The 72,089-nt window shown below is 43.0% G+C and overlaps 1 protein-coding gene across 1 annotated transcript; it reads right to left on the bottom strand.

Moving 5' to 3' along the window:
• Positions 1-39,532: 39,532 nt before the first annotated feature.
• Positions 39,533-47,719, bottom strand: LOC127347412 (membrane-bound O-acyltransferase gup1). The gene is made up of 19 exons (XM_051373605.1): positions 47,440-47,719; positions 47,289-47,344; positions 47,025-47,206; positions 46,896-46,944; positions 46,223-46,326; positions 46,060-46,124; positions 45,341-45,411; positions 44,200-44,259; positions 43,639-43,752; positions 42,394-42,518; positions 42,254-42,305; positions 41,641-41,703; positions 41,328-41,437; positions 40,931-41,023; positions 40,757-40,838; positions 40,319-40,396; positions 40,087-40,162; positions 39,941-39,990; positions 39,533-39,863 (listed from the first exon to the last, which is right to left on the bottom strand). Exons 1-19 carry the CDS (start codon positions 47,540-47,542, stop codon positions 39,822-39,824), a joined length of 1,575 nt encoding a protein of 524 aa, XP_051229565.1. The 5' UTR covers positions 47,543-47,719; the 3' UTR covers positions 39,533-39,821.
• Between the last annotated feature and the right edge of the window lie 24,370 nt (positions 47,720-72,089).

Below are 72,089 nucleotides of genomic sequence, written 5' to 3'. Positions count from 1 at the left end.
CTTATTTATATCCCTTTATGATTGCAATGTGTTTTGTATCACAATTTATCTGTGTGCTACTCTAGTGATGTTATTAAAGTAGTTTATTCCTCCTGCACGGTGTAATGGTGACAGTGTGTGCATCGTGTAGTACTTGGCGTAGGCTATGATTGTGATCTCTTGTAAATTATGAAGTTAACTATTGCTATGATAGTATTGATGTGATCTATTCCTCCTTTCGTAGTGTGAAGGTGACAGTGTGCATGCTATGTTAGTACTTGGTTTGGTTATGTTGATCTGTTATGCACTCTAAGGTTATTTAAATATGAACATTGAATATTGTGGAGCTTGTTAACTCCGGCATTGAGGGTTCGTGTAATCCTACACAGTTAGTGGTGTTCATCATCCAACAAGAGGGTGTAGAGTCTAGCATATATCTATTTATTCTGTTATGTGATCAATGTTGAGAGTGTCCACTAGTGAAAGTATGATCCCTAGGCCTTGTTCCTAAATACTGCTATCGCTGCTTGTTTACTGTTTTACTACATCTTTACTTCCTGCAATATTACTACCATCAACTGCACGCCAGCAAGCACTTTTCTGGCGCCGTTACTACTGCTCATATACATCCATACTACTTGTATTTCACTATCTCTTAGCCGAACTAGTGCACCTATACATCTGACAAGTATATTAGGTGTGTTGGGGACACAAGAGACTTCTTGTATCGTGATTGCAGGGTTGCTTGAGAGGGATATCTTTGACCTCTTTCTCCCTGAGTTCGATAAACCTTGGGTGATCCACTTAAGGGAAACTTGCTGATGTTCTACAAACCTCTGCTCTTGGAGGCCCAACACTGTCTACAAGAATAGAAGCACACGTAGACATCAAGCACTTTTTCCTCAGCGCCATTGTCGGGAGGAAAGGTAAAAGGCACTCATACTCCGGTCCCAGGTAAAGTACTTTTCTGTTACCGTTGTGTGTGTGCTCGAAGCTATTTCCTTTAGATCCTGCAATTGCATCTTTTTGTTTCTTGTTTACACTAGTTTGGCATAATGGACAACAATGAGCTTCTTATTCTATTTCCTGATTTAAGACATGGATGGTTTGATGCGAAAATTAAAAAACCCATGGAACATATTAATATGAACACTTTGAATACCATTGTTGCTAATGATATAGAAAGTTCTAAGCTTGGGGAAGCTGGTTCTGATGAGCATGATCTTTTTAGTCCCCCAAGCATTGAGGAGAAAATTTACTTTGATGATACTTTGCCTCCTATTTATGATGATGATAGTAGTCTTTTAGTACCACCTGTTATGGAGGATAAATTTGATTATGATTACAATATGCCTCCTATATTTGATGATGAGAATAATAATGATAGCTACTTTGTTGAATTTGCTCCCACTACAACTAATAAAATTGATTATGCTTATGTGGAGAGTAATGATACTTTTATGCATGTGAATAAGAATGCTTTATGTGATACTTATATTGTTGAGTTTGTTCATGATGTCTCTGAAAATTATTATTAGAGAGGGAAATATGGTTGTAAAAATTTTCATGTTACTAAAACACCTCTCTATATGCTGAAATTTTTAAAGCTACACTGGTTTTATCTTCCTATGCTTGTTACTTTGCTCTTCATGAACTTGTTTATTTACAAGATTCCTATGCATAGGAAGCATGTTAGACTTAAATGTGTTTTGAATTTGCCTCTTGATGCTCTCTTTTGCTTCAACTACTATTTCTTGCGAGTGCATCATTAAAACTGCTGAGCCCATCTTAATGGCTATAAAGAAAGAACTTCTTGGGAGATAACCCATGTGTTTATTTTACTACAGTACTTTTGTTTTATATTTGAGTCTTGGAAGTTGTTACTACTGTAGCAACCTCTCCTTATCTTATTTTATTGCATTGTTGTGCCAAGTAAAGTCTTTGATAGTAAAGTCAATACTAGATTTGGATTACTGCGCAGAAACAGATTTCTTGCTGTCACGAATTTCGACCTGCCTCTCTGTAGGTAACTCAGAAAAATCTGCCAATTTACGTGCTTGATCCTCAGATATGTACGCAACTTTCATTCAATTTGGGTATTTTCATCTGAGCAAGTCTGGTGCCACTTTAAAATTCGTCTTTACGGACTGTTCTGTTTTGACAGATTCTGCCTTTTATTTCGCATTGCTTCTTTCGCTGTGTTGGGTGGATTTCTTTGTTCCATTACCTTCCAGTAGCTTTGGGCAATGTCCAGAAGTGTTAAGAATGATTGTGTCACCTCTGAACATGTGAATTTTTGATTATGCACTAACCCTCTAATGAGTTTGTTTCGAGTTTGGTGTGGAGGAAGTTTTCAAGGGTCAAGAGAGGAGGATGATATACTATGATCAAGAAGAGTGAAAAGTCTAAGCTTGGGGATGCCCCCGTGGTTCATCCCTGCATATTTCAAGAAGACTCAAGCGTCTAAGCTTGGGGATGCCCAAGGCATCCCCTTCTTCATCGACAACTTATCAGGTTTCTTCTCTTGAAACTATATTTTTATTCGGTCACATCTTATGTACTTTACTTGGAGCGTTTGTTTGTTTTTGTTTTTGTTTGTGTTTGAATAAATTAATGCTTGTGTGGGAGAGAGACACGCTCCGCTGGTTCATATGAACACATGTGTTCTTAGCTTTTAATGTTCATGGTGAAGGTTGAAACTGCTTCGTTCATTGTTATATGGTTGGAAACGGAAAATGCTACATGTAGTAATTGGTAAAATGTCTTGGATAATTTGATACTTGGCAATTGTTGTGCTCATGTTTAAGCTCTTGCATCATATACTTTGCACCTATTAATGAAGAAATACATAGAGCTTGCTAAAATTTGGTTTGCATATTTGGTCTCTCTAAAGTCTAGATAATTTCTAGTATTGAGTTTTGAACAACAAGGAAGACGGTGTAGAGTCTTATAATGTTTACAATATGTCTTTTATGTGAGTTTTGCTGCACCAGTTCATTCTTGTGTTTGTTTCAAATAAACCTTGCTAGCCTAAACCTTGTATCGAGAGGGAATACTTCTCATGCATCCAAAATCCTTGAGCCAACCACTATGCCATTTGTGTCCACCATACCTACCTACTACATGGTATTTCTCCGCCATTCCAAAGTAAATTGCTTGAGTGCTACCTTTAAATTTCCATCATTCGCCTTTGCAATATATAGCTCATGGGACAAAATAGCCTTAAAAACTATTGTGGTATTGAATATGTACTTATGCACTTTATCTCTTATTAAGTTGCTTGTTGTGCGATAACCATGTACCTGGGGACGCCATCAACTTTTTGTTGAATATCATGTGAGTTGCTATGCATGTTCGTCTTGTCTGAAGTAACGGCGGTTTTCACAACCAAATGGTTTGAGTATGCATACTGTTAGAGAAGAACATTGGGCCGCTAACTAAAGCCATGAATCATGGTGGAAGTTTCAGTTTGGACATAAAACCTCAATCTCTTATGAGAATATTAACTGTTGTTGAATGCTTAAGCATTAAAAGAGGAGTCCATTATCTGTTGTCTATGTTGTCCCGGTATGGGTGTCTAAGTTGAAGAATGATCAAAAGCGAGAAATCCAATGCGAACTTTCTCCTTAGACCCTTGTACAGGCGGCATAGAGGTACCCCTTTGTGACACTTGGTTGAAACATATGTTATGCAATGATGATCAGTGTTAACCCAAGCTAATTAGGACAAGGTGCGGGCACTATTAGTACACTATGCATGAGGCTTGCAACTTGTAAGATATAATTTACATGATACATATGCTTTATTACTACCGTTGACAAAATTATTTCGTGTTTTCAAAACCAAAGCTCTAGCACAAATATAGCAATCGATGCTTTCCTCTTTGAAGGACCTTTCTTTTACTTTTATGTTGAGTCAGTTCACCTATCTCTCTCCACCTCAAGAAGCAAACACTTGTGTGAATTGTGCATTGATTCCTACATACTTACATATTGCATTTGTTATATTACTCTATGTTGACAATTATCCATGAGATATACATGTTATAAGTTGAAAGCAACCGCTGAAACTTAATCTTCCTTTATGTTGCTTCAATACCTTTTACTTTGAATTATTGCTTTATGAGTTAACTCCTATGCAAGACTTATTGATGCTTGTCTTGAAGTACTATTCATGAAAAGTCTTTGCTTTATGATTCATTTGTTTACTCATGTCATTACCATTGTTTTGATCGCTGCATTCATTACATATGCTTACAATAGTATGATCAAGGTTATGATGGCATGTCACTCCAGAAATTATCTTTGTTATCGTTTACCTGCTCGGGACGAGCAGGAACTAAGCTTGGCGATGCTGATACGTCTCCGACGTATCGATAATTTCTTATGTTCCATGCCACATTATTGATGATATCTACATGTTTTATGCATACTTTATGTCATATTTATGCGTTTTCTGGAACTAACCTATTGACGAGATGCCGAAGTGCCAGTTCCTGTTTTCTGCTGTTTTGGTTTCAGAAATTCTAGTAAGGAAATATTCTCGGAATTGGACGAAATCAACGCCCAGGGTCCTATTTTCACACGAAGCTTCCAGAAGACCGGAGGAGATACGAAGTGGGGCCACGAGGTGGCGCCACACTAAGGCGGCGCGGCCAGGCTAGGGCCCGCGCCGCCCTGTTGTGTGGGTCCCTCGTGACTCCACCGACCTTGCCCTTCCGCCTACTTAAAGCCTCCGTCGCGAAAACCCTATCACGTTCGACGAAACCAGAGAAAACCTTCCGTGAGCCGCCGCCATCGCGAAGCCAAGATCCTGGGGACAGGAGTCTCTGTTCCGGCACGCCGCCGGGACGGGGAAGTGCCCCGGAAGGCTTCTCCATCGACACCACCGCCATCTTCATCAACGCTGCTGTCTCCCATGAGGAGGGAGTAGTTCTCCATCGAGGCTCGGGGCTGTACCGGTAGCTATGTGGTTCATCTCTCTCCTATGTGCTTCAATACAATAATCTCATGAGCTGCCTTACATGATTGAGATTCATATGATGATGCTTGTAATCTAGATGTCATTATGCTAGTCAAGTGGATTTTACTTATGTGATCTCCGGAGACTCCTTGTCCCACGTGTGTAAAGGTGACAGTGTGTGCACCGTGTGGGTCTCTTAGGCTATATTTCATAGAATACTTATTCACTGTTATGAATGGCATAGTGAAGTGCTTATTTATATCCCTTTATGATTGCAATGTGTTTTGTATCACAATTTATCTGTGTGCTACTCTAGTGATGTTATTAAAGTAGTTTATTCCTCCTGCACGGTGTAATGGTGACAGTGTGTGCATCGTGTAGTACTTGGCGTAGGCTATGATTGTGATCTCTTGTAGATTATGAAGTTAACTATTGCTATGATAGTATTGATGTGATCTATTTCTCCTTTCGTAGTGTGAAGGTGACAGTGTGCATGCTATGTTAGTACTTGGTTTGGTTATGTTGATCTGTTATGCACTCTAAGGTTATTTAAATATGAACATTGAATATTGTGGAGCTTGTTAACTCCGGCATTGAGGGTTCGTGTAATCCTACACAGTTAGTGGTGTTCATCATCCAACAAGAGGGTGTAGAGTCTAGCATCTATCTATTTATTCTGTTATGTGATCAATGTTGAGAGTGTCCACTAGTGAAAGTATGATCCCTAGGCCTTGTTCCTAAATACTGCTATCGCTGCTTGTTTACTGTTTTACTACATCTTTACTTCCTGCAATATTACTACCATCAACTGCACGCCAGCAAGCACTTTTCTGGCGCCGTTACTACTGCTCATATACATCCATACTACTTGTATTTCACTATCTCTTCCCCGAACTAGTGCACCTATACATCTGACAAGTGTATTAGGTGTGTTGGGGACACAAGAGACTTCTTGTATCGTGATTGCAGGGTTGCTTGAGAGGGATATCTTTGACCTCTTCCTCCCTGAGTTCGATAAACCTTGGGTGATCCACTTAAGGGAAACTTGCTGCTGTTCTACAAACCTCTGCTCTTGGAGGCCCAACACTGTCTACAAGAATAGAAGCACACGTAGACATCACAGGGTGCCGGAGGCGATCTCCTGAATCCCCCGAGATGGGATTGGCGGCGGCGTCTCTGGAACTTTTTCCGTATCGTGGCTCTCGGTATTAGGGTTTTCGCGACGGAGAGTTTAAGTAGGCGGAAGGGCAGAGTTGGAAGCGGCGCAGGGGCCCCACACCATAGGCCGGCGCGGGCCCCATGCAGGCCGCGCCGCCCTATGGTTACGGCCCCTCGTGGCCCCACTTCGTATGCTCTTCGGTCTTCTGGAAGCTCCGTGGAAAAATAAGACCCTGGGCGTTGATTTCGTCCAATTCCGAGAATATTTCCTTTGTAGGATTTCTGAAACCAAAAACAGCAGAAAACAGCAACTGGCTCTTCGGCATCTCGTTAATAGGTTAGTGTCGGAAAATGCATAATAATGATGTAAAGTATGTATAAAACATGTGAGTATTGTCATAAAAGTAGCATGGAACATAAGAAATTATGGATACGTTTGAGACGTATCAAGCATCCCCAAGCTTAGTTCCTACTCGCCCTCGAGTAGGTAAACGATAACAAGGATAATTTCTGAAGTGACATGCTATCATAATCTTGATCAATACTATTGTAAAGCATATGAAGTGAATGAAGTGATTCGAAGCAATGGTAAAGACAATGACTAAACAACTGATCATATAGCAAAGACTTTTCATGAATAGTACCTTCAAGACAAGCATCAATAAGACTTGCATAGGAGTTAACTCATAAAGCAATAAATTCTTAGTAGAAAGTTTTGAAGCAACACAAAGGAAGATATAAGTTTCAGCGGTTGCTTTCAACTTCAACATGTATATCTCATGGATAATTGTCAACACAAAGTAGTATGATGAATGCAAATAAGCAAGTATGTAGGAATCAATGCACACAGTTGACACAAGTGTTTGCTTCTAAGATAGAAAGAAGTAGGTAAACTGACTCAACATAAAGTAAAAGAATGGCCCCTTCGCAGAGGGAAGCATGGATTACTATTTTTGTGCTAGAGCTTTTTTATTTTGAAAACATAGAAACAATTTTGTCAACGGTAGTAATAATTCATATGTGTTATGTATAAGACATCTTATAAGCTGCAAGCCTCATGCATAGATTACCAATAGTGCTCGCACCTTGTCCTAATTAGCTTGGATTAACATGGATTATCATTGCATAACATATGTTTCAACCAAGTATCACAAAGGGGTACCTCTATGCCGCCTGTACAAAGGTCCAAGGAGATAAATCGCATTTGATTTCTCGTTTTTAATAGATCTCAACCATGGACATCCATACCGGGACAACATAGAAAACAGATAATGGACTCCTCTTTAATGCATAGGCATTCAACAACAGATAATATTCTCATAAGAGATTGAGCATTAGTGCCCAAACTGAAACTTCCACCATGATTCATGGCTTTAGTTAGCGGCCCAATGTTCTTCTCTAACAATATGCATACTCAAACCATTTTATCATGATAAATCGCCCTTACTTCAGACAAGACGAACATGCATAGCAACTCACATGATATCCAACAAAGGTGTAATAGTTGATGGCGTCCCCAGAAACATGGTTACCGCTCAACAAGCAACTTATAAGAAATAAGATACATAGCAACATATTCAATACCACAATAGTTTTTAAAGCTATTTTCCCATGAGCTATGTATTGCAAAGACAAGGAATGAAATTTTAAAGGTAGCACTCAAGTAATTTACTTTGGAATGGCAGAGAAATACCACATAGTAGGTAGGTATGGTGGACACAAATGGCATAGGTTTTGGCTCAAGGATTTGGATGCACGAGAAGTATTTCCTCTCAGTACAAGGCTTTGGCTAGCAAGGTTGTTTGAAGCAAACACAAGTATGAACCGGTACAGCAAAACTTACATAAGAACATATTGCAAGCATTATAAGACTCTACACTGTCTTCCTTGTTGTTCAAACATTTCACGAGAAAATATCTAGACTTAGAGAGACCAATCATGCAAACCAAATTTCAACAAGCTCTACGGTAGTTCTCCACTAATAAGTGCAAAGTACATGATGCAAGAGCTTAAACATGATCTATTTGAGCACAACAATTGCCAAATATCAAATTATTCAAGACAATATACCAATTACCACATGAAGCATTTTCTGTTTCCAACCATATAATAATGAACGAAGCAGTTTTCAACCTTCGCCATGAACATTAAAAGTAATGCTAAGAACACCAGTGTTCATATGAAACAGCGGAGCGTGTCTTTCTCCCACACAAAGAATGCTAGGATCCGAGTTTATTCAAACAAAAGCAAAAATAAAAACAAATAGACGCTCCAAGTAAAGCACATAAGATGTGACTGAATAAAAATATAGTTTCACTAGAGGTGACCTGATAAGTTGTCGATGAAGAAGGGGATGCCCAAGCTTAGATGCTTGAGTCTTCTTGAAATATGCATGGATGAACCACGGGGGCATCCCCAAGCTTAGACTTTTCACTCTTCTTGATCATATTGTATCATCCTCCTCTCTTGATCCTTGAAAACTTCCTCCACACCAAACTCGAAACAAACTCATTAGAGGGTTAGTGCATAATAAAAAATTCATATATTCAGAGGTGACATAATTATTCTTAACACTTCTGGACATTGCACAAAGCTACTGAAAGTTAATGGAACAAAGAAATCCATCAAACATAGCAAAACAGGCAATGCGAAATAAAAGGCAGAATCTGTCAAAACAGAACAGTCCGTAAAGACGAATTTTTCTGGGGCACTTAACTTGCTCAGATGAAAAAGCTCAAATTGAATGAAAGTTACGTACATATCTGAGGATCACGCACGTAAATTGGCAGATTTTTCTGAGTTACCTACAGACGGGGCTGCTCAATTTCGTGACAGTAAGAAATCTGTTTCTGCGCAGTAATCCAAATCTAGTATCAACCCTACTATCAAAGACTTTACTTGGCACAACAATGCAATAAAATAAAGATATGGAGAGGTTGCTACAGTAGTAACAACTTCCAAAACTCAACAAAACAGTAGTAAAAACATACATGGGTTATCTCCCAAGAAGTGCTTTTCTTTAACGCCTTTCAGCTAGGCGCAGAAAGTGTGAATCAAGTATTATCAAGAGATGAAGCATTAACATTCTAGTCTGAACACTTGGAAGATTTTTCTCTATGGCTTCCAACTTTTTCATGACATCCTCAAGAGAGATTTCAGTTTTAGCTTCATTAACAGGTGGTATTCCAACTAGACTCTCAATGATGCAACTAGCTTCTAAAGCAGGAGTGCCTAGGAAATTACCCCCTGAAAGAGTATCAAGAACATACCTATTCCAGCTAGATATACCAACATAAAAGTTCCTAAGTAGGATAATAGTGGAGTGTTTCTTAGTGCACCTATGATGAGCATCACTAATTCTATACCAAGCATCTTTAAAACTTTCTCCCCCTTGTTGCTTAAAAGAACGAACTTCAACTTCAGGATTACTCATTTTAGCAATAGTAAATAAAGCAAACTAAATAAAGTAAAGTAAAACAAGTAACTAATTTTTTTATGTTTTTGATATAGGAAGCAAACAAGACAAGTAAGTAAAGTAATGCAAGTAACTAATTTTTTTGTGTTTTTGATATAGGAAGCAAACAAGACAAGTAAGTAAAGTAATGCAAGTAACTAATTTTTTTGTATTTTTGATATAGAGAAAGCAAACAAAGCAGAAAATAAAGTAAAGTAAAGCAAGACAATAACAAAGTAAGGAGATTGGATGTGAGAGACTCCCCTTGCAGCGTGTCTTGATTTCCCCGGCAACGGCGCCAGAAATTTAGCTTGATACGCGTGAAGCACACGTCCGTTGGGAACCCCAAGTGGAAGGTGTGATGCGTATAGCAGCAAGTTTCCCTCAGTATGAAACCAAGGTTGTCGAACCAGTAGGAGATGAAGGCCACGTGAAGGTTGTTGGTGAAGGAGTGTAGTGCGGCGCAACACCAGGGATTCCGGCGCCAACGTGGAACCTGCACAACACAATCACAGTACTTTGCCCCAACTTAACAGTGAGGTTGTCAATCTCACCGGCTTGCTGAAAACAAAGGATTAAACGTATGGTGTAGAGAATGATGTTTGCTTGTAGAAAACAACAGAGAACAGAGATTGCAGTAGATTGTATTCAGATGTAAAAGAATGGGCCGGGGTCCACAGTTCACTAGTGGTGTCTCTCCCATAAGATAAATAGCATGTTGGGTGAACAAATTACAGTTGGGCAATTGACAAATAGAGATGCATACATATCATGATGATTACTATGAGATTTAATCAGGGCATTACGACAAAGTACATAGACCGCTATCCAGCATGCATCTATGCCTAAAAAGTCCACCTTCGGGTTAGCATCCGCACCCCTTCCAGTATTAAGTTGCAAACAACAGACAATTGCATTAAGTATGGTGCGTAATGTAATCAACACAAATATCCTTAGACAAAGCATTGATGTTTTATCCCTAGTGGCAACAGCACATCCACAACCTTAGAACTTTCTATCACTGTCCCAGATTCAATGGAGGCATGAACCCACTATCGAGCATAAATACTCCCTCTTGGAGTCACAAGTATCAACTTGGCCAGAGCCTCTACTAGCAACGGAGAGCATGCAAGAACATAAACAACATATATATGATAGATTGATAATCAACTTGACATAGTATTCAATATTCATCGGATCATAACAGACACAACATGTAGCATTACAAATAGATGATCTTGATCATAATAGGCAGCTCACAAGATCTAACATGATAGCACAATGAGGAGAAGACAACCATCTAGCTACTGCTATGGACCCATAGTCCAAGGATGAACTACTCACGCATCAATCCGGAGGCGGGCATGGTGATGTAGAGCCCTCCGGTGATGATTCCCCTCTCCGGCAGGGTGCCGGAGGCGATCTCCTGAATCCCCCGAGATGGGATTAGCGGCGGCGGCGTCTCTGGAACTTTTTCCGTATCGTGGCTCTCGGTATTAGGGTTTTCGCGACGGAGAGTTCAAGTAGGCGGAAGGGCAGAGTTGGAAGTGGCGCAGGGGCCCCACACCATAGGCCGGCGCGGGCCCCATGCAGGCCGCGCCGCCCTATGGTTACGGCCCCTCGTGGCCCCACTTCGTATGCTCTTCGGTCTTCTGGAAGCTCCGTGGAAAAATAATACCCTGGGCGTTGATTTCGTCCAATTCTGAGAATATTTCCTTTGTAGGATTTCTGAAACCAAAAACAGCAGAAAACAACAACTGGCTCTTCGGCATCTCGTTAATAGGTTAGTGCCGGAAAATGCATAATAATGATGTAAAGTATGTATAAAACATGTGAGTATTGTCATAAAAGTAGCATGGAACATAAGAAAATTATGGATACGTTTGAGACGTATCACTACCAAAAAACTCTTCCTGTCATTCCCTTTTTCTTGTTTCCTTTTTAATTGTTGTAGCATCAAAAACTCAGAGTACCTTGTATTTCCGTTGAGCAATTAATGGAAAGGGGAGTGATCCCAGGTTGAAAAAAAACATTGTTATGTTTTTTTTCGAAATGCACACAGCCTTTTATTAATCAAAGAAATATTCAAAGTTTACAACTCAAGGATCAACGAGGGTCGATACAAAAATCAACCATCGAAACAGTAACAGATTACTAAGTGCTCTAAACATCTTGTAATCTCTTAACAGGCCGCCAAGTAGCCTGGTAGAAAATATCCTGGGCAACCATTTGAAGGCGGTTGCATCCAGAAACCATGCACTCCTGCTGGTCCCCCGGGAGCAAGAAACACCATAGCTGGATCCAGTGGACTATAGTGTGGATAACCTGCAAAAAATTAGTAGAATCCTTTTTGTTAAAAATAATATCATTTCTGCAATTCCATATTGACCAACAGAAAGCCGAAACACCAATGCGAATTCTAGCTTTATCGTTTTTGTCAACTCCATTAAACCAATTTCCAAACATATTTGTCACATTGGATGGAGGTGGAATATTATAAGCAACGAAAATAACCCTCCAAATAAGCCTAGCAAAAGGGCAGGAAATAAACAGATGTTCAACTGATTCCTCGGCGTCACAGAAAGAATATTTCGTATTACCATTCCAATTCCTCTTTACTAGATTATCACGGGTTAATAGGACTTTCTTACTAAGGAACCACATAAATATTTTTATTTTCAGTGGGATTTTTATTTTCCAAAGGTACTTACGAAGATATCTAGTATGTCCATTTAACATATCAGCATACATCGATTTAACCGTAAATTTCCCTGAAGATGTTAGGCCCTAGACAAACTTATCTTGATCATCTTTTCAATTTATCATCATTAAACGTTGACATAGGTGTGCCCATTGATCACATTTATCACCAATCAGTCTTCTCCTAAAACCAATATTTAAAGGAGTTGACCTCATAAAATTTGCCACAGTATCATGCTTACGGTGGACTATATTGTATAGTTGGGGATACTGAGTTGGAAGCGTCTGATCACCTAGCCATTTATCTTCCCAAAAACGCACCCCTTCTCCAGAGCCTACCACGAAATTACCTCTGCTAAAGAATTCCCCCTTGATCTTCATTAGGCCCTTCCAGAATGGTGAGTCTGTCGGCTTACTTTCAACTTCAGCCAGTGTTTTTTGTGATAGGTATTTATTTTTCAACAATTGTTGCCATAATCCTTCTTGAGAAAACAGTTTGAAAAGCCACTTACTAAGAAGGCAGGAATTTTTTATTTCCAACACTTCAATTCCCAAACCACCTTGGTCTTTGGGTCTACAAATCAAGTTCCACTTAGTTAACCTATATTTCTTTTTATTTTCCTCGCATTGCCAAAAGAAGCGTGATCGGAAAAAATCTAGCCTCATCCTTACCCCTTTAGGTATCTCAAAGAAGGATAGCACAAACATTGGTAAACTAGTAAGAACTGAATTAATCAACACAAGGCGATCCCCATAGGATAATAATTTTCTAGCCCAACATCCTAATTTGTTTTCAAACCTACCTTCCACTGGATTCCACTCAGAGTTTTTTAACTTTCTGTAATGGATTGGAATGCCCAAATAATTAAAGGGTAGAGAACCAGATTCACAACCAAATAGTTGTTTATATTGTTACTCTTCCTCTTTAGTCTTTTCAAAGCAGGAAATCTCGCTCTTATGGAAATTAATTTTTAGACCTGACAATTCTTCAAAGAAACGCAAAATCAATTTCATATTTATAGCCTTTTCAATATTATGTTCCATGAACAGTATCGTGTCATCAGCATATTGCAGAATGGAAATTCCTCCATCAACCAGATGAGGGATAAGACCTCCTATCTGTCCATCCTCTTTCGCCCTTGCTATTAGGATGGCTAGCATATCCGCAATAATGTTAAATAACAAAGGTGACAGTGGATCCTCCTGTCGAAGTCCTTTTCTAGTTTGGAAGTAGTGACCAATATCATCATTGACCCTGATCCCTACACTTCCTCCCCTCACAAATTGTTCGACAAGTTGACACCAACTAGGATGGAAGCCTTTCATACGCATAACTTGGTGAAGAAAAGGCCATTTTACCTTATCATAAGCCTTCTCAAAATCAATTTTAAAAATCACACCATTCATTTTCTTCCGATGAAGTACATGAATGGTTTCATGTAGGACAACTACTCCTTCAACAATATGTCATCCCGGCATAAAAGCCGACTGTGTAGGGCTAATAACTGTTTCTGCAACTGTATTAGCTCTAATAGTAGCGACTTTCGTGAAAATTTTAAAACTAACATTAAGAAGGCAAATTGGTCTATATTGCTGGATTTGAACCGCATTCTCCTTTTTAGGTAATAGGGTAATAACACCAAAATTCAATTTAAACAACTGTAACTCCCCTGAATTCAGTTGATAGAACATTGACATTAAATCACCCTTGATAACTTCCCAGAAAGTTTGTTAAAACTCAGCTGAAAAACCATCAGGACCTGGGGATTTATTTAACTCCATTTGAAAAATAGCATCCTTAACTTCCTTCTCTGTGAATTCAGCAACAAGGATGTAATTTTCTTCTTGGGTTAATTGCGGTATATCTTGCATATACTCCTCATTTAAAGTGAGGGTAGAAGGGGTTGGTTCTCAAAACAACTTCTTATAATATTTCGAAATGTATAATTGCAAATTTTCATCACCCACTATGGTTCCTTCCTCTTGCTCTAATTGAAAGATCTTTTTTCTGCGATGTTTTCCATTAGCAATAAGATGAAAATATTTAGTGTTGTTCCCCCCTTCTTGAATATGTTTTACCTTGGCTCTTTGTGCCCATTTTGTCTCCTCATCTCTACAAAGTTTTGTTAAATCATCATTAGCCTTTCTTAATTTTGCTCTCTCCTCATCAACTAGAGGTGCAGACTCAGCTTTCAAATCTAATTCGTCAATTATTGTTAACAATCTTTCTTTTTCTTTCTTATATTGGCCACTTAAACACTTAGCCCAGCCCTTTAAAAAGCGCCTAAGATGTCTGATCTTGTTCTGCCATTTGGCAATTGGAGTATTACCACGTATTTCAGCCTCCCATTTGTTATCTCATCTGTCTATATTTATATTTCTTAATTAGAAACACCTTTCGAACCCTCATGTTAATCCTCTTGAAGAAGAAGAAAATAAGTCCGATGTATCTCATGGGCGTTAAGAGCCCTTGGATGAAGTGGATATTTTTTCGATAAGGAGTATATGTTAATATCAAAAAGATACCAATTACACCCAGCCTCTGCAACAACGCAATACTCTAATAGCATTACGGATGCACACAGCCAAAAAAAGAAAAATTACATAAAAGAAAAGTTCCGCTACGGTATTCCAGCCTTAGCAACAACGGTACATCCACCACCAAGACAACACCTGAACTCCAGGCTCTCCAAAAGCGACGCCTTCAAGAAGGGAACAGTGCACAAGCGCCGTCGTCGCTCGATCAAAGATCTTAGCTTTTCACGCTGAAGATAGTCCCCGCTCTCAAAACAATGCCTTCAACAAGGCAATTGCCAGTCACAACCAATTAAGGCTAGACTTTGGATTTTCATCCTGAAAGGTAAGACGCTGAACTTCACCAGTGTTATCGCCCGCACTTGCATACTGTTGTTGCGAAGCCTGGAACACCAAGCAAGCCCCTCAACAGTGCATAGACTAGAATCTCCTTTGCTATTCCTCCAATCCAGCCATCATGATATTCTCCGCCTCTGACTTCACCATGGACCAAAATATCATCTGGTGGCAACACAGAAAAGAGCTTCGCGCCGCTCTCTCCGGAACCAAACGGTTGGAATAAAAATATGTGTGCGCACGACCGAATACCTCACATCCAGCAAACTGCAGGCATTGTTGCACTAGTACATCCGCCGGTGGAGCATTCCGGAACTCAACAGTCCGGCCAGATCGAGAGAAACCAGCCTCAGAAAGATCTTCATCTTCGCACAAGAAGAACCCTAGGACAGCCACCTTTATTCAAAGAAGCATACGAACAGGCCCCCACGCCGCCATCCGCCGTCCAACACCGACGAACGAGGTTGAAGCAACCTCGACCGCAGAGACATGACGAGATGCGTGCACGCAGTAGATCAAGGAGCAGTCGTACATGCTCCAGCAGATCAAGGAACAGCCGTACAAGCTCCAGCATGTACGTAGACACTCCGGCACGGCCGGACGCTCACAACGGCCCCTCCTCAAATCATCTGGATACATCCAAACCGGATTAGCCCAGATCGGGCCCGCATGGTCGGCCGCCGGCAACGCCGCACCGCCTCGCGCCGACAGGCCTAGCCGCCGCACCGCCGGATCCCCGCGTCCGCCGCCGGACGCACCACCACCGCGTAGCCCGTGAAGAATCGCCCCAGCGCGGAAGGGCTCCGCCTTGCTGCGCCTCCTCGCCCTCCGCCGTTTGGCAGCCGGGCCGCCACCACTGCCTGCGCCGGCGGTGGGAGTGGCCAGGGAGACTCCAGAGGACGTACTCTAGTCGCCGGTCTTGGGCCCTCCGGAGCCGCCGCCGCGCGAGCCGCCCGGGAGGGGTTACGGGAGGAGAATAGGATCACCCCGGATGAAGTGGACATATACCGCCTACAAACTTCTTAGCCATTTCAACATGTAAGACCTGCTATGTTACATCCGGTAAAACTCTAGCTGATGTTGCTACCAATAATCCCAGAAGGCGAAGGCCACAACGACGAGCACCGACATTACAGGTTCAAATGATGGTGTTGATAAATCAATCTTTCTCTGCCTATCCTCAACTATGATCAGTGAAGATGTTTTTAGGATCGGTGATTCCTTTCCTCAACGGAAAAAGATCTATTAATCATCCGAAATAAAGACATGGAATGGGCTGCACAAGTGCCATGGTGAGTTAACAGATCGACGTTGGTTTATATCTCCAATCTCTCAGTGTTTTCTTTTGTTGTGCTCCACATTGTAAAACTAGATAAAATATAGTAACTAAGTAAAAACTGTAAAGGGGTTGATTGTTCTGGGTGTTTTGGATACAAATAAAAAAGTAAATATTTTTATATTTTTGGATTAAAATAGTGCAGTAAATAGAAAATAAGATAAAAGCAAGATAACAGTGTTTTTTAGACCGGGGTTCATGTGTGCACTTGCCTATTCTCTCTTTTAGGTTGTAGTGGACAAATAGTAATTCATCAATGAGATATGAGGATGCAAAATAATTGTGGGGACCTTAACTAGCTGTCTGAAATATCCGTTATGTAATCAGTTCACGATCCCATGATCAGTGCGATGTGAACACATAACCGAACTGATATCAAAGTTACATCATCCATTACAGTACCGAATTTAAAATCTTACAACACGGTCACATGATCAAGTCTTACAACAATGCCACATCTGGCTGAATTCACACAACATAGCAGCGGATACAAAATAGTGGCATCTAGCCTAAGTCATACCTTAAATCCTACAGGCAGCTGAATGGAAGATCGTCCTAGTCTTTTATATGCTCTGATATCTTTACCTTCCCGTCTTTAATCTGCGTACTATGCTTGATCAGTCATGAATGCATATACGCTGATATTTTTCTCAGTCATGCGTATGAAAGCTAGCAACTAGTTGAAGAACCGACTCAACAACTTAAGCAGAACACACTGCGCGCGTGAAACACAAAGGTAGCAAGTAGTACATTGCCACAAACAGCGGACTCATAACAGCAGCCCTCACGGTTCAAAAAAAAAAAAAACAGCAGCCCTCGACCCATTTCACTCAGGACGTGTGGCAGCTCACATTTTTGCTCCCATGTCTGCTCCTACCTGTAAATTTCTTTTTCGAAATGGGGGAAACTCACGGTTTTTTTATTAGATTATTCACAACATCTTACAAGAGCAATACAAAAGATTAAACTCGAAGCCACCTCGCTAAACCTACAGAGGGATGAAGGAGGTAACAATACACTAACTCACATCATCGAAACAACCAAATGCTTTCCCAAGCCACCCAATAGCAGGTGGGAAGCACATCCAGTCAAGCAGATTCTCAGCGCACGCCAACACATATGCCACATAAATCGCTACCGACGTCTTCCTCGCACCCATCTTCAAGAGGGATCACCGCATCGAACTTGCCAGACCTGCCATCGATATCACCATGACGCCAGACAGCTCCACCATCCTGCACGGGTCCTGCAGTCTGCGCTCGTCTTCGATACCATGCAGCTCCACGCTGCCGAGAATCCATCCAAACGCTGCTCCAAAAATGATGCCCCAAGAGATAGAACGATGAAGGATGCGCCATCATCATCCGATCCGGGAGACTCGGATCTAGGGTTTCCCCCGGAGCAGCACGAGTGAGTAGACGCAGACTGCGATAACGATGCCTTCAAGAAAGAAGCAACGCTTAACGCTGCCGTCGCCCGCCAATCGTGGCACGGTTTTCACCGATAGCCGCTAGTCCCCAACTCGGCAAGAGCCAGCGTAGAGGCCAACAAAGATGATGCATTCGCAAGGGAACGACGTCAATAGCCATCGCCATCATCCGCCAAGAACGAAGTCAAGGCGCGGTTTTCACCGGTGGCCCCTTCACCGCTAGCTCGTCGTCGACTAGATCTTCATCGCCGGAGTAGACGGATCTCGTGATCCGCCACCCCAGCAACCGCGCCGGAGGCCGCCACCACCATGCCAAGGACAGTCGCCCATGGCGTCCTCGTGCCTCGGAACGAACCCAGAAACCTGCATGAAGCCGGCATCGTTGTGACCGCAGCAGTATGATCGCAGCCCACCCGAGCCCGTCAGGATCCAGATCTTACCCGAACCACCGCCGCCGCCCGCCAAACGATGGAGATCCTCTCCCTCCTCTAGTCACCGCCGCTCCTTGGCACCACCGCCGGCAGCCCGATGCGGATCGCCGCCGCCGGAGACGCGAACCCGCGCCCCCACGGATGCCGCGGCCGAGGAAGTCCACCGCCGCCGCCACGCCTCCAGGGCTTTGCCCCGCGGCGCCTCCGAGGCTCCGACGGTGGCGGCGGGAGGATGGGAGCCGCTGGGAGAGGGAGGAGGGGAATCGCTGGGGGGGGGGGGGGGGGGGCGCCCGGCGCGGCGCCGCCGCGCGGGTCGGGGAGGTGATGGGGGTGCGGGAGGAGATAGGGATTGACCTACCTGTAAAGTATAAGACATGCACGATGCATCCTCAATTTGATGGGGGTACTCCTTGGTAACAGGCATGATTAGATTATGTGTCCAGACTCCACTCTCCATCCCTTCACATTTGACTTACTAAATGGCCTTTTCTGTCCTGTTGTTCTTCATATTTATAACATCGCAATGGTTGCTTAATTTCTCTTGCTAGGTCGAAATTTTGATGTTTCAATCCTTGGGGACATATTTTTTAGGAGGATGTTATTCGTTCTTGTCTTTCAAAACTTATGTTATCTACAGGATCAAATTAATACAATAGAACAGTTCTTATATGGGACTCCAAAAAATCATTTTATTTTCTACCTATATTTACTCCATTGATATGCAATGAGTTCAGTGTCCTCTCTTAAGTCTTAACTGTAACATGTACACGAACTGACAAAGCATGATGTTTGTTACACAAAGGTTTGAACTATGCCTTCATCGCTTCAATCTTTTAATGAATTGCATTATGGTAACTAAATCATGTAAATTATACAAAATACATCACCGCGCGTAGGTACCAGCGCACCATATACATGCAAAAAAAAACAGTAATTCAATAAAAGGTTTTTAAAAAATCTGAATCTTTTCTAGAATCAAGGATGATCGTGTATTGTACTTGTATAAGAACATCCGCCATGGAATCACTTTGTTTGCTTTTTGGGTCAAAGAAACAGACTTTAAACGCCTATATATATTCGAGTACTATATTCGTCGTAAAAAAATTTAGAGGTCAACCGAAATCGTTCTTAGCCAAATCATTTTTTACGAGGACAATTCTTTGATCATCTTAGATTCCCCCAAAAAAATATTTTTTAACTTTATTTAAAATTAATATATATAAATGGCGCGTATAGGGTGCACTGGCACCCGAGAGCCAAAGTTTCTTTTTTTTTTTGTGAAAGAGAGCCAAAGTTTCTGTCCATGTAAATGATGCAAAATTTATCCAACCACTGAAACAATAGAAAGTTATAGACATCGAGATTGCATGCCACCAACTGATTAGAAAAGAGGAAACAAATCCATATAACGACAAACTATCATGTTGTAGAGAGTATAGGCACGGAGGAGTAAACTTCATCTGCACTCTCGCATGGTTGATTGGTCATCCAGAACAACTCAAATACTATACCAACTGTTGAAGGTTAGATCATTCGTTTCCGTCCTGGATATCAAGTCAAGATAACTCCAAATAGTGTCGTCAATATAAAAGTAATTAACTAATTATCACGCCATTATAGAATCAACCAATGAAGTTAATATCTAACTCGTTTTGATCGTAGATCTTGAGAACATGCACTGGAAGACCTCAAATTTCTTAATATGACATTTATAATCTTTCAATTTTATCATAGAGCTATTTTTGCTTTCAGTCCTAGCTAGGCTTGGCCGCAGCCATGGAAATCCTGGGCATTGATTTGCTTGTTGACCTTCTTTCATAGTCTGTTGACGAGCCTTTTATTTGTCCATTGGTTGTACCCAAGGGTCAAATACTAGGATGTTTTCCGAAACATATAACCCTTTCCTGCTTGAATAACCTACTCGCAACGAGGACTTGAGGGTTTGCATGCATTACTTTGTCCAAATCTATTCCTGTGCTTTAAGTGACATGCAGGTTAATTACCTCAGCTCGGGTTCTATTTTATATGATGTATATTGTCGTCTCCCAACCTGGTGATTCGACAAAATCACATGCCTACTGTCCGCCGAGCATTGCAGAAAATGTTTCTCATGTCTCTCATGGAAGAACACGTCTGTATTCGCATGACATGTTCTAAGTTGTGCAACGCGACCAAACTTCTGATGACTCTCATGCCAATATTATTAGCATGAAAGCCATTCACAACTACTGGTATTCTGTTGGCATGATTTCGATGTATTCTTGTCGTGGCTATCTATATTTGTACTCTCTCCGTTCCATTCTATAGTGACTATAGTTTTTTGGTACGGAAATTAGCACAAGAGTATTATTTACACAAGACCCTGATGCGTGCAATTAATACACGTCCGTTGGGAACCCCAAGAGGAAGGTGTGATGCGTACAGTAGCAAGTTTTCCTTCAGAAAGAAACCAAGGTTTATCGAACCAGTAGGAGCCAAGAAGCACGTTGAAGGTTGATGGCGGCGAAGTGTAGTGCGGCGCAACACCAGGGATTCCGGCGCCAACGTGAAACCTGCACAACACAATCAAAGTACTTTGCCCCAAGTAACAGTGAGGTTGTCAATCTCACCGGCTTGCTGAAAACAAAGGATTAACCGTATAGTGTGGAAGATGATGTTTGTTTGCGAAGAACAGTAAAGAAAAAGTATTGCAGTAGATTGTATTTCAGATGTAAAGAATGGATCGGGGTCCACAGTTCACTAGTGGTGTCTCTCCCATAAGATAAATAGCATGTTGGGTGAACAAATTACAGTTGGGCAATTGACAAATAAAGAAGGCATAACAATGCACATACATATATCATGATGAGTACTATGAGATTTAATCAGGACATTACGACAAAGTACATAGACCGCTATCCAGCATGCATCTATGCCTAAATAGTCCACTTTCAGGTTATCATCCGAACCCCTTCCGGTATTAAGTTGCAAGCAACAGATAATTGCATTAAGTATGGTGCGTAATGTAATCAACACAAATATCCTTAGACAAAGCATCGATGTTTTATCCCTAGTAGCAACAGCACATTCACAACCTTAGAACTTTCTGTCACTGTCCCAGATTCAATGGAGGCATGAACCCACTATCGAGCATAAATACTCCCTCTTGGAGTTACAAGTATCAACTTGGCCAGAGCCTCTACTAGCAACGGAGAGCATGCAAGAACATAAACAACATATATGATAGATTGATAATCAACTTGACATAGTATTCAATATTCATCAGATCCCAACAAACACAACATGTAGCATTACAAATAGATGATCTTGATCATGATAGGCAGCTCACAAGATCTAACATGATAGCACAATGAGGAGAAGACGACCATCTAGCTACTGCTATGGACCCATAGTCCAGGGGTGAACTACTCACACATCGATCCGGAGGCGATCATGGCGATGAAGAGCCCTCCGGGAGATGATTCCCCTCTCCGGCAGGGTGCCGGAGGCGATCTCCTGAATCCCCCGAGATGGGATTGGCGGCGGCTGCGTCTCTGGAAAGGTTTTCCGTATCGTGGCTCTCGGTACAGAGGGTTTCGCGACGAAGGCTTTAAGTAGGCGGAAGGGCAGGTCAGGGGGCGTCACGAGGGACCCACACGCTAGGGCCGCGCGGGCCCAAGCCTGGCCGCGCCGCCCTAGTGTGGCGTCGCCTCATGGCCCCACTTCGTATCTCCCTCGGTCTTCTGGAAGCTTCGTGGAAAAATAAGCCCCTGGCCTTGATTTCGTCCAATTCCGAGAATATTTCCTTTGTAGGATTTCTGAAACCAAAAACAGCAGAAAACAGCAACTGGCTCTTCGGCATCTCGTCAATAGGTTAGTGCCGGAAAATGCATAATAATGACATAAAGTGTGTATAAAACATGTGAGTATCATCATAAAAGTAGCATGGAACATAAGAAATTATAGATACGTTTGAGACGTATCAAGCATCCCCAAGCTTAGTTCCTACTCGCCCTCGAGTAGGTAAACGATAACAAGGATAATTTCTAAAGTGACATGCTATCATAATCTTGATCAATACTATTGTAAAGCATATGCGATGAATGCAGCGATTCGAAGCAATGATGAAGATAATGAGTAAACATCTGAATCATATAGCAAAGACTTTTCATAAATAATACTTTCAAGACAAGCATCAATAAGACTTGCATAACAGTTAACTCATAAGCAATAAGTTCTTAGTAGAAAGCTTTGAAACAACACAAAGGAAGATATAAGTTTCAGCGGTTGCTTTCAACTTCAACATGTTTATCTCATGGATAATTGTCAACACAAAGTAATATAACAAGTGCAATAGGTAAACATGTAAGAATCAATGCACACAGTTTACACAAGTGTTTGCTTCTAAGATAGAAAGAAGTAGGTAAACTGACTCAACATAAAGTAGAAGAATGACCCTTCGCAGAGGGAAGCATGGATTACTATTTTTGTGCTAGAGCTTTTCATTTTGAAAACATAGAAACAATTTTGTCAACGGTAGTAATAAATCATATGTGTTATGTATAAGATATCCTATAAGTTGCAAGCCTCATGCATAGAATACTAATAGTGCTCGCACCTTGTCCTAATTAGCTTGGATTAACACGGATTATCATTGCATAGCATATGTTTCAACCAAGTGTCACAAAGGGGTACCTCTATGCCGCCTGTACAGAGGTCTAAGGAGAAAGTTCGCATTGGATTTCTCGCTTTTGATTATTCTCAACTTAGACATCCATACCGGGACAACATAGACAACAGATAATGGACTCCTCTTTTAATGCATAAGCATTTAACAACAGATAAAATTCTCATAAGAGATTGAGGATTTGTGTCCAAACTGAAACTTCCACCATGATTCATGGCTTTAGTCAGCGGCCCAATGTTCTTCTCTAACAATATGCATACTCAAACCATTTGATCATGAAAATCGCCCTTACTTCAGACAAGACGAACATGCATAGCAACTCACATGATATCCAACAAAGGTAAAAGTTGATGGCGTCCCCAGAAACATGGTTACCGCTCAACAAGCAACTTATTAAGAAATAAGATACATAAGTACATATTCTTCACCACAATAGTTTTTAAGGCTATTTTCCCATGAGCTATGTATTGTAAAGGCAAAGAATAAAAGTTTAAAGGCAGCACTCAAGTAATATACTTTGGAATGGCAGAGAAATACCATGTGGTAGGTAGGTATGGTGGACACAATTGGCATGGATTTTGGCTCAAGGATTTGGATGCACGAGAAGAATCCCTCTCAATACAAGGCTAGGCTAGCAAGGTTGTTTGAAGCAAACTCAAGTATAAATGGTACAGCAAGACTCACATATGAACATATTGTAAGTATTATAAGACTTTACATCATCTCCTTGTTGTTCAAACACCTCAACCAGAAAATATCTAGACTTAGAGAGACCAATCATGCAAACCAAATTTTAACAAGCTCTATGTAGTTCTTCATTAATAGGTGCAAGGTACATGATGCAAGAGCTTAAACATGATCTATATGAGCACAAAAATTGCCAAGTATCAAATTATTCAAGACATTATACCATTTACCACATGCGGCATTTTCCGTTTCCAACCATATAACAATGAACGAAGTAGTTCAACCTTCGCAATGAACATTAAGAATAAAGCTAACAACATATGTGTTCATACGAAACAGCAGAGCGTGTATCTCTCCCACACAAAGAATGCTAAGATCCGATTTTATTCAAACAAAAACAAAAACAAAAACAAACAGACGCTCCAAGTAAAGCACATAAGATGTGACTGAATAAAAATATAGTTTCACTAGAGGTGACCTGATAAGTTGTCGATGAAGAAGGGGATGCCCAAGGAATCCCCAAGCTTAGATGCTTGAGTCTTCTTGAAATATGCAGGGATGAACCACGGGGGCATCCCCAAGCTTAGACTTTTCACTCTTCTTGATCATATTGTATCATCCTCCTCTCTTGACCCTTGAAAACTTCCTCCACACCAAACTCGAAACAAACTCATTAGAGGGTTAGTGCATAATTCATATATTCAGAGGTGACATAATCATTCTTAACACTTCTGGACATTGCACAAAGCTACTGAAAGTTAATGGAACAAAGAAATCCATCAAACATAGCAAAACAGGCAATGCGAAATAAAAAGCAGAATCTGTCAAAACAGAACAGTCCGTAAAGACGAATTTTTCAGGGGCACTTAACTTGCTCAGATGAAAATTCTCAAATTGAATAAAAGTTGCGTACGTATCTGTGGATCACGCACGTAAATTGGCAGATTTTTCTGAGTTACCTACAGAGAACCATGCCCAAATTCGTGACAGCAAGAAATCTGTTTCTGCGCAGTAATCCAAATCTAGTATTGACTTTAGTATCAAAGACTTTACTTGGCACAACAATGCAATAAAATAAAGATAAGGAGAGGTTGCTACAGTAGTAACAACTTCCAAGACTCAAATATAAAACAAAGTGCAGAAGTAAAATAATGGGTTGTCTCCCATAAGCGCTTTTCTTAACGCCTTTCAGCTAGGCGTAGAAAGTGTGAATCAAGTATTATCAAGAGATGAAGCATCGACATCGTAATTTGTTCTAATAATAGAATCATAAGGTAACTTAATTTTCTTTCTAGGGAAGTGTTCCATACCTTTCTTGAGAGGAAATTGATATTTAATATTACCTTCCTTCATATCAATGGTAGCACCAACAGTTCGAAGAAAAGGTCTTCCCAAAATAATGGGACAAGATGCATTGCATTAAATATCCAAGACAACAAAATCAACGGGGACAAGGTTATTGTTAACCATAATACGAACATTATCAATCCTCCCCAAAGGTTTCTTTATAGCATTATCAGCAAGATTAACATCCAAATAATAATTTTTCAATGGTTACAAGTCAAGCATATCATAGATTTTCTTAGGCATAACAGAAATACTTGCACCAAGATCACATAAAGCATTACAATCAAAATCATTGACCCTCATCTTAATGATGGGCTCCCAACCATCTTATAACTTCCTAGGAATAGAAGTTTCAAGTTTTAGTTTCTCTTCTCTAGCTTTTATGAGAGCATTTGTAATATGTTTTGTAAAGGCCAAATTTATAGCACTAGCATTGGGACTTCTAGCAAGTTTTTATAAGAACTTTATAACTTCAGAGATGTGACAATAATCAAAATCTAAACCATTATGATCTACAGCAATGGGATCATTGTCCCCAATGTTGGAAAACATTTCAGCAGTTTTATCACAAGCAGTTTCAGCAGTTTTAGCAGTTTCACGTAATTTTGCACGCTTTGCACTAGGAGTAGAAACATTGCCCACACCAATTAATTTACCATTTATAGTAGGAGGTGTAGCAACATGTGAATCATTATCATTGCTAGTGGTGGTAATAGTCCAAACTTTAGCTACATTATTCTCTTTAGCTAATTTTTCATTTTCTTCTCTATCCCACCTAGCATGCAATTCAGCCATCAATCTTATATTCTCATTAATTCTAACTTGGATGGCATTTGCTGTAGTAACAATCTTATTATCATTATCCTTATTAGGCATAACTTTCAATTTTAAAAGATCAACATCAGAGGCAAGTCTATCAACCTTAGAAGCAAGAATATCAATTTTATCAAGCTTTTCCTCAACAGATTTGTTAAAAGCAGTTTGTGTACTAATAAATTCTTTAAGCATGGCTTCAAGACCAGGGGGTGCATTCCTATTATTGTTGTAAGAATTCCCATAAGAATTACCATAACCATTACTATTAGCAGAAGGATATGGCCTATAGTTGTTACCGGAATTATTCCTATAAGCATTGTTGTTGAAATTATTAATTTTAATGAAATTCACATCAACATTCTCTTCTTGAGCAACCAATGAAGCTAAAGGAACATTATTAGGATCAACATTAGATCTACCATTCACAAGCATAGACATAATCACATCAATCTTATCACTCAAGGAGGAGGTTTCTTCAACAGAATTTACCTTCTTACCTTGTGGAGCTCTTTCCGTGTGCCATTCAGAGTAATTTATCATCATATCATCAAGAAGCTTTGTTGCCGCCCCCAAAGTGATGGACATAAAGGTACCTCCAGCAGCTGAATCCAATAGGTTCCGCGAAGAAAAATTTAATCCTGCATAGAAGGTTTGGATGATCATCCAAGTAGTCAGTCCATGGGTTGGGCAATTCTTTACCAAAGATTTCATTCTCTCCCATGCTTGAGCAACATGTTCATTATCTAATTGCTTAAAATTCATTATGCTACTTCTCAAAGATATAATTTTAGCGGGAGGATAATATCTACCAATAAAAGCATCCTTACATTTAGTCCATGAATCAATACTATTCTTAGGCAAAGATAGCAACCAATCTTTAGCTCTTCCTCTTAAGGAGAAAGGAAACAATTTCAATTTTATAATATCACCATCTACATCCTTATACTTTTGCATTTCACAAAGTTCAACAAAATTATTAAGATGGGAAGCAGCATCATCAGAACTAACACCAGAAAATTGCTCTCTCATGACAAGATTCAGTAAAGCAGGTTTAATTTCAAAGAATTCTGCTGCAGTAGCAGGTGGAGCAATAGGTGTGCATAGAAAATCATTATTATTTGTGTTAGTGAAGTCACACAACTTAGTGTTTTCAGGAGTATTCATTTTAACAGTAGTAAATAAAGCAAACTAAATAAAGTAAATGCAAGTAACTATTTTTTTTGTGTTTTTAATATAGAGAATGCAAACAAGACAGTAAATAAAGTAAAGCTAGCAACTAATTTTTTTGTGTTTTGTTTTAGTGCAGCAAACAAAGTAGTAAATAAAATAAAGCAAGACAAAAACAAAGTAAAGAGATTGGATGTGGGAGACTCCCCTTGCAGCGTGTCTTGATCTCCCCGGCAACGGCGCCAGAAAAAGTGCTTGATGCGTGCAATTAACACACGTCCGTTGGGAACCCCAAGAGGAAGGTGTGATGCGTACAGTAGCAAGTTTTCCCTCAGAAAGAAACCAAGGTTTATCGAATCAGTAGGAGCCAAGAAGCACGTTGAAGGTTGATGGCGGCGAAGTGTAGTGCGGCGCAACACCAGGGATTCCGGCGCCAACGTGGAACCTGCACAACACAATCAAAGTACTTTGCCTCAACGTAACAGTGAGGTTGTCAATCTCACCGGCTTGCTGAAAACAAAGGATTAACCGTATAGTGTGGAAGATGATGTTTGTTTGCGAAGAACAGTAAAGAACAAGTATTGCAGTAGATTGTATTTCAGATGTAAAGAATGGACCGGGGTCCACAGTTTACTAGTGGTGTCTCTCCCATAAGATAAATAGCATGTTGGGTGAACAAATTACAGTTGGGCAATTGACAAATAAAGAAGGCATAATAATGCACATACATATATCATGATGAGTACTATGAGATTTAATCAGGGCATTACGACAAAGTACATAGACCGCTATCCAGCATGCATCTATGCCTAAATAGTCCACTTTCAGGTTATCATCCGAACCCCTTCCGGTATTAAGTTGCAAGCAACAGACAATTGCATTAAGTATGGTGTGTAATGTGATCAACACAAATATCCTTAGACAAAGCATCGATGTTTTATCCCTAGTAGCAACAGCACATCCACAACCTTAAAACTTTCTGTCACTATCCCAGATTCAATGGAGGCATGAACCCACTATCGAGCATAAATACTCCCTCTTGGAGTTACAAGTATCAACTTGGCCAGAGCCTCTAGTAGCAACGGAGAGCATGCAATAACATAAACAACATATATGATAGATTGATAATCAACTTGACATAGTATTCAATATTCATCGGATCCCAACAAACACAACATGTAGCATTACAAATAGATGATCTTGATCATGATAGGCAGCTCACAAGATCTAACATGATAGCACAATGAGGAGAAGACGACCATCTAGCTACTGCTATGGACCCATAGTCCAGGGGTGAACTACTCACACATCGATCCGGAGGCGATCATGGCGATGAAGAGCCCTCCGGGAGATGATTCCCCTCTCCGGCAGGGTGCCAGAGGCGATCTCCTGAATCCCCCGAGATGGGATTGGCGGCGGCTGCGTCTCTGGAAGGTTTTCCGTATCGTGGTTCTCGGTACAGAGGGTTTCGCGACGAAGGCTTTAAGTAGGCGGAAGGGCAGGTCAGGGGGCGTCACGAGGGACCCACACGCTAGGGCCGCGCGGGCCCAAGCCTGGCCGCGCCGCCCTAGTGTGGCGTCGCCTCGTGGCCCCACTTCGTATCTCCCTCGGTCTTCTGGAAGCTTCGTGGAAAAATAAGCCCCTGGGCGTTGATTTCGTCCAATTCCGAGAATATTTCCTTTGTAGGATTTCTGAAACCAAAAACAGCAGAAAACAGAACTGGCTCTTCGGCATCTCGTCAATAGGTTAGTGCCGGAAAATGCATAATAATGACATAAAGTGTGTATAAAACATGTGAGTATCATCATAAAATTAGCATGGAACATAAGAAATTATAGATACGTTTGAGACGTATCAGACCCCCTGGCTTAACGATTTGAGATCAGAGTAAAATGAGGGAAATCGATAACTTCCTAAATTACATAACAAATCACACAAATCTCTCTGGTTGACTCTCCATATATGTGCAGCCAGGGTCAATTATTAAGGAAAGAAAAACAATGCTTTCTAAATCTAAGGAATCATTGGGGTCATGCATTAGGAATCTTAATTAATTGTTTTTCTTTTGTATGGATTTTTTTTATGCATGTTGTGTGGGAGCTGGCCGGTAGAGGGGGTAATTAAAAAAAAGCCAAGCTACAACCTTATATTCTGAAACAAATACCAAAAACCTATAGGCATTATAAAAAGGAACGGAGGGAGTATTATTGAAGGGTCTACACAGGGTCGCTCTCCATAATCTAACCCTGCAGTGCGTGAGCTTATCTGTATTTGTATTGGTTCACATATATATGATACACAAATGTGAGATTCAGTAGGTATCTATGCAATTGGTGCCTCCGTCCTTGTTAGGTTGGTTGGAGAATTGTTGAACGTTAACATGACTACCAATTAGCAGCATAACCAGGTAGACCCAACGGAAAAAAATGACTGGACATATACTACATAGCTAGACATGTATATTGTCTTGGTAGAGAATATTTCTATAACTATCAAAACGCTTTATATAGGATTTCATACCAAACCTGTGATACCCTAAATCACTCACTTTAGGTATTGAAAGTGAGATATTGTTACGTAAATCTTTGACCGAGAAGGGAAGTAGGGAATTACTTTCTCTTTCCCTTTGCATCAGCTTCAACTTCATCGTAGTTATGCGCACGGTCAGAGCGACCCAAATAATAAAATCCAATATGTAGACTAGACCAATTGCAAGCTCTTTTCGCTACCTTCTTTCCGTCACATATCTCTCCCGAATACATAGCATTCTCCACGCACCCACCATTCATTAGCAGCGACCTTACCACCCATCATTACCACCAACCATTTCACTCAAATCTGTGGCTTTGCTACCTTCGCAACTAGAGGCAATGAAGATTGTATTCCTTTATTTATCTTCTTTTGGGATATCCATGAAGAGATCGTGGAGATGAACAAACAAAGACGCCGGATATTCGGGGAGCCTTCAGGTGACCAACGAGTTGATATGGGTCAGCCTAAGGTCTTATTGTCGGAGGAATTGTGATATAGCACAGCTCAATAAAAGAAGTGAATTAGTGCCAGCAGTGGGCTACGGAAATTGTGGTTGAGCTTGCCTTTCATCAACAAAGGATGGTTGTGAAGTTTATTCATAAATAAGAGTGGAATGCTTGTGCTCATGTACGTCAAAGAAATATTTATGTCCTTATGAAATATGCACTATATGGATGTTTATATTCATCAAAACTCTGATTTAGTCATGTCTAGATGCCATCATTACTATGAATTGATGAACAAAAATGTACTTGTGTAAAATCATACCCCGATTTAGTTATGTCCAGATGCTATCATTGCTATGAACTGGTGAACAATTGTACAGTTGTGTTTTTTTTAACAGGGGTCGGTCCTAGTCTCCTAGAGGGATGTAGAAGCTTCATTCTGCGGTGGCAACACTTACAAAGAGGACCAAAAGAAAGATGAAAATTACAATCAGGTCCAAACAAATTGCACTGAGGACCCTAAAAGTAGAACAGAAAAAGCCATCGGGTCCAGCTCCATCTGCCACCGCATTGACACGCTGCAGCACAGCCAAGCACAACGCTACCAGGGACGAAACCACTTGGGGGCCTCCCTAGTTGGCATGGCAGTACCAGGAGCTTACTGTACTGGAGCTTGGGGGCCTCCCTAGTTGGCATGGCAGCCTAGAGGTTGTTCATCTCCTTCAATCGCCGGTCGGAGAAAACCGCAGCCGACAATGGAGGTGGGAGAGGTCGCCCTTCGACCATTGAAGAAGGCAGCCAACGGGCTACCTTGGATGCTCTCCCTAGAGCAGCTTCAGTGCTCCCCTGCTGCCGACTTGCCACCCAGCAACCACCATCCAGGGGTCTCTACACTTGTGTTGTTTCTCTTGTTATGATACTATATAAGTCTCGATACAGTTTCAATAGGAAAATGTTCGGAGATATGGATCCTATAAGCTATAGACAATATGTAAATATTGCAATAACTGCTGGTAAGATAAGTGCTGACTGCCCTGGTCGAGGAACTTGCTGCGGATGATCTGCTATGGTGAAGCCAATATCTTGCCTTGACCAATTAAGATACTCGACTGTTGGTGGAGGCATTTTTTCTGCCATGAACACCTGTCGTGAGATTACTTTCTGAGCTCTATTGGATGGCCTTCCCTTCTGAATCATCGACACCGCTCCGTTGGAGTTAGGATCAACGTAAGGTGGTGGTGGAGGTGCTGCCGCTATTCTGAGCTGATGTCGATTGTCTTCTGTAATCGCGGGAGGAGGTGGCAAGTGAATCTCGCTCCTGGGTTCTCGAGGATTTCTCTGTGCTGCTCGAGCGTTAGCGTGCTCTGCCCACCTTAACATTGCCTGGAAATTGCGACAATCTTTCTGCAGATGTCCTGACTGTCTTTTTCCGTTGCTGTCGAGGAAAAAGTGCATCTGACACGGCCCGTTCATCATCTCTTCGGGAGACACGAAAGGCCTCGGGAACCTAGGCCCGCTATTTTGCCTGTTGTTTCGAGAATCGTCTCTATTATCGCTTCGCTGCTCATTGCTTCTCTGATAATCATCTCTGTTGTTTCCTCCTGTGTTTGCCCAAAAACCTACCGAAATTTGTCCTGGAGCGTCATAGTTCGGGTACTGCCGAGGAAATCGTCGCCTCGGTTGATAATTTCGACCACGGTCCTCCTCTGGCGACCTGTGCCGTTTGTTGTGGACAGCATCTTCTCCATCTGCCCATCTGTTTGCTATTTCCATTAACGCGGATACTGTCTTTGGGTTGGTCCTTCCCAAGTCTTCGACAAAATCTCCACGCCTGATTCCTGCGACAAACGCATCTATCGCTCTCTCGTCAGATATATTTTCTGCCGAGTTTTTGATGATGTTCCACCTTTGGATATATTTTCTCATTGGCTCGTCCGGCTTTTGTCGACATGCTCTCAACTCCTCCAACGACGCAGGTTTTTTGCATGTGGACCGGAAGTTCTTGACGAACACGTCCTCGAAGCTTTCCCAGCTGTCGATAGATCCTGGAGGAAGTTTCTTTATCCAAGATCGTGCGGCTCCACTCAAATGCACCTGGATGCTTTGCATAGCTGTTGCCCTGGTTCCTCCTGTGAGCTTCACCGTCTCGAGATAATCAACTAGCCAGTCCTCTGGATCTTGAAGGCCGTCGAATTTCTTGAAGTTGTCAGGTAACTTGAATCCTGAAGGGACTCGAGTTTTTCGGACTCTCCTCGTGAAGCACGGCAAGCCACACATATCCTCATCGTTAAGCTCTGGGGATTGCCGATGTTCCCTTCTGCTTTGCCGCGCTCTGTCGACCCTTGCTTGTGCTGCCGTGTCTCTTGCTCCACTTGGTCCTTCAGGGGCTGCCGCTGCTGCTGCTGCAGGTCGTGGACTATTTTGCCTTGCCGCTCCTTCGGGAGGCGTTGATACAAACGCTGTCCCCATAGCTCCAACTCCTGCTATCGCCATATTGTATAATGTTTCCCTTGGATCTCCTGGAGGTGGTTTAGATGCGAGGATAAAAGCATGTGTCGCCATATACCCAGCCTCTGGTGTCTTAGGGATGATGTTTCCTCTTGTATCTATCGACATGAAGGACATGTCGAGGTTTTGGACCAAGTGCTCTCTTTCTGCTTCGGGTATGTGTTGTAACCTTGATCTTGCTCTGTTCCGAGCCTCCCTGTGGCTATCACCCGAAGTTCTAGATTGTCGACTCAGCTCTGCCCTTCTCCTGCTGGATGCAGAAGCTGCCTCCTTTCTTCTGTTTAACTCAGCTGTCTGTTTTTCCAATTCTCTTGCAGCTCGTGCGAGCCTATATTGATATGCTTGTAATTCCTCTGGCGTGGCTGTGGTAGCCATTGGTTCTGAGTTGTTCATAGCTCTCGCGGCTCTATCCCATGCTGCTTGCGGGAGTTGAACTCTGTGTCGCGGATGTGGCCCGACGTATTTATTGCCCAAGCCTCGTCGCAGATCGGAGGGATCGACGTATGGATTTCCCAGATCGTTGAAAGCCTCAGATGTTTCCTCTTGATCATTGCTTGGCTCTCCAATGGCATAAATCTGATGATATTTTGTATTCAGATCTATGTTGGGTTTGGTGACACCATCGTTGAGATTGGTGAAGACCTTGCCCACTGTAGTAGATTTGTCGATGAAGTCGTAACTGTCGACACTGCTTGAGCCATCGCTTATATGAGTCCGCAGATGACTCAAACGACATGTCGCTGAAGATTTTGGCGAGTTTCTCTCTTGCCCTGATGCTGATGTAGCGCGACGACGAAGTTTCTTCTTCTCCTGATTCGGTTGACGATGTATAGCTTGAAAAATCGGAATCGACCGCCGACGATCCCGACGAAATCGGAATTTCGACACGATACGATCCTTCCTTCTCGACGCGAAAGCGAAACTTTCCGAACGTCATCTCCATAGGCTCCGCCAGATATGCATATGCATCCAAACGGGAGGGTGGGTGAGGAACAAAATCGACAGGACCAGCAGCGATCTGTTTACCTCGATCCATTGCGTTGCTTGCGGTTGATGATGTCGAAGATCTTGAACGTGCCATCGAGATCAGATCCTTACGCCTCTAGTTCCCACAGACGGCGCCAATTGACAAGGTATCAACTTATCAATGCCTATGGATTGTAGGCTAGGGTTTAGTTGGAAGTAGAGGGCAAGTAGATCTCGAAGGTTTCAGCCGAAAAGTACTCGACGATTATAAAAACTAGGGTTTGTAAACAGTGATTCGATGATCTCTGCGTCCCTCGACTCCACCTTATATAGGAGGCGGAGCCGAGGGATTCGTGCTGTACAAGTTACAAAGTCCGGGAAGGTTTCTAACTCATCCCGCAAGATTACAAATAAGACTTTCTATTACAACTCTAGTTTTCCTTAATACTATCTTGGGCTTCCGAATCTTCTTATTCTTCGGGTAGTGGGCCTTCAGTAAACCCCGGGTACTATCTCCGGCAGGCCCATTTGGGATGCCTATGTCACTTACACTCTATCAAGAAAATATCAGTTTCAGTTTGATTTAAGTCGATGCATCATCTTACACTCATCTTTATTCCGAAGATAAGTTGGTTTATATTGATTTACGAGAGCATGTATACTTTCCAGTAGAGTGTCATTGTGGATCTCCATTTGTTTAAATTGATGAAAGAAATTTCTCGATGATAGCCATTTCTTTGATGATTCAAGAAATTTAATTTATTTGTTGTTTCATTTAACAAATGTAGGAAATGATTTTGCTGTAAACTTGTCAGGTTGTGCACGATGTCTTGAATGTTATATGGTGGAAGACATAATCGGACAAAAATGGGTTAAATCAAATATTGTGTGACATGTATAGGTACTTTTTGTTTGCTTTTCATGTTTGTGAATAATATTTGTTTATTTTGCAGCCATTGCAAAGCACGGGCATTATAAGGGGTGGAAAGGTGTTAGAGAATTTTTGTCATCATGTAATAACAAATTACATGTCTTGGTAGTCTTGATGTTCAGGGATTATGTAAGATTTTTTCTTGAGGGAAGGATTATGTAAGATTGGTTGAGATATGGTCACATTTTCTTGTTTATTTCGCGGCAACGCGTGGACACTTAGCTAGTAATAATAATAGATTACATGATTGCTTTATTAACAAGATGGTTGTTACAACTTGTCCACACTCCACAAGCACAGGAATGAGAAATGCGGCGCATATTTGGTCCCCTAATAGGTTTTATTGATCATAGTGGGTATTTTTCTACAAAAGCCGACTACAAAGTACACGTTACACACTTCACTTCTGAAACTTCAGGACGGCCAGTGGTTGCCTTGCTAACAATTATTGTCTAGAAGTTAGCACTAGTGAACGGGCCTGCTAGACCCTCAAGCACCTAACCTGTCCAGCCACATTGTTTTTGAGTATCGGAATCTAGTGGTGATCAACCTGTAGAGGGTTTGATGCTATACGCTCTCTTCGACGCTCATAGGCTACTAATTTCTCTTGATATACGAGCAAGACTACATGTATGTGTTGTCACTTGTCAGCCATTCCTCGATAACTCCCATTCATATATCTAGATTCATTTTTCCTAAAGAAGAGGCCCCGGTCTCTTTGTTGAGTAGTGTATAACATATATGCGAACTCTAAATGGAAACTCTAAATCTCTTACACAACCAAATTAATCTATGCGCACGGTGCAGTAGTCTCTAGCTACGTGGGAGCTAACGTAAGTAACAGCATGTGCTGCCTTGCACAAGTGCGCACTACTATATAGTTGTAGATCTTTATCGGAAAAACATAGTGTTGTAGATGAATATGGATGGGCAACGTGCCTTTGGTTTCCCAGGCTTGAGTTACTGTGATTAATTACATAGCCAAGTTGAGGGACTGAACCTGTATTGACAGTATTGTTGTACGAGACTTGAAGTGCACATGCCCCAGAGAAATGCCACCAATTAAAGGATCTAGATATCTGATCATTTTAATTATTGCATAACCAGCGTCCAGCCAAGAAGAACTTACAGTTCATTTTTGTATTGGCTTAATTTCCAAGCCGTCTTCAGTCGAAAAGCAGGTCCCTGCAAATTGGACCCCTTAGGCTGATTTCTCCGTGCAGCATTTGTACGTCCGACATCCATTTCAACCTAGCATCATACTGAGTTTTTTTTTTAATGTAGTAATTCCCGTTCCGTTTCAGCTGCAGAAACCACCCGTGTGATCCAGGATGGCATCAGAATATGTACTGATTGTTTCTATATCCGTCATGACTGAATGTTAACAGAGAGGCGAAAAAAGAAACCCTCCACTGCCGCTCCCCTCCCGGGCGGCGGTGGAGGCCGCCAATGTCACAACCCCAGCGGCTGCTCCTTAGGCCGCCGCTGCTACGGACTCCGGTGGCGGTGGTGGCGCCCCTCCCGTCGAAGGATGAAGGGATGGAGAGGGCTTCGCGGCGGCGCTTCATGGGAGGCGGTGGGGCGCATGCTGAGGACGCCGGGCGGCACGGCCGCGGCGGCCGTGGCCTGATGCACTTCACCGGTCATCCTGGAGGAGTGGGTGCAGCGGGCGGCCATCACCTCCGGCGGTGGCGGCCATCAGGGCCAGATTTGGGCCCTCTTGGCCCCGATCGGCGCAGGAGCCATAATTCGGCCAAGCCATCGTCGGTGCTCCGTGCTACCTTAATCTTCTTTGGTGTTTCGGCAGGAGTGACTGACGGTGTAGGGGGTGCTGGCCTCGCAAATAATGGTGGTGGTCCTAGAGTTCCTCTCGCGTCAAGATGAAGATCCACTTGATGCATGTCCTTCTGGATTTGGTTGGAGTGTGGAGTTCCAGCCGATGAATTTAACAGTGCGCCTTATGCTTGGAGTTTGTTGGATCGGGTGGTATTCGGTCGTGCGACCCATGCTTTTATTTCGATCGTTTGGTCTGGAGTGAGCGGCGCGAAGCTCTGTTTTGTGTTGTCATCAGATGACTTTCTGGTCCATGGTGAAATCAGAAACAGGCAATATCATGAAGGCTGGATTGGAGGAATAGGGATGGAGGTTCGAGTCTTTGCGATATTGAGGACCTTGCTTGGTATTCCGGGTTTGGTGGCAACAGTATGCAAGTGGCGGCCGCAGCACAGGTGAAGTTCAGAGTCTTACCTTTCGGGGTGAAAATCCAAGGTCTAACCCTAATTGGTTGTGTCTGGCAATGGCCTTGTTGAAGGTATTATTTTGAGGGCGAAAACTATCTTCAGGGTGAAAACCTAAGATCTTTTGATCGGGCGCTTCACCGTTCCCTTCTTGAAGGTGTCGCTTTTAGAGAGACTGAAGTTCAGATGTTGTCTTGGTGGTGGTTGTACCTATTGCTGCTAGGGCTGGAGTACCGTAGACTATTTTTCCTTTGTTTTATTTCCCTTTTTGGCTATGTGCATCATTAGTACCATTAGAGTATTGCGTTGTTGCAGAGGTTGCGTGTAATTGGTATCTTTTGATATTAATATATTTCCTTTATCGAAAACATATTTGTGATGACGTTACAATAGAATAAATAGCAGCCCATAATTCTGATACTACACATTAAACATGTTCGTCTTGTAGGATATGAAACAATTTGAGCCATAGTTGATTCATTGCTATCAAAAGTGAAAAGTCTGTGTGTTTCGTTCCAACCACAGGCGACTCATCTATCTTTATCGCTTGGATGGACGCCCAGCACTCTTAATATGTTTTTGGGAGGCCTCTGCGGCTCTGCCGGTGGTCATCCGCGGTGGGGGCTCTGGTAGCCAGTGCGGCGGCCCTGGGGCCTGGGTGGGTGGACGGCGCCGGCCCTGCGACGGGGGGCGTCCGTGGTGGGTGTTGTTCGTCTTCCTCGACCGTGCGGGCGGCAAGGAGACGGCGGTCGTTAGTTGTGGCGCAGTGGCTGATGGTTCTTGCTCCAGATCTAATGAAGAAGCCTCATCTTACCTGTTTTGGGCACCCTGCCAATCTCGGGTCTTGGTGGTCTCCGGTCGCCGGATCTGGGTGCCTCGGCAGGTGAGTTGGTGCTGGTGTTTGGTGCTGGGGAAACCCTTGATCCACTTGTCTGGCCACGACGAGGACGACACCTCTGGCGCCACCCTCCTCTAGCTGGGTGAAAGCTCTGGTTCTTCGTGCGGATGGCGGAGGCGTTGAGGCGTCGTTCCCTTTCTTCGAGATGTCGTACGGGGAACTGCAGAGGTGCTAGTCTTGCATGGTCGTGGCGATTTTTCTTGCTCGGCGTTGTCCTCGCATGTGTCGTCTGACAAGTGCTTGGTCTAGTGTCTGGCCGCGACAAGGCCCTTTCTTGCTAGTGGGTCGACGCCCTCGAGCCTGGGCGAGAGGGGAAAGGATTCCCCTCTACGGCAACAATGTCGCTTGGTCCGCGTGTTTATAGGCTTTTGTGGTCTTGTTTGGTCACGTGGGGTGGTGGCGCCCCTTCCGTCGTTTCTTCATTGGCGCCTCTTCGTCCGGCAGCTTCGGTACGGTGCTGCGGTGGTGCCTTTGGTGGTGGTGGTCTCGGTGAAGCTTTTTGGACATTTGTGGTGTCTTCTCCCCTAGCATCCTAGCTTCCTTAGGTTTGCCGTGTTCTAGGGGGGGGGGGGGGGGGCTGCTTTGCCTCTTGATGGTTCGATGCCCTTCGATCCGGGGCGAGGGACTGGGAGTCCTTTCCGGAGGTGAAGACGGTGGATCTCAGGTCTAGTTGTTCGGCTGGTGCAGACGTCAGCACGTTCCTGACTGCCTTTTCCACAACATCGTTGCCTTCGGTGTCTTCCCGATGTGTTGGGGTCTAGGCGCCTCAGGCTGTGTTTATGGTTTATCCTTAGTTTGCTTGTTGCATATTCGTGTAAGCTCGCCTCAGGCTGTGTTTATGGTTTATCCTTAGTTTGCTTGTTGCATATTCGTGTAAGCTGTTTGTAAGCACTCTTGTATCAGCCGTTCCGTGACTTTATTAATTTAAAGCTAGGCCAAAGTCTTATGTTTAAAATATGTTTTGGGCACATGCCATGCTTCAACTAATACCCAGCTCTCATGGCTTATCAACCATATATGTCTAAGAAAATGGATCATTGATCTAAGCCGATGCCTAAATTGGTTTCTTTATACTTTCCTTCCTTTCGCAAACAATGCGTCCAATATCAGCTAGAGCCTGGCATGGACAGTATGGAGCAGTGACGAAATCGTCAGCAGCACTCAAAACTCGATCCGTAATCACCAGTATCAATGGTGGGACTAGCATATGTATCCGTGCGTTGCTATGGTTGGTTTTTCTTTAATTTTTTTATGACACTTGCAATTTAACTACACGATTTAATATTTGATTTACTGCACCATAGAAGTCGCTTTCTTTTCAGCTCGCGAGTCGTGACAAAAGGTACAGCGTGTCACTTTACTAAAAAGAACTACTAGTATATGGTGTTACGGGCATGTATTTGCACATCTGGCACTTCACGATGGAAGAAAACAAGGTAGTACTCATGTCAACAAAAAAACAAGGTAGTACTCCAAGCTCGACGGAATGCAAGGAAACAAAATACCGCTACCACAGAACGATATACTCCCTCCGATCCATATTATTTGCTACTAAGATGAATGTATCTACAATTAAAATATGTCTAGATATATCTATATTAGTGTCAAATAATATGAATCGGAGGGAGTAGGAGACCAGCTTGGAGCCCGGGACTCGCAATTCCAGCATCATAGGAGAACAGCTTGCAGCATGTTGTGGCACCCGGAACTCGCAATTCTGGCATCAAGCAGTGATGAAATGCCAGCAGCACTCAACACTCATCCATAATCACCAGTTTCAATGGGATTATATCCATCCATAGCTTGACCAACTACCTTGATTCAGATTTCTTTATCAGTCTTGGTTGTCCTTTATGTTTCCAGATTGTTTCCTTGTGGCAACGTTAAGGTTTCACCGCCGGTGGTCACAAGAGTGATGTGAGGAGCTTGGGAGAAATTTAAATGACACAATATAGCCTATCTGTTGACTTAGTGCGAAGTAGCTCTACTGAATTAGCGCAAAATGACAATAGGTACAGAAACCAACAACAGAAGTGTTGGCCGTCGTAGGTATTGAAGCAACAAAATAGAAAATGTCTCAACAAATAATATCACCAGGCCAAGCTTACACAACATATGCAGGAAAAGAAAAAAAAACTGACCTATGGAGAAAGGAATCCCTGATCAATGCACGCATTAGCTTTCGCTGGTGTCAAACAAAGCCAACAAGAAAAAGAAAAAGGTTGAAGATGTTATCGTCACGCCAATAATGCCACCGAGATACCACTCAAAACTGAAAAGTTGTTCTTCTGACTTGTCTGTCAACCCTGACTCTTCCTAGCATCGCGTATATGGAACATAAGCTGCGGACACAGTGACCAGCAATGAGGAGAAGATTCATTTTATGAAGTTAAACAATTTTTAAGTAGCAGATAATCACCTTGACGCCCACATAGAATGTGGCAAATATAATGGCAAGGGCAGGCAGGGCTGTGGCATTGAAACGTGGTATTAGCTACAGATTTTGTGCATATTTTAATCACTGAAATTTTTAGTCGAAGTGATGGATGTGAATATGCAACTCACCGTCCTTCTGGAGCATCTGCGACATCACAACTTTTATGCCCGATGGCCCTACGACATAGCCGACAAGGTTTGCCACCTAAATGCATTAAACAAGTCAGGAGCAGCACTTAGATTACAACCAAGAAGGTATGCAGCTGACAAATCTAGTGTGCAAATCATAATTTCTGCACGTGTGAAGTTTGTGGAGAAAATCAGGACTAATTAACATCAAATATGTAAAAGAGAGGAGTACCATAAGACAGCTGATTGTCACAGCGCCACCAATAGCACCTAACTCACGATGAATGAACCGCCCAAGGGCACTTTTTGCCTGCAGAAAAATCATTTTGGATTTATTACTTGCAAACAATGCAAAATTGAAGTGCCTAGCAAGAATGCTGAAAGATCTATGCGTGCAAGGAAGAACAAAGAGACGGGCTTGAAACATCTAGATGAAGGAATTGAAAGCACATATTGTTAGCAGATACCTACACGTTGGCTTTGTTTTTTGGATATTCAAATTGTAAGTCTTTCTTAACTTCAGATTTAAGGAGTGGATGACTTTCTAAACAACAAAAGTAACTTGATAAAGTAAAGCTAAATTTAGTCAGCATCCAAGCTGTTCCAAAAATTGAAACTTGGTAACAAGTAGATGAACTGCAAAAGCAGCTAATAATAACCTTCGGATTACCTGGAAGTTGTTGGATAAGGACTTGATCAGTATTTCAGGGACAAAAAATAAGCATGTTAACCACGCCCATGAAATAAGTTTCCTGTTCAAAAGAAGCAACCAAAGGGTCAGTGTAAGTCACACAAGCTCACAACTTCGATGTTTAAAAGACTTGAGGAGATTGTTCGAAGGTACCATTCCAGGTCATGCCAGACTGCTACGAATGTGAATACAACCCAAATACTAAGTAGTTTTCTTCGAGACCCACCAAGAGGTATGTACAAGTACCTGAAACAGGAGATAGATAAAAGAAAGTTACACTTCAGGATTAATCATTGCCTGTGTATTGACTGCAAATGCACCTCTGCATATTACTCTAGAGCTCCATGCATGGGCCATGGGGTTCAATAATCATGTGACTGGGCCCAAACTATATCTGAACTGTTCAGTCAAGTAGTAAAGATTCTTTAATCTATTTACATCCCATCCCATTACAATATGTGTACAAAAGTGCAGATGCTATGAATAAGAAACTAAACTCTGAAAAGATACACGGTACCATAATACTTAAGCCCCCTAGTTGTACACAGACCTGACCAGCCATCTGTTAAAAGAAGCATGCCAGCTTTTCCAGAAGCTCTCGAGGTCATGACAATTATTTATGCACCTAGGCATGTTTTCAGGTGTCTCAACTCCTGCTACCTGCAATAAAATGCTAAGGTTAAATCCTTCTTTGTTACATCACTTGAATTTTCAGCACAAAAAAAAAACATTTGTCAAGCAAAAAGGACACAGAGAAGTCATCTTAGCACAACATACAACAAACTGGAAGTTAGCACTCCCAAGACGAAATATGCAAGTCTGCGCAATGGATTAACGGAGGATGTTTTCAATGTTTGTCTTACCAGTGACCAGAACCTGAAGTAGCGCCAAATAAGGAAGAATTTTAACCACATAAAGTTCAACACCTGCATAGGAGCTACGGTGTGTTAGATAAGAAATATAGACATCGGAAATGGTGCATGTGACTAATGAGGTAATCAAGTGTGTCACAACACATGCAGAAATCTTTGAAAATGCAAATTCAATGTTGCTACATCTATTCAGATTACAACAATTGAAATGCTATTCCAGATTCAAGCAAAGGGTCTAGAAAGGCCCAGCCTGGAAAAGCAAGGGTGTATCATGAAAGACAAGCCTCAGAAGGGCACACCCAAACCCAAAACCCCCATTTCTTCTTAATACAGACAATGAACTTTATTTAAATAAATATTTTACTTTGCCGGCATGTTCACACCTCTGGTTGAGCCTGCAGCCCAGAACAATCACACTGGCCTCGTCTGCCTATGAACAGTCAGAGGTTCGTAGCAAATGGAAACTATGGACTACACAGGCCACTCAATTAAAAATAAATTCACTAAAAACAGAAACAGTAAGCATAAGTAAAAAATATCAAATGCTGCATGCTCACCCTAAGTGAATACTGATGAATATTAACTGCAATGCACATAATCTTACCCCATAGCTAATGATAAAGATCTCAAACGGTGTCAGCTGCCGCCATAATCGGCTGTCATCAGAGCATTTAACTCAAATTTCAGAATTTCTATAGTGGTAATCATAAGAAGGGATTAATCGTAATGTATAAACAGAAGTACCTGACTACAAAGGCGTTGTAGTGGAAAAAGTGTGTCATGGCTTCCATCAGAAGGAAATTTAGGATCCACCTCAGCCCATAAATACATATCTGCCCAACTGAGTAGTTTTTCTGAGGTACATCTAACTGCAAGGTCGCTACATAAACAACCCGTTAGTATATATAACTGGAGATTTCTGAAGTAGCGTCTTTTATGGAGTACTGCAACACAGTTTCTAATGTCACGCAGTACAATCTTGAAATTAGTTACTGTTGTGTACGGGAGCATATGGCCCTACTATGGAAGCTCCCAATTATATGGGACAAGATCCTATTCTGGTTTAAGGAGTTCATCATTCAAAATTATGACGATATCTTTTAGCTTGGGCGTTAAGCCAATTTGATATAAGATCTAGGATTGGACTATTGAGGAATAAAACCAAGCGAGAAATAGAAGGATATGCTTCTATCTTGCCTCTGGGGCAAGGCCCTTTACCTACCTCTCCCTAAACCCTAGTATGCAACACTTGGAATCGGAGTTGAAATATATTTCTCAAAACAAAAACAAAGAGAGCTGAACTCAGTTATAGACTGGGGAAAGGCAGATTCACACTTCATCCAACTCTGAACTGCAGAGGAGGGCATGGTAGCTGAGACCAGATGGAGCCTGCAGATTGATGCAGAGATGCCAAAGGATCTTCAGTCATTGTCACAATCAAAGGCTTAGGGCCTTATATTAACTGGAGGTATTAATCCCACCATCCTCTATTCTCTGGCAAAATGAGTGCTTTCCTTATGCAGTTTAACTTTCCTTGAACCAAATAAATACTGCTCTTGGATTTGGCTCTTTGATGTTATCCTTTCTTGGATAAATAAATACTTCAGGTTCATTTGTAATATTACAGAATTCAAAGAGTATGTATAAACAGCATACTTTCCTTTCCTTCATAAATTATTTTGGTGTAAATGGATACACATATGGCATGCATGTAACAAATTATGTGAATTATGTATGGCTTCCACATGACCACACCATACATTTTCAGAGTTTTCTTTACAACTATAGAAAGTGATTCGTTATATTACTTCTACCTGTTAGAAAGTACCAATTTTTAGTGGTCCTTTATTTATTTTTATCCAGTTGCAGCACATGGGCATTTTTCCTAGTTCACTCAAAAAAGCACTTAGTTTGCTATTTTCAGCTTTTAAAATTTAAATGAGACAAAGCAGCTACAATAGAAAATTACTACCTAGAGAAAAGACCAACCTGAGCTGCAAATGCGTTGTAGCTTACAACAGGACCAGCAATATAGAGTGGAGCATATGTTAAGTAGCATAAATAAGTTAGGAATGTGTATTTGTCAACACTGAGCCCTTTCTCCTGCAACAACAATGTAAAATATTATCACCAGATACAAAGAATGAATATTTGCTCAATCTGCAATGCTGTCGCTTATAGGATATTCACAAAGGCTCGTGATTCAACACTGGCAATAATACGTAAAAAAGGAGAAAAAGATAGACACAAGTACTCAAGTAGTGATGAGACCTGCTTTATATGCATCGACCTGTAGCGAACAACAGGTCAGCCTCACATCAACAGAACGTTAACCATTCATTTATGGTTGGAAATTATCAACATCTCTAAGTTAAATTCCAAGTACCATTCTTTCATGTATCAACACCTAGTTTGCAGAGAAACTCAAGCAGTACAATCTTCCATATGTCCAAAATTAATATTGGCTCTCTTGTCTATCAGTGCCATACTACACACCACTTGGATAACAATAGCATAACTGGTACAAAATAAGCTGGAATACTGAAATACCTGCAAAGCAAGGTAGCATGTCTTGCCAGAATAACAAACTTCACATTTCTGCATGTGTTTCTGTACCAAGAGTGTTCATGTCAGCACAGTTCACTATTTGGCAGATAGTGTGCTGTGCAAATGGAAGATGATGGTATCCCAAGGATGTAATTATTATGTTCAATGTATAGTCAAAACAAAATAATGTTATTGGTTTGTAGCACAGAATATGTTTAAGAAAAACTCAACCAAGGGGCACTAGTATTTGTGCCATTTTTCATTATAAGATTCCCATGAGCACACCCACGGAGGCTAATCCTCGAATATGGGTGGCTTGGGCATGCACGTCTAGCCAACTGAGCAACACTCAGTTCTACAGTTTCAGCAATGAATCTCCTTTTACACTTTAAATAATCAGTTTTTTCGATTATTACAGTATAATGTACAGTTATATTCCGGTCCAGTATGATTGCTTTCCCAGTTATAACCTTCCTTGTCCCCCTTAAGCTTTGGTAGGTCTCGTACCTCTTTTCCATCTCCCCTCTTCTCTTATTCCATGTCAAATACAAGACATGTCTTTCCTTGTAGCAGGCCTTGGCAATTGGCGAAGGTTATTGGTGGATTGTTTCACTGATATAATATTGGTTCTACACTTACATTTTTCCCATGATAAAAGTGTCTTGTCATTTCAAGTGGAAAAGTTGGTCAGAGAGTTAAAGTAGGCAACTCAAGATCAAATTTCAGCAGTTGAAAACATCATCAAATACATCTTTGTATTTCACTGAAAACTAACATGCTCACTTCTGGTTACATTCTCAGAGTTACACCACCAAATACCTCTTCGCATTTCACCTGACAGCTCACAAGTTCACACTCTCAGAAGTGGATAAAAGGACAAGCTGGTTCTATCGGGTTTTAGTGTTAAAGTGCCCAGAAGACAATTTATGGGTTTGAGTTCGCAGTCAAAATTGGAGGTTATAGTCAAGAACTCACGTGTTCATGACATTAGCTTGATTTCAAATGCAAACTACTTAATAAATGTGTGAAAATCAGAAAACCCATGTTTCTAGCTATCTCTATGTATTTTAAAGCATCTGGTGTATGCAGCACTTAAATATGCATGATACAGAAGACGATATTAAGTTATCAGGGTACACTGTACCTTGTGATCAAAGTGAGGAGAACGAAGCGTCCAGCAGTAATCACATCCGAAGCTAATCATGCGTAATACAACTGTCACATGAAATAAAATATACATCAATAATTTAGATAGATTAGAAGACACACAAGAGGTACAAAATATCATGCATAAACAGTATGAACAAATAGATATGAAACTGTAGTGATATCCAGATAAAACCTACAACAACCTGAAAAGTGACACAGGATAATGTCAGCAGGACAATATTCTATAAGAAGGTAGTCAAGTTCTACTGCACTTGATCAGTTGATCCCACAAAAGCAAGCATAACGAAACAGTGTTCATTGACTTGACACAGGGAAGGAACCAAGCAGTTCAGTAACTTCAGTTTAGTGCCCCATCTGTTTGAAACTTTTAATGCAATCATACATAGTTAATGAGACTATTGGGTATCAGTTCGTACCAACTGAAAATATAATTTACCACAGTTCATGTTACAATAACTTGTGGGCTGCTAGTCAAATCTCGTGTCTCTAGATGAGATCTACATGCACTATTTCTCATTCTGTAGTTCTGCAATTCAAGACAAAAGATGCTCCCGAATGTTAAACCTTTTATGACATCCTAACAATCAACTGAGAGTAATCACACATTTCCATACAGTAAGCATCAACAGCTTTTATCAACAATTTTTCCAATCGAAGTAAAACCAAGTAATCAACACGACATGGAAATCATACCGAAATTGAAGCATATGTGCCATCGAAATGTACCCCGATAATTATCAAGAAAAGCCAGTTTTTGCCTATTCATATGAATATAAATATCATCAAAACCTAAATAAAAAAGAGATCTTACTAATTGAAAGTGTAAGATGCAGTACAGCTGCATCAAAAATCTCACCCGAACAACGAGAATGAATAACCTTCATATACTCGGTTAAGTATAAGCATAGCTAAGTTGCAGCTCCATATGAGGCCAGTGCAATACTTAAATCGAGCAAATAACTGCAAAACAAAACATTATAATTAACAATAAACGCTAATTTGAACATATAAGGAGATCGAATGAGCTATGCTTCACAAAGCAAACGGTAAATGGTGTTTCAAAATTTGTTAATTATCTTAGTTTAGTTCTTAGTCGATTCATCAGATAAGAATAAATCAAAATTATAACAGCAGAAAGAAAAAATCAATTCCGGCACTGTAGCCCACATGATCGATTCCAACTGATGGTGCCACTTACTGGTAGATGACATAGACTCACATATTAGATCATGCGTTAGCTTGGCTTTCTTTTCACCATGTTCTATCTCTGAACTACTCAGATATTAAATGGTGTAATTGCTCTTGGTGAATGGAACACGGATAATCAAGACAGCAGGTTTGCTCTTAAACACACACATCAGCAAAACAAGTACCGTGCCTAGCCAATTTTCCTAGAAAAAAGATGACCTGCTCCAAACAAATGGTTGCTTTTGACTGAACAATGATTCATAACAAGAATCTCAGCTACTGAACCGATTGAGAAAACTGCAGCCAGAACCATACTTGTGACGAAGTACGTCAGCACTGACCTTCACTATCGAGTAATTAATCCCTGCTATCGCGAGAATGAAGCCAACACTGTCACACAGGTAAATAAATCAGAATGACTATAAGGAAGTTAGAAAAAAACAGAATAGGAGGATCGGTCAGTCGCCTACCAAGCGCCATGTAGATAGCATAGATAGATCAGAGATAGTATTAGCCACACCAAAGAGGCCCCTCTGCCTTTCAAGCTGTACACGTAGCGCAGCCCATTCGCCAGGATCATGAACGCGCCCATTACGGCGGTGAGGATAGGTAAGTTTCCTCGGAAGTTCCTCCATTGTGCGTCAGACAGGTCCTGCGACATGGTAGCGGGGAATCAAACCGGTGGCTCTGAAATGTTGAGGTGAACTAGAAGACAGAGTGCAGAATTTACAGACATTCAGGCGGCCGGCGAGTGATCCTGCTCGTAGCCCGTAGAGCCGCCCGGAGTACTCTGGGTAAAAGAGAGAGTGTGATGCCGATCAGCACGGAGATGCTGATAGGGGGGGGGGGGGGGGGGGGGGAAGGTGTGGGGGAATGTTGGGGTACCTTGGGAGAGTTGGAGCGACTTCCAGATCATGAAGAGGTAGAACACCAGCGCGTAGGCGCACAGCACGGCGAGCTCCAGCCGCTTCCACGGGACGCCGCTCATCTCGCACCGGGAGCAACCGGCGAGCCGCGGGGATCAAAGGCGCGGGGCGAGCGGGCGGCGGGCGGCGGGCGGGAGCGACTTCAGAGGCGGCGCGGCGGCGCTGGCCGGCCCCGATGGTGGTCGCCGGCGGAGGAGATGCGAACTAGTGCTCGCCGTTTTCTTCTTCAATCTACTCCGGTCCAAAACCAACAGTCGCTGAAGCTAGGGAAGCGGGCTCTGCGTCCCTACTAGGCCCGTATTCCATACGGCCCATCTCCGCAGCCCGCGGGCTTTTCTGTGACATCAACAGTCACCGACGCGACCATATGACGGGCTCAGTGATTCCTATTTGACGCTCGTTGCACCCATTAGAGCATCTCCACTCGTCTCCGCTAACAGGCCCCCAGCGTGCCATTTTTTTTATCCGGACGCCGAAAAATGGCAGTCGCGCCACCGGTTCCTCGTTTTTCGCCGGATTTGGGCTTTCATCCATCCGGCGAGCCCACGCCAACCCCGGCCTACCGGGGAGCGCTCGGGGACTTCGGACGAAGCGAAAGCGCGCGAAACGCCGAGATATTTCTCCCGCGCTTTTCGCTTCGTCTTCGCCGCGGAGGTGGACCCGACCGGTCAGCGACACACGCATCGTCTTCCGCGCGTGCATCGTCTTCCGCGCGCACTAAAAGTCTGCCGCCGGTCAGCTCGCCGCGGACGCGTCGCATTCCACGCGTCATTTAATCGCCGGCACCGGCCGCGCCTATATACCCCGCTCCAGTCGCCGCGACGCGTATCCTCGCTTCACTCTCCCGATCCATGGCGTTCTACGATGAAGACGGCGCAGCCAACAACGGCTTCCCCCGTCGGTCGCTCCACGCGTGGGAGGGGCACCTCCTCCACCAGGCGGGGTACCCCTGCCCGCCGGATACGAGGCCTTGATACGTCTCCAACGTATCTATAATTTTTGATGTTCCATGCTTGTTTTATGACAATACCTACATGTTTTGCTCACACTTTATGATGATTTTATGCGTTTTCTGGCACTAACCTATTAGCGAGATGCCGAAGAGCCAGTTGATGTTTTCTGCTGTTTTTGGTTTCAGAAATTCTACAAAGGAAATATTCTCGGAATCGGACGAAATCAACGCCCAATATTTTATTTTTTCCGGAAGCTTCCAGAGCACCGAAGAGGGGCCAGAGGGGAGCCAGGGGGCCCCACCCCACAAGGCGGCGCGGCCAAGGGGGGGGGCGCGCCCCCCTACTGTGTGGGACCCCCAGGACCCCTCCGACTCCGCCTCTTCGCCTATTTAAGCCCTGGTGACCTAAAATTTCGAGACGAATAAGCCACGATACGAGAAAAGTTCCAGAGCCGCCGCCATCGCGAAGCCAAGATTCGGGGGACAGAAGTCTCTGTTCCGGCACGCCGCTGGGACGGGGAATTGCCCCCGGAAGGCATCTCCATCGACACCACCGCCATCTTCATCACCGCTGCTATCTCCCATGATGAGGAGGGAGTAGTTCTCCCTCGAGGCTAAGGGCTGTACCGGTAGCTATGTGGTTCATCTCTCTCATGTACTTCAATACAATGATCTCATGAGCTGCCTTACATGATTGAGATCCATATGATGAGTTTTGTATCACTATTAATCTATGTGCTACTCTAGTGATGTTATTAAAGTACTTTATTCCTCCTCCATGATGTAATGTTGACAGTGTGTGCATCATGTAGTACTTGGCATAGGTTATGATTGTAATCTCTTGTAGATTATGGAGTTAACTATTACTATGATAGTATTGATGCGATCTATTCCCCCTTTCATAGCCTGACGGTGACAGTGTGCATGCTATGTTAGTACTCGGTATAATTGCAATGGTCTATTATGCACTCTAAGGTTACTTAAATATGAACACCGGATGTTGTGGAGCTTGTTAACTCCGGCTTGAGGGAGCTCTTGTAGCCCTACACAATGAATGGTGTTTGTCATCCAACAAGAGAGTGTAGAGAAAGTGGCATTTATCTATTCAGTTATGTGATCAATGTTGAGAGTGTCCACTAGTGAAAGTATGATCCCTAGGCCTTGTTTCCAAACATCGAAACACCGTTTATTTACTGTTCCACTGCATGTTTACTCGCTTCCATATTTATTTCAGATTGCTATTACCACTCATATTCATCCATATCACTTGTATTTCACTATCTCTTCGCCGAACTAGTGCACCTATACATCTGACAAGTGTATTAGGTGTGTTGGGGACACAAGAGACTTCTTGTATCGTAATTGCAGGGTTGCTTGAGAGGGATATCTTTGACCTCTACATCCCTGAGTTCGATAAACCTTGGGTGATTCATTTAAGGGAAAACTTGCTGCTGTTCTACAAACCTCTGCTCTTGGAGGCCCAACACTGTCTACAAGTAGGTATGTAAACGGATCGGATTGGATCGGATATTGCTATTACCATATTCTTTACCATATTTTTGTAACAGATCAGAGCGAATAATTGTCGGATGCGGATTATATTGGATTACGGATATGGAGCGGATTCAGAGCGGACACGGATTGACATGGATTATTAAGCAAATATACGCATAAAAATAGAAGTATACTTTTTTATGTAAAATATGTTCGTAATTATAGACATTCGCTAAATGTGCACACTTGTTCATACAACAAACCAACTTGCATGCTAATAGCATACATAGTTTGGCCGATGAACTAACTATATTGTCTGAATATTTAGGATTGTGCTAATTTTATCGGATAATCCTCTTTGGGGACATCGGATAATCCGCAATAATTGACGGATAATCCGTATCCGTCGGATAGTATCAATACCATATCCGCTACCGTATCCGCCGGATATTCGCTTGACCACTATCCACATCTGCATCCATATCCGGCGGATTTCTAAAAATGCATACCATATTCTTAAAAACGGATGCGGATTCGGAGCGGACATTATCCGTACCATTTACACCCCTAGCCACAAGGTTGGAAGGGCATGGCTAGTGGATGGGTGACGCATACGTCAGCCCGCCGGCATGGTTAGCCCTCATTGCATTTGAGGCTGTATGGATTGGATCAAGATAATGTTTTCTTTTCTTAATTTCAGGTTTCTGCTTCAGCAGATTTTATCTTTCTATGCACTCAATAGCACCGACCCCCCCCCCCGGTCGAGTAGAATGACTTTTCATTTTGTTTTCATAATTTCATGAGACACTTTTAATACTCCATATTTCTTCGTGCACTTTCGGGTGCCTTTAGATATGATACGTGACGCATGAACTATGAGCATGGTGCGGTGAGGTGGAAAAGAAGCCAGCAGTAGACAGCAAGCTATTTTCTGGCGCCATTGCCGGGGAACGAAGAAAAGCTACACCACAGAGATTTCTACCTCCCACGTCAACCACGCGCCAGTTGTGGACAGCAAGCTATTTTCTGGCGCCGTTGCCGGGGAGGTAAGGTAAAAGGTATTCACATCCTCCGACTACTAAGCTATTTCCTAGCACTGTTGCCGGTGTGTGAGTGCTCGAAGCTATTTCATTTAGATCCTGCAATTGCATCTTTTTGTTTCTTGTTTTTCACTAGTTAGGCATAATGGAAAATAACAGTGAGCTTTTTAATCTATTTTCTGAGTTAAGTCATGGATTGTTTGATGCGAAAATTAAAAAATCTATTGAACCTTATTTGCATGCTAGTAGCAATGATATTAGTATGAACGCTTTGAACACCATTGTTGCTAATGCTATGGAAAATTCTAATCTTGGGGAAGCCGGTTTTGATGAGCATGATATTTTTAGTCCCCCAAGCATGGAGGAGAAAATTTACTTTGGTGATACTTTACCTCCTATATATGATGATTGCAATGATGACTATCATATTTTCAGTCCACCTACTATTGAGGAGAAAATTAATTATGATTATATTATGCCTCCTATATTTGATGATTATGGTGATAATGATAGCTACTTTGTTGAATTTGCTCCCACTACAATTAATAAGAATGACTATGCTTATGTTGGGAGTAGTAATTATTTCATGCATGAGACTCATGATAAGAATGCTTTATGTGATAGTTATATTGTTGAGTTTGCTCATGATGCTACTGAAAGTTATTATGAGAGAGGGAAACATGGTTATATGCATCTTAATAATATTAAGTTTCCCCTCTTTATGTTGAGAATCTTGAAGTTACTCGTGTTTTATCTTCCTATGCTTGTCACTTTGTTCTTCTTGAATTTATTTGTGTACAAGATTCCTTTTCATAGGAAGTGGGTTAGACTTAAATGTGTTTTGAATTTGCTTTTTGATGCTCTCTTTTGGTTCAACTACTATTTCTTGCGAGTGCATCATTAAAATTACTGAGCCCATCTTAATGGCTATAAAGAAAGCACTTCTTGGGAGATAACCCATGTTTTTATTTTGCTACTGTTTTGTTGTGTCTTGGAAGTTGTTACTACTGTAGCAACCTCTCCTTATCTTTATTTTATTGCATTGTTGTGCCAAGTAAAGTCTTTGATAGTAAAGATGATACTAGATTTGGATTACTGCGCAGAAACAGATTTCTTGCTGTCACGAATTTGGGCAGGGTTCTCTGTAGGTAACTCAGAAAAATCTACCAATTTACGTGCGTGATCCTCAAATATGTACGCAACTTTCATTCAATTTGAGCATTTTCATCTGATCAAGTTAAGTGCCCCAGAAAAATTCGTCTTTACGGACTGTTCCGTTTTGATAGATTCTGCCTTTTATTTCGCATTGCCTCTTTTGCTGTGTTGAATGGATTTCTTTGTTCCATTAACTTCCAGTAGCTTTGTGCAATGTCCAGAAGTGTTAAGAATGATTGTGTCACCTCTGAACATGTGAATTTTTGATTATGCACTAACCCTCTAATGAGTTTGTTTTGAGTTTGGTGTGGAGGAAGTTATCAAGGATCAAGAGAGGAGGATGATACAATATGATCAAGAAGAGTGAAAAGTCTAAGCTTGGGGATGCCCTCGTGGTTCATCCCTGCATATTTCAAGAAGACTCAAGCATCTAAGCTTGGGGATGCCCAAGGCATCCCCTTCTTCATCGACATATCAGGTCACCTCTAGTGAAACTATATTTTTATTCCGTCACATCTTATGTGCTTTACTTGGAGCGTCTTTATGTTTTTGTTTTTGTTTGTTTGAATAAAATTGGATCCTAGCATTCATTGTGTGGGAGAGAGACACGCTCCGATGTTGCATATGAACACATATGTTTTTAGCTTTATTCTTAATGTTCATGGCGAAGGTTGAAACTGCTTCGTTAATTGTTATATGGTTGGAAACGGAAAATGCTACATGTGGTAATTGGTATAATGTCTTGAATAAGTTGATACTTGGCAATTGTTGTGCTCATATAGATCATGTTTAAGCTCTTGCATCATGTACTTTGCACCTATTAATGAAGAAATACCGTAGAGCTTGTTGAAATTTGGTTTGCATGATTGGTCTCTCTAAAGTCTAGATATTTTCTGGTGAGGTGTTTGAACAACAAGGAAGACAGTGTAGAGTCTTATAATGCTTGCAATATGTTCTTATGTAAGTTTTGCTGTACCGGTTCATACTTGTGTTTGCTTCAAACAACCTTGCTAGCCTAAGCCTTGTATTGAGAGGGAATTCTTCTCGTGCATCCAAATCCTTGAGCCAAAAACTATGCCATTTGTGTCCACCATACCTACCTACCACATGGTATTTCTCTGCCAATCCAAAGTAAATTGCTTGAGTGCTACCTTTAAAATTTCATTCCTTTGTCTTTGCAATATATAGCTCATGGGAAAAATAGCTTAAAAACTATTGTGGTATTGAATATGTACTTATGTATCTTATTTCTTAATAAGTTGCTTGTTGAGCGGTAACCATGTTCCTGGGGACGCCATCAACTATTTCACCTTTGTTGAATATTATGTGAGTTGCTATGCATGTTCGTCTTGTCTGAAGTAAGGGTGATTTATCATGAGTTGAATGGTTTGAGTATGCATATTGTTAGAGAAGAACATTGGGCCGCTAACTAAAGCCATGATCCATGGTGGAAGTTTCAGTTTGGACAAAAATCCTCAATCTCTTATGAGAATATTATCGGTTGTTGAATGCTTATGCACTAAAGAGGAGTCCATTATTTGTTGTCTATGTTGTCCCGGTATGGATGTCTAAGTTGAGAATAATCAAAAGCGAGAAATCCAATGCGAGCTTTCTCCTTAGACCTTTGTACAGGCGGCATAGAGGTACCCCTTTGTGACACTTGGTTAAAACATATGTTATGCAATGATAATCCATGTAAATCCAAGCTAATTAGGACAAGGTGCGGGCACTATTGGTAATCTATGCATGAGGCTTGCAACTTATAGGATGTCTTATACATAACATATATTCTTTATTACTACCGTTGACAAAATTGTTTCTTGTTTTCAAAATAAAAGCTCTAGCACAAATATAGCAATCCATGCTTCCCTTTGCGAAGGGCCTATTCTTCTACTTTTATGTTGAGTCAGTTTACCTACTTCCTTCCATCTTAGAAGCAAACACTTGTGTTAACTGTGCATTGATTCTTACATACTTACTTATTTCTGGAGTGACATGCCGTCATAACCTTGATCATACTATTGTAAGCACATGTAATGAATGCAGCGATCAAAGCAATGGTAATACAATGAGTAAACAAATGAATCATATAGCAAAGACTTTTCATGAATAGTACTTTCAAGACAAGCATCAATAAGTCTTGCATAAGAGTTAACTCATAAAGCAACAATTTCAAAGTAAAGGTATTGAAGCAACACAAAGGAAGATTAAGTTTCAGCGGTTGCTTTCAACTTATAACATGTATATCTCATGGATATTGTCAACATAAAGTAATATAACAAGTGCAATATGCAAGTATGTAGGAATCAATGCACAATTCACACAAGTGTTTGCTTCTTGAGATGGAAGGAAATAGGTAAACTGACTCAACATAAAAGTAAAAGAAATGCCCTTCGCAGAGGGAAGCATCGATTGATATATTTGTGCTAGAGCTTTGATTTTGAAAACATAAAGAGAGCATAAAAGTAAAGTTTTGAGAGGTGTTTGTTGTTGTCAACGAATGGTAGTGGGCACTCTAACCCCCTTGCCAGACAAACCTTCAAAGAGCGGCTCCCATTTTATTTTATTTTTGGGTGGCACTCCTTCCAACCTTTGCTTTCACAAACCATGGCTAACCGAATCCTCGGGTGCCTGCCAACAATCTCATACCATGAAGGAGTGCCTTTTTATTTTAGTTTTATTATGATGACACTCCTCCCCACCTTTGTTTTCTCAAGCCATGGCTAACCGAATCCTCGGGTGCCGTCCATCAATCACATACCATGGAGGAGTGTCTATTTTTGTAACATTATGATGGTTAATTAACTTGGGACTGGGAATCCCATTGCCAGCTCTTTTTGTAAATTTATTGGATAAGCGGATGAAGCCACTAGTGACATAGGCATCCCAAATGGGCTTGCCGAAGATAGTACCCGGGGTTTACTGAAGGCCCACTACCCGAAGAATAAGAGGATTCGAGAGCCCAAGATGTATTTAAGGAAAGATAGAGTTGTAATAGGAAGTGTTATTTTGTAATCTGGCGGGATGAGTTAGAAACCGTCCCGGACTCTGTAATTTGTACTACACGAATCCCTCGGCTCCACCTCCTATATAAAGGGGGAGTCGAGGGACGAGGAGATCATGGAATCATTATCTGCAAACCCTAATTTTCATAATCGTCGAGTACTTTTCGGCTGAAACCTTCGAGATCTACTTGCCCTCTACTTCTAACTAAACCCTAGCCTACAATCCATAGGCATTGACAAGTTGATACCTTGTCAATTGGCGCCGTCTGTGGGAATTAGAGGCGTAAGGATCTGATCTCGATGGCACGTTCAAGATCTTCGACATCATCAACTGCAAGCAACACAATGGATCGAGGTAAACAGATCGCTGCTGGTCTTGTCGATTTTGTTCCTCACCCACCCTCCCGTTTGGATGCATATGCGTATCTGGCGGAGCCCATGGAGATGACGTTCGGAAGGTTTCACTTTCGCGTCGAGAAGGAAGGATCGTATCGTGTCGAGGTTCCGATTTCGTCGGGATCGTCGAAGGTCGATTCTGATTTTTCAAGCTATGCGTCGTCAACCGAGTCAGGAGAAGAAGAAACTTCGGCGACACGCTACATCAGCACCGAGAACAAGAGAGAAACTCGCCAAGATCTTCAACGACATGTCGTTTGAGTCATCTCATGGACTCATATATAAGCGATGGCTCAAGCGATGTCGACAGCTATGACTTCATCGACAAATCTATCACAGTGGGCAAGGTCTTCATCAATCTAAACGATGATGCCACCAAACCCAACATAGATCTGAGTACAAAGTATCATCAGATTTATGCCATTGAAGATCAAGAGGAAACATCCGAGGCTTTCGACGATCTCTGGGAAATCCATACGTCGATCCCTCCAATCTGCGACAAGGCCTGGGCAATAAATACGTCGGGCCGCAGGCGCGAGATAGAGTCCAACTTTCACAAACAGCGTGGGACAGAGCCGCGAGAGCTATGAACGGTGCAGAACCAATGGCTACCACGGCCACACCGGAGGAATTGCAAGCATATCAATATAGGCTCGCACGAGCTGCGAGGGAATTGGAAAAGCAGACAATTGAGTTGAACAGAGAAAGGAAGCAGCCTTCGCATCCAAAGCAGAGAAGGGCGTATCTCGAGTCGACAATCTAGAACTTCGGGTGATAGCCACAGGAGGCTCGGAACAGAGGAAGATCAAGGTTACAACACATACCCGAAGCAAAGAGAGCACTTGGTTCAAAACCTCGACATGTCCTTTATGTCGATAGACACAAGAGGAAACATTATCCCTAAGACACGGAAGCTGGGTATATGGCGACACAAGCTTTTATCCTCGCGTCTAAACCACCTCCGGGTGATCCAAGGGAAACACTATACAATATGGCGATAGCAGGAGTTGGAGCTATGGGGACAGCGTTCGTTTCAACGCCTCCCAAAGGAACGACAAGGCAAAATAGTCCACGACCTGCAGCGGCAACGGCGGCCCCGAAGGACCAAGTGGAGCAAGAGATACGGCAGCACAAGCAAGAGTCGACGAGCACGACAAAGCGAAGGGATCATCGGCAATCTCCGGAGCTTAACGACGAAGATATGTGCGGCTTGCCATGCTTCACGAGGAGAGTCCGAAAACTCGAGTCCCTTCAGATTCAAGCTACCCGACAATTTCAAAAAGTTCGACGGCCTTCAAGATCCAGAGGATTGGCTAGTCGACTATCCTGGAGACAGTGAAGCTCACGGGAGGAACCAGGGCAACAGCCATGCAAAGCATTCAGGTGCATTTGAGTGGAGCCGCACGATCGTGGATAAAGAAACTCACTCCGGGATCTATCGACGGTTGGGAAAGTTTCGAGGACGTGTTCGTCAAGAACTTCAGATCCACGTGCAAAAAACCTGCGTCGTTAGAGGAGTTGAGAGCATGTCGACAAAAGCCGGATGAGTCAATGAGAAAATACATCCAAAGATGGAATATCATCAAAAACTCGGCAGAAAATATATCCGACGAGAGAGCAATAGATGCGTTTGTTGCAGAATCAGGCGTGGAGATTTTGTCGAGGACTTGGGGAGAACCAATCCAAGAACAAGATTCTGCGTTAATGGAGATAGCAAACAAATGGGCAGATGGAGAAGATGCTGTCTATAACAAACGACACAAAGTCGCGAGAAGAGGACCGGCGAAACTATCAACCAAGCCGACGGTTTCCTCGGCGATGCAGAATTACGACGCTCCAGACAAATCTCGGCAGGTTTCGAACAAATACGGGAGGAAACAACAGAGATGATTATCGAGAAGCGATGAACAGCGAAGCGACAACGGGGATGATTCTCGCAACAACGGACAAAATAGCGGGCCCAGGTTCCCAAGGCCTTTCATGTCCCCTGAAGAGATGATGAACGGGCCGTGTCGGATGCACTTTTTCATTGACAACAACGGTAAAAGACAGTCGGGGCACTTGCGTAAAGGCGTCGAAATTTTCGAGCAATGCTAAGGCATGCAGAGCACGCTAATGCTCGAGCGACACGAGAGAAATCCTCGGGAACCCGGGAGCGAGATCCACCTGCCACCACCTCCCGCAATCACTGAGACGACAATCGACATCAGCTCAGAATAGCAAAGCGACTCCCACCACCACCTTACGTTGATCCCAATTCTCATGGAGCGGTGTCGATGATTCGAAGGCAAGACCATCAAATAGAGCTCGTAAAGTAATCTCACGACAAGTGTTTATGGCGAGAAAAAATGCCTCCACCAACTGTCGAGTATCTTAATTGGTCGGGGCAAGATATTGGGTTCACCATAGCGGATCATCCGCAACAAGTTCCTCGACCGTGGCAGTCAGCACTTATTCTACCAGCGGTTATTGCGGGGTTTGACGTCTCTCGAGTGTTCATAGACGGCGGCAAGCTTAAACCTCATGTATGCAGATACATTGAGGAAGATGAACATATCCTTAGCGAACCTGAAGCCAACGTACACAAGGTTCCACGGTATCACACCAGAGAAGCCAAATTATCCAGGAAAAATCAACCTCGACGTTCAGTTTGGAACCCGAGAGAATTATAGAATCGAGAGGCTGGAATTTGAAGTCGTAGATTTTCCGTCGCAGTACCACGCTTTGTTGGGACGACCAGCATACGCTAGATTTATGGCGGTGCCACATTACACATACCTGTTGTGGAGGCTACCTGGACCAAGGGGACCAATCACGATCAAAGGAAGCTTCGCTTTAGCCGATAAATGCGACAAGGATTTTCATCGGCTATCGTAAGTTTCGGGATGCAAGCTGAGTATTTGGCGTCAAAAAGCATGACCGACTACGACGTCGTCGGACGTTGGAAGGCCAAATAAAGAGTCAACTTTCAATACCGAGAAAAATTCTAAGGAGGTGCAAATCCACCCGACAGACCCGAAAAAAACGACATCCATTGCAACAAATATGGATATCGCATAGGAAAGCGCGCTCGTCAAGTTCCTCCGTGAGAACTGGAAAATCTTTGCATGGTGTCCAGTGACATGCCAGAGTACCTGTGGAACTTGCCGAGCACCACCTAAACTTGGATCCAGTAGCAAGACCAATCAAACAACCTTTGCGGCGTTTTTCGGAACCAAACCGCAAAGCCATGCTATCCGAAATAAATCGACTCGAGGAGGCTGGTTTTATCAAAGAGATATCTACAGAAGCTACATGGGTAGCTAACCCAGTGATGGTACCGAAGAAACACACGGTAGTCCTTCGCATGTGCGTCGACTTTACGTGTCTCAATAAACATTGTCCTAAGGATCACTTTCCCCTCCCAAGGATCGATCAAATCATCGACTCCACGGCAGGCTGTGAACATCTTTCCTTTCTGGATGCATACTCTGGTTATAACCAGATCAGATTAAAAGAAGATGATGAAGCCAAAACAGCGTTTATTACACCTTACGGCGTGTTCTGCTACAAGACAATGCCCTTCGGTCTAAAAAATGCGGGAGCAACATATCAGAGGATGATGCAGAAGTGTTTAGCAACACAGATCGGGAAAAACGTGCAAGTATACATCGATGATGTCGTCATAACGTCAAAAAAGGGGGCAACGCTGATCGAGGATCTCAAAGAAACTTTTGACAACCTCGACAAATTCTGCCTAAAGTTGAACCCGACGAAGTGTTCTTTCGGTGTCCCAGCAGGAGAACTCCTGGGGTTCCTAGTCTCAGCAAGAGGGATTGAAGCAAATCCCGACAAAATACAAGCTATAGTAACAATGAGGAAGCCAACAAAGTTGAAAGAGATACAGCAGCTAATGGGCGAGTCGCAAACATTGAGCAGATTCGTCGCCAGGCTAGGAGAAAAAGCGTTACCATTTTACGCTTTGATAAAGCAAGGAGATAAATTCCAATGGAACGAAGAGGCCGATAGAGCCTTCGAGGATTTGAAACGCAAAATTTCGACACCACCAATTTTGGTGGCACCAAAGGAAAAGGAACCTCTCCTGCTGTATATTGCAGCCACACCTCAAGTGGTTAGCACGGTGCTAGTAGTCGAAGAGAAGAAGAAGGCAAAATCCATGGAGTGCGAGAGGCCAGTATACTTCGTGAGCGAAGTTACGTCGCCCTCAAAACAAAGGTACCCTCGGTACCAAAAGCTAGCATATGGAGTGTTCACAACAGCACGAAAATTGCGCCACTATTTTTCGCACATCCGATCATAGTGGTCAATGAAGCTCCCTTGTCAAATATACTAAACAATCCGAAGCTACGGGTCGTGTCTCCCTTTGGGGAATAGAACTTCCCCTCGGGACATCACGTATGAAAAAAGAAAAGCAATCAAGTCGCAAGTTTTGCCAGATTTCATCGCAGAGTGGATGGAGCTACAAAACACAGGACCTCCAGACTTGTCGAGAACCTGGACCATGAACTTTGATGGGTCCAAAAGACTAGAAGGGGCTGGCGCAGGAGTAGTGCTCATATCACCTGAAGGCGATAAGTTGAAGTACATCCTTCGGATGACGTTCCCTAACGCATCTAACAATGAAGCAGAATATGAGGCTCTCATACACGGGATGAAGATGGCGAAAGCCTGCGGTGCAACTCGACTAAAAATCTTTGGCGACTCACAACCGGTGGCTCGGCAAGTTATGAACCAATGTGACGCAGTCAATGATAGCATGATGGCATACAAGGAGGTGTACAACGAGCTCGAGAAGTTGTTCGATGGATGCGAAGTAAATCATATTAGTAGATTGAGCAACGACGAAGCCGACGTTCTTGCAAATATCGGATCGCAATGCCTTGCGGTCCCGCCAGGTGTATTCTGGGAAGAGATAACAGAGAGATCCACCAAATCAACAAAGTCAAAAAAGAAGGAGAAGAAACCCTCGGGGGCTACCAAGGAAGAGCAAGAGGAAGAAGAAGAAGAACAAGACCTGGTCATGGTGATACAGATACCATGGATGCGCACGTTCATATCATACATCCTCGTGAAAGAAATACCCGATGATCCCGGTCGAGGCAAGGCGAATAATTCGACGCTCCAAAGCCTTCACGGTAGTCAAAGGGGAATTATACAAGCGGAGTATTTCGGGCGTCCCGCAAAGGTGTGTCACACCCGAAGAAGGAAGAATAATTCGAAGGATGTACACGAAGGAATCTGTGGCCACCACGCAAGTAGTCGAGCTATTGCAGCCAAGGTTTTTCGGGCAGGATTCTCTTGGTTGACAGCAATCGAGGACGCTAAGGAAATAGTAAGAACTTGCGACGCGTGTCAAAGGTTTGCCGCAAAACCCCACTCTCCGGCAGCCAGAACTAGCACCAATACCATTGTCATGGCCCTTTGCCCAATGGGGACTTGATATGGTAGGCAAGTTACACAAATCCTGGCCAGGAGGAAAGGAGTATATGCTAGTAGCTGTCGACAAATTTACAAAGTGGATAGAAGCGAAGCCGATAAATTCACCAGAGGGAGCATCTGCATGAAAATTCGTAAAAGGCCTCGTCTTCAGATTTGGAGTACCCCACAGCATCGTCACAGACAATGGCGGTAACTTCACATCCAACGAATTCAAAGATTATTGCAAGGAAGTAGGTATCAAGCTGCACTTTGCATCGCTTGCACATCCTCAAACCAATGGGCAAGTCGAGAAAGCCAATGGCATCATTTGCAACGGCATCAAGAAACGCCTGTTAGGACCACTGGAAAAAGCTCGGCATACCTGGCCGTAAGAACTACCAAGTGTGTTGTGGAGCATCCGAACAACACCAAATACGGCGACACAGAGACCCCGTTTTTCTAGTCCATGGAGCAGAGGCGATCGCCAACGAAATAGAGCACGACTCCCCCGAGTCACCGAATATAATGAAGAAACTTCTACGGCAGCGTTGGAGGACGACATCGACGCACTCGACGGCTCGAGACGAAGTACTATCAAGGGTAACCAAATACCAACAGGACTTGAAAACTACCACGATCGACGTTTGCGGCCGACGTCTTTTCAGTGGGAGACCTAGTTCTTCGGCTCACGCAAAAAAGTCATGAAAAACTCGAGTCACCATGGCTTGGCCCTTACATCGTCACGAAGTAATCGGAGGAGGAGCATACGTAATAAAGGACAAGAAGACAGGGGTGGAGGAGCAAAACCCTTGGAACGTGGCGCAACTCGTGCGTTTCTATGCCTAGAGCTGAAATACGGTCCTTATGAAACTTCAATGTCTTGAAACGCCCGCGAGTTTTCAGACGCACTCTTTTCCTTTTTCGGGCACCGAGTGGGGCCGGGAAAGGTTTTTAATGAGGCGGGCTCGCGGTGCTGCAATATAATAAAGATAGTGTCAATATAACTTTTTCTTTATCGACATGCTCAAAGTCTCGAACCCGACAAATTTCAATATAGTTCGTCGAAAGAAAAAAGCATCGCCTTGGTATTAAAAATACCTCGTGAGTCAATCAAAATACAAAATAGTACTCAATAAAAACGCTCGGGGGCTGATATTCACCATAATGAATGCCTTGGTTCAAAAACCTCGCAACAACTAGCCACCGAAATACTCGGGGGCTAGTCAAATATAGAAATACGACGTTTGCTTCACAATATATAATCAAAGTCATAGGTTAAAAAGAAGAGTTATCTACAAAAGGAAAATACTTACTCCCGATGCGGTATGTCATCAAGGGTAATTCTGCCTTCTTCGGGAGCAGCGCCAAGAAAGTCAGCATAATGACCGTCGGCAAAAAGTCGGCATCCATCCGAAGAAGGTCTTCAATCATTTCCTCGGCTATAGGCGAAACCTTCGTGTTAATTCGGTCGACACCAACTCTTCGGCGCTTTACCTTCTCATGAACTTTCGCAACAACTTGATCGAGTCAAGTTTCGAGTGGCATATCGAAGCATGATAAGAGCAAATCTGGCGCCAGCCACCAGGTTGAGCTTTGACAAAATCATGGATCTTGTGAGCGTCCTTAAATTTTTCCATTACCTCGGGAAGAGTTTTTGGTTGAACGTTAGAGGGAACATGGAATTGTAAACCATGAACAGGGTCTTGGTACAAATCAAGGAAATCGTGAGTTTGAGAAACGCGATCTTGAAATCTGACAACCTGGCGGGTCCTTTCTGGCGTAGCCCAAAACAAAGAACCATGATCAAGGGAAAGGTTAACAAGGAGGTTCGTCCTAGTATTTACCCTCTCTTCTTCCGCAACAGTATCAGTAAAGGAACCTGTTAAAGCAAAGGAGCAGAAAAACTTCAAGAGACGTAGCATGAAGATAAAAGATATCGGAGGATGAAACAAGCATACCCGACATATCAGCACTGGCTTCATTCATTAACTCGAGCATGAAATTTTCTCGAGTAGTCGCCTTTTCAGCCTCGGAAGCAGCAATTTCCTTAGCAGCCACGGCCTCGCGAGCTTGCTGAAGTGCAATTTTTCGGCTTCGGATGATTTATGAGACTTTTCCATCATCACAAGTGTTTGCTTCTTCGCATACTGAAGTTCTTTGTCGAAGTTCGTCCAGTTCTTGCGACAAGGTATCTTCGACAGTGCAGACCAAAGAAAAGCTCCCCTCGAGCGAGAAGAAGAGGGCGAAATATTGGAAGGAGCGGCAGACGGAGTATAGTTATCAAATATCAACTGAAATTTAGACAAGACAACATCAAACAACAAACAAAGATAGAGTTTTCATTGATCTCTCGGAATAATTACAAAGGCATTACAGTGGAGCTAAGGAAGTACGTGTCGCCAAATGACTACTACGCGACAAGAGCAAAAGAAACATAGAAAGAAAAATAAAGAGGCATGCAACTAGACCTCCGGCCTTGATGAGCTAGGAGTCGACGCTGGTTTGATCCCGAGATAGGCCAAGATCTTCTTCGTGTTGGGCTTGGCTGCCTTAATCAACGACCTCCATCTTGATTGCTCTATCTCGCTCGGTGTCGCCAACTTTCGTCCAATCAACGGCTGTTGTTGTCAAAGAACCAAAGCGACAGTGCTTTCGACAGCAATTTTCATATTTTCTTGGCGCATCTTCAGTCCAAGGTCTTCTGATGAATTGAAGATCTTGGCGAGATTAAGGAAAGTCGAGGGCTCCTCTTTCTTCGGGAAGAAGTAGGGGAACAACGCCGACAATCCTGCATTAGCATTGGCCACGCCTTCACGAATTTCGGACCCATGCAGCTCCAGATAGGAAAGTGCATCAATGAGAGGGTCGTCGACAGGATTCGACAGATCAAATTCTTGGTTTGTTTGGTCTGCCAAGGAAATAAAATGTGGGTCAAACAACAAAAAACAAGTGACTCTCGTAAAAATAGAAGGGATCAAAAAACTTACCTGAAAGTGCGTCGACTTTGGGATTTCAGACGTTTGAGGATTCCTTGTTCACGAGAAGCTTGTGCAGCTTTGTGCTCGTCTAAGGCGATTCTGACATCCTCAAGTTTTTCTGCAATCCCTCGACACTAGCAGCCTTTGCTCTAGCGTCATCAGCCTCGGCTTTGGCTTCACTAGCAACAAGCTCGGCTTTCTTACGAGCCGCCTCACTTTGCTCAAGTTTTTGAGCAAGCGCGTCGGCACGTTTGGTGGCCTCTGCAAGTTTCTCTGTCGAGATATAAAATAGAGAGAGAGGAAAGATCAAAAATCGCGACAAGCAACAGGAGCAAAAAGTCAAGGAAAAACGGCAAGTATAAAAGTTGTTACCTTCGGCTCTGCTAGCATACTCACGGTACCCAATAAATTGGGACCCAATGCGGAGAAGCTCTTTGATCATGGGCTATTAAAGAAGAACGCAGGAAAAGAAGCACCGACATGAAAAAGAGAGTGAAGACGTAAAAAAGCAACATAGGGGAAACACGAGATATCAACAAACTTACATCATCCAAGAGCAGAGTCGACGAACCGCCCAATTGAGGGGCAGGCTCAACAATCTTTTCAACCCTTGTCCTTTTTGGTGAAGGAGCAAGGGGGCTTCTGGCGGAGTTGTGGTGACGACGTTTTGTTGAGGAGGCGAGGATTCTTCTCCTTCAACTAGCGTGTCCGAGGCAAGTACGGTATGTGACGTGCTTGTTCGAGGAGCCACGTCAACACTTGGTACTTCTTCCTCGTCATCACTGTTGGTTAAAAATCGACAGCTTAAAATCAAGACAAGATAAACATTTCGAGTACAGAAACAAGAAGAAAAGTAAAAAGGACTTACGAGCTGACGAAGGATCCAAGATAAGGATCATAAGCTGCCTTCTGATGTGAAGGATCAATTTCTTCGGCTTTGGAAGTGCCGGAATCTTCGACATCGTTCCTTTTCCTTTTGCCTCTTGGAGAGACAGCGGGGGGAGGAGATTGTGCCGATAAAGTATCTTCAGAATGACCCGCAGATTTTCGAGAATCCACGGGTTCGTTCACAAAAGATGGAGCTTCCTGATTATCATCCGTAACAATGGTCCTTTCTTCGACTTCTCCATCCTCAGGAAGAGGAGGAAGGGAAGCCATAGTAGGATGGTTCTGCAAGAAAATAGCGACAAAAGAAAATTAGCGAGATACCAATACAATGAGATGCAAGGAAAAGTTTAGAACAAGACAAAAACTCGAGAAGACAAAATACCTCGGGAAGAGGATTGGAAGCACTGTATGGTTCTACTCGACAAGAGGAGGGAATAGGATCCTTCTTGGCTAGTCGAGAAACTCTTCGAACCAATTTCTCCAAGTCCTTTACAGAAAGATCGTTGGAGATTCTGTTGGCGTCGTTTTCACCGAGAATACGTCCAAAGGGGATTTTTGCGAGCACGAAGAGGCTGCACTCTAATCCTAAGGAAGTAGGCGGTGATTTGAACACCGAGATAGTTCTTTGCCTCGAGTATTTTGGAGCTGATGAATACGAGACATAAGAGCTTCGTCGCCTTTTCTCTTCTTCGGAAGCTTCAGCGTCCCGAGACGCAGCGGCGCTGGATCTTGGCACTTCCGTCGAAAGGAATTATGTTGTGCTCCACGTAGTTGGCACTTTCTTCGTGAATGTAGAGCCATCTTTGCGCCATCCTTGGACAGAATCAGAAACTTGACGTCGAAATAATCGACATCGGTTCGGACACAGATAACAACGCCGCCTATGTTATAGGTGGCGTTGTGAGAGCCATTACGGCGGAGGCAGAAAATGCGTTTCCACAGAATCCAATTAGGAGGAATTCCGAGGAAGCATTCGCAAAGTGTGATAAAAATGGAAATGTGAAGGATGGAATTGGGGGTCAACTGGTGCAGTTGAATCCCATAAACGAAAAGAAGGCCGCGGAGGAAATCATGAATTGGGGCCGACAGGCCGCGGATTAGGTGATCAACGAAACTAACCCGATACTCCATTGGAGGGTTGGGGTAGCTCTCCTCGCTAGGAAAGCGAATGGCGTCTTCTTTCTTCATGAGGCCAAGCCTCTTCAGCGTATTGACATCCTGGTTGGAGATCTTGGATCTCTCCCACTCAAGATCTTCGGCGGCCATCTTGGATTCTGGCGTGCTGTGGCGAGTAAGTCGTGTGCGCGGTGGCATCAACGGCAATGGGCAAAGCAGTGATCGTGAGTGTGGAAGAACAGAGAGAGTTGGGCGCAGGGGAAGCTTTGCAAAGAGAAACAGATGTGCGGCGCAAGCGAGGGAGTGCACGGAGGTTGAAGAAAGGTTTATATAAGAATCGGGTGAAGCGATGAACCGTTGGATGAAGAAATCGTGTGGTGACAGCAAATCTTCTAGATAAAAGGGTAAAAAGGTATTTTTACTGAGATAAGCGTTACCGTACGTGCGCCAGGAAAAGCGGAGGACGTGTGTCCCCCACTTGCACGACGTGTCAACGTGGAAGAAGCAATGGACCCACAGGGCAGAAAAATCACGACTGTTAAACAGAGATGAAGTAAATTTGAAGCATGCCGACAAGAATTCGAAAAGATTGGCGACAAGAGGAGTTATTTGAATACTTCGGGAGCCTTTGACCAAATACAAGTTTTTGCCCAAATGCTCGGGGGCTACTTCGACAAAAAGTAAAATTTCGAGTATGGCAATATAGAAAATGTTGAGCCTACAACCAAGCACAAGTCCTTGGCTGTAGCCTCGGGGGCTACTCCCATCGGGAGCGCTGTTCGCGCACCCGAGAGATAAAGAGAAGATCATATTGGGACATAATAACAATATAGTGACAAGGTGGACTAAAATGTTGAGCCTACAACCAAGCACAAGTTCTTGGCTGTAGCCTCGGGGGCTACTCCCATCGGGAACGCTGTTCGCGTACCCGATGAAGTTCAAAAATAAAAGATAGAAAAGCAAGAGAGTATATTTCGAGTTATAATTAACTCTACATATACTCCCATCGGGAGAACAATATAAGTCAAAATTGACTCGATAAAATGTGCCATTCCAACAGCCGGAAAAGCACTCGACAATATATTCTCAGAACGCCAAAGTTGCGATCAATTTCTGAATGCCGCAAATTTGCGAAGGTAAGACCCCAGATCCGTTCTGCTGGGCGTGGCATCGCCAAAGACTGCGCTCTGCTGCTTTTATCCGTATCAACAGATACGAAGAAAAATCCTAACGGACGTGTTAGGTCCCCGATAAATTTGACTGGACTCGACGAATGGTAAGACCTTAAGCGGCTTTGTCGACGTTTACACCGGTATCCGAGATCATGTCCAGGGACGTGATCTTGAAGTAGGTTTTTGCGGATTGCCACCGGAAGCGGTTAACTAGTACCTGATCCGTCAGATGAACTAGCCCCAACTACCATTATCCCTGTACAATATAGAATTTTATATGAAGAAGTATAAAAAGGTTAAAGCTTTTGAATAAAAATAAACAGTGGAGATTTTCCCTGACTCTACGATTCAAGCAAAATCTCGGGGGCTACTGACATAGGCATCCCAAATGGGCTTGCCGAAGATAGTACCCGGGGTTTACTGAAGGCCCACTACCCGAAGAATAAGAGGATTCGAGAGCCCAAGATGTATTTAAGGAAAGATAGAGTTGTAATAGGAAGTGTTATTTTGTAATCTGGCGGGATGAGTTAGAAACCGTCCCGGACTCTGTAATTTGTACTACACGAATCCCTCGGCTCCACCTCCTATATAAAGGGGGAGTCGAGGGACGAGGAGATCATGGAATCATTATCTGCAAACCCTAATTTTCATAATCGTCGAGTACTTTTCGGCTGAAACCTTCGAGATCTACTTGCCCTCTACTTCTAACTAAACCCTAGCCTACAATCCATAGGCATTGACAAGTTGATACCTTGTCAACTAGTCCATTGGTGAAAGTTGCCCAACAAGATTGAAAGATAAACACCACATACTTCCTCATGAGCTATAAAACATTGACACAAATCAGAGGTGATAAATTTTGAATTGTTTAAAGGTAGCACTCAAGCAATTTACTTTGGAATGGCGGAGAAATACCATGTAGTAGGTAGGTATGGTGGACACAAATGGCATAGTGTTTGGCTCAAGGATTTTGGATGCATGAGAAGTATTCCCTCTCGATACAAGGTTTAGGCTAGCAAGGCTATTTGAAACAAACACAAGTATGAAGCGGTACAGCAAAACTTACATAAAAGATATATTGTAAACATTATAAGACTCTATACCGTCTTCCTTGTTGTTCGACCCTTACTAGAAATTATCTAGACCTTAGAGAGACCAATTATGCAAACCAAATTTTAGCAAGCTCTATGTATTTCTTCATTAATAGGTGCAAAGTATATGATGCAAGAGCTTAAACATGAGCACAACAATTGCCAAGTATCACATTATTCAAGACATTCTACCAATTACTACATGTAGCATTTTCCGTTTCCAACCATATAACATTTTAACGAAGCAGATTCAACCTTCGCCATGAATATTATGAGTAAAGCCTAAGGACATATTTGTCCATATGCAACAGCGGAGCGTGTCTCTCTCCCACACAATGAATGCTAGGATCCATTTTATTCAAACAAAACAAAAACAAAAACAAACAGACGCTCCAAGCAAAGTACATAAGATGTGATGGAATAAAAATATAGTTTCACTAGAGGAACCTGATAATGTTGTCGATGAAGAAGGGGATGCCTTGGGCATCCCCAAGCTTAGACGCTTGAGTCTTCTTGAAATATGCAGGGGTGAACCACCGGGGCATCCCCAAGCTTAGAGCTTTCACTCTCCTTGATCATATTGTATCATCTCCCTCTCTTGATCCTTGAAAACTTCCTCCACACCAAACTCAAAACAACTCATTAGAGGGTTAGTGCACAATCAAAATTCACATGTTCAGAGGTGACATAATCATCCGTAACACTTCTGGACATTGCACAAAGCTACTGAAAGTTAATGGAATCGAAAAATCCATCAAGCATAGCAAAACAGACAATGCGAAATAAAAGGCAGAATCTGTCAAAACAGAACAGTTTGTAAAGACGAATTTTATTGAGGCACCAGACTTGCTCAAATGAAAATGCTCAAATTGAATAAAAGTTGCGTACATATCTGAGGATCACTCACGTAAATTGGCATAATTTGCTGAGTTACCTACAGAGAATTAGGCCCAGATTCGTGACAGCAAAGAAATCTGTTTCTGCGCAGTAATCCAAATCTAGTATGAACCTTACTATCAAAGACTTTACTTGGCACAACAATGCAAAAAAACTAAGATAAGGAGAGGTTGCTACAGTAGTAACAACTTTCAAGACTCAAATATAAAACAAAAGTGCAGTAGTAAAATCATGGGTTGTCTCCCATAAGCGCTTTTCTTTAACGCCTTTCAGCTAGGCGCAGAAAGTGTGTATCAAGTATTATCAAGAGATGAAGCATCAACATCATAATTTGTTCTAATGATAGAATCAAAAGGTAACTTCATTCTCTTTCTAGGGAAGTGTTCCATACCTTTCTTGAGAGGAAATTGATATTTAATATTACCTTCCTTCATAACAATGATAGCACCAACAGTTCGAAGAAAAGGTCTTCCCAATATAATGGGACAAGATGCATTTGTTGACTGCCAAAACCCACCGGCGGGCAGCGACGGTCAACACTGTAGAGCCGGGAACAACCTAGAGCTGCGGCTGGCCGAGGTCCCTCCGAGCGACGGCCCGCAAAGCACTTCTGGTCACACGTCCGATGCTGAGTGCAAGGGCGTGCCACCTGACCTATACCTGGTCAGGAAGGTGATGGAGATGCCTCGCTTAGTTTCCTGCATGGCATACACATAAACATTAAATAAGAGCCTCGATCGGCTCTCAGGTCATCCTGTGAATCGGCTCAAGGAGCCGATCCACCCATGATTCGTTCGGGGTGAACGAATATATGGTGGTCCTGCTTGATCAAGATAAAGCTAAAACGATCTACGACGATCTGGGGTTTCACCGCATAATCGGATCATCCTACTCACGATTGGGCCTCGCGGCCACGCACGGTGATCGTAAGCCGATCCTAGATAGGGCCTAAAAACCAACACGAGGTTGATCCCCGGAACATCCTGTCTAGGACTAGCGAACGACACCCTACGTGCCGCTGGATCCTCCAACCCTTTGTAAGGCCTAACTATTGCAGATATTAAACTAATCCTTGTAGAACAAGGAGCAACCGTAACGGATCGGATCTACTAAATTAAGATCAAGCGGGGTGCCGCCCCCACACCTGAGATAGGTGTGAGGGCGGCTAGATATGCAAGGGTTGCACTACGATAGCATATGATACGAAGAACAATGCTAACCCTAACACATCTATGATAACTACATTGCTCGCCATCAACAAGGCTTCAGTACGAGCAACGCATGAACAACGTGGAGCTTGTGCTGCCTAGATCGCAAGATGCGATCTAGGCAGCATGTCGCTTACCGGATAGAAACCCTCGAGACGAAGGAGTTGGCGATGCGCCGAGATTGGTTTGTTTGGTTGAACGTGTGTTGTTGTTTATTCCATAAACCCTAGATACATATTTATAGTCCAAGGGACTCTCTAATTCAGGCGTGCACCTAATCGTGCACGGGTAAAACTCTAACTAACCAATACGTAAACTAATATATTACAGATACACGGGCCAACTAGCCCAAACCTTGCATATAAAGGCCGATTCACATATTTCTTCCATATATAACCTTCAACTCCATCCTGATCGCGGCCCACCTCTGACTCGGTCAAATTCTGGTGATAACACATGCCCCCCTGGTTTTGGAAATAACATTTCCAAAATCATTACGCTTTCTTTCGTCGGGTCATGTCGTGGCAGAGCAGAACCGTTGCAGCATTCTTCATCACGATGCCCTGTCTTCTCAACTGTTCCGCGTGATTTGACCGTTGTCTTTGGGCACTGCCTCCTCGAAAACTGCTGTGGTATTGAATTTTTTCACCATAGCCCCTTTATTTAACCGCTCCGAGCAGTTTGCCACTTCATCATCCTGCTCTGTTCCGGCCATCGGCACCGAAAAACCCCCAACCTCCCATAGCCATGTCTTCCTCTTCCTCCTCTTCCTCGTCGGTCTTCCATGACTCCTCCTCCGAGCTTTCCTACGGGTCCTCCTCCTCCCGAGAGACGCCGCCGGACATCCGCGCCCCAGAAGAATGGGACCTGGAAGACCACGCCTCCTCCATCTGGTCCGAAGACGACCAGTCCCTGACCAGCGGGGATGAAGATCTTCAGTTCCTTGCCGTCGGGGAACTGGAGTCGGAAAGCGAGGACGACCGGTTCCCCTGGGACGGCTGCCCCACCTCTGAAGAAGAGGAAGAAGAAGAAGACGACGACGACGACGACTCCCTCGAGGGCTACCCGCCGGCGAAACGCCTCCGCATGTGGTGGGACGACGACAGCAGCGACGATGAAGACGGGGATGAAGCTCCCGTAGAGGGCTATGGAAGTAGCGACGAGGAACCCATCGGCAGCAGTGCCGATGAGAGTTCCGAGGATGACGACGAGGGAAGTGATGGCCCGTAGATTAGGATCTACTAGTGTAGGCCTAGCAGTAGTAGATTGGTCAATAGACCCTTCTTTTGTTCTTCCTTCTTTGAACAATCGGCTCTTTCTTTGTAAGAAATCCTGTTTATGAATGAGGAAGTTTCCCCAATTCGACTTTGCCGATCTCTTTTAACTGATTCTTAATGAGCTGATGGCAATGCATCGGTCTCTCATAATCCGCCCTTCCTTTCTTTGACAACGGGGTGACTGCAATCTTGGTCAAAACTCAAAAAGCCAATGTCAGCGCATCAAGCCTTCACAAACTATCCTTCGTTCTTCCGAACAATGAATTTGAGTTCCGCCGGATCACCACCCTTGACGAAAATCGCGGCGCAGGACTAGCCGATGGCCACCAATCGACTTTCAAAAACAGAGCATCCACCAGGCCAGCTGCCCCCCGAGTCTCAGTCGAGGCGAGAACGGTAATGGATCAGCCAAATGTGCCGCCTATGCAGGGTCAGCCGATTTCAACAAAATCGGCTTCCCAAAGCAGAGAACCTTTAGGGCGAGCTACCCCCCGAGCTTCTTCAGTCCACTTCTCGCGCCTT

This window comes from Lolium perenne, chromosome 1, assembly GCF_019359855.2.
Source record: "Lolium perenne isolate Kyuss_39 chromosome 1, Kyuss_2.0, whole genome shotgun sequence".
Lineage (NCBI taxonomy): Eukaryota > Viridiplantae > Streptophyta > Magnoliopsida > Poales > Poaceae > Lolium > Lolium perenne.
Note: the sequence above shows the minus strand (reverse complement) of the source record. Positions and strands in the feature narration are given on the sequence as shown.

What these genes read in the sequence shown, in the direction of transcription:
- LOC127347412 (XM_051373605.1), bottom strand. Translation starts at nt 47,542, where the DNA reads ATGAGCGGCGTCCCGTGGAAGCGGCTGGAGCTCGCCGTGCTGTGCGCC. An exon ending in CACTCGCCGGCCGCCTGAAT is followed by an intron (nt 47,207 to 47,288) that starts GTCTGTAAATTC and finishes ACCATGTCGCAG; the next exon opens with GACCTGTCTGACGCACAATG. An exon ending in GCACATATGCTTCAATTTCG is followed by an intron (nt 45,412 to 46,059) that starts GTATGATTTCCA and finishes TTCATGTGACAG; the next exon opens with TTGTATTACGCATGATTAGC.